Source organism: Grammomys surdaster, unplaced genomic scaffold (assembly GCF_004785775.1).
Source record: "Grammomys surdaster isolate TR1022 unplaced genomic scaffold, NIH_TR_1.0 125982, whole genome shotgun sequence".
NCBI classification, from domain to species: domain Eukaryota; kingdom Metazoa; phylum Chordata; class Mammalia; order Rodentia; family Muridae; genus Grammomys; species Grammomys surdaster.
In genome coordinates, this window is record NW_021620798.1 from 2,536,615 (window position 1) to 2,608,703 (window position 72,089).

Sequence of the window (72,089 nt, forward strand, 5' to 3'; positions counted from 1 at the left end):
CATTGGTACATCTTGTTCTACCAGCTCAGATTCATTGACATGGAAGTGACATTCCTCCCCCAGTAAAACACAAGTTCTCCCTTGTTCAGCAGTCAACAAGTCCAGGGCCGTCCAGAGCAACTCCTGCTAAAGAGGTTATCTGGTGGTGAAGAGATTCAAGGCTGTCTGTAGTAGAGGCTATTGTCTGGTCAAGCTTGTCCTGGAAGTCGCCGGCCAGATGTTGTGTTTGGACTAGGGCTGCTCCAGCAGTTCTACTAGCATCAAGTGAAACAGCAAGGCCTAGTCCAATGAGCAGAGGGATGAAGATCTCTCTCTTCTTTCAGCTTCCTTCCATCTGCAAGGCAAATTTTTCAGGTTCATAGAGATAAACCCGGGGGACAACAATTATGGAGGCACAGGAGCCCTGAAAATGAGGATTGATGCAGTCACCTGTAGTGCCTTTGCACCAGAGGAGGGCAGGAGGGTTAACACTGATTTGGTAATGGTGATGTCATGAGCATATGTGAGATGGGGTTTTGAGGAGAACCCTACAAGACAAAGAGGTGAGGGTAGATCAAAGAGAATAATGTCCTGTACTTTCCTCGTGGGCAGAGGTCCATGGGGGTTGTAAAGGGAAAAGCTATTGGAAACAGCTAATGGTCAAGAGAGAGAGGCACAGAAAAAGTATTGGGAAGAATTGGGGTGGGTCATTAAGGGAAGGAGGTCTGCTGCATATTGGATGTACTGTAGCCAGGAGAGGGTAGCTTGTAGTTCCTCCTGAGACTGGTTTTCTTGTTGGATAATACTAGCATGGGTAAAGGCTGATTGGGGGCAGGGACAAGTTCACAGGAGATGTGTAGGTCATCTATGGGGTATCTGGCATAGCCGCTGGGGTAAAGTTTACCCATGACTCTGGATCACCAAAGCTCATTATATGGATCACTGATGGAAAACTGAAAATGAGTTTTAAAGTTGGTGAGCGTGGTGCCACGGTGACTGGTAGATTCTATCCTACAGCTCCAATATCTGCAACCTCCATATGTGGAGACCTCCTGGAGACATTCACCTGTGTTTCAGTAAGGAAAGCAGAGAAAGGGGCTGGAGATAGTGGAGGTGGATTCCGGGTGTAGGGGAATCTCAATCTTGGTTCGACATCCTTCATATGGGCAGTCCTGGGCTCCTATAACTTTGTTGTGTCTGTTGTAGGTTTCCCTAGCATAGAATCTCCAATGGTAGGTGTTGGGAAGGCTAGGGAGAGGCTGGAAGGTAGAAGAGTTAGCATGAAGGATGACAAAAACAGCCAAGAGAATAGAGGAGTGGGGGGCTTGTGGAGGGCACATGGCCTGTGCATCTGTCACCAGGTCCCAGGTCATGGATATCCTTCCAGGAGATCCTGCTGTTCCTCTGGGTATGGTGTCTCCTCTGCCTTCTCTTCCCCCGACTTGGTTCTTGATCTGTCAGTGAGAGGTGGGCCATCTTCTTGGTTGGTGGAGTGGTGTTGGATCTTTCTGGCAGTGACTCAGATAAGCTTAGGCTGGTCCTGAGGAAAACCACAAGTGAAACCCCTCCCAGTTGTAAGGAGGGGGTCTGGTCCCTTCCAAATTCCAGCCAAAGGATCTCACTGTCATACTAGGATAGGAGAAGCTAATTTTGCTGTGTGTCAATGAGGGGAGGGTTTTTGGAATTTTTGTAGATGTTAAATATGTTTAGGGTAGTCAGGGCCATCATTAGTTGTACATTAGGAGAATAAGTAGTTGTTTTTTGTTTCAGGAGTTGGGCCTTCAGGGTCTGATGTGTTCTTTCTATTATTCCTTGGCCCTGAAGGTTGTAGGGAATTCCCATATGATGGACAATTTCCCAGCATGTGCAGAAGGTTTTAAATTGAGAACTAGTAAAGGCAGGGCCATTATCAGTTTTTTTTTCTGTTGAAGTATGCCCATGATGGCAAAGGTAGAGAGCATATGGTAAATTAACCTTTTTGAGTTTTCACCTGCCTGTGCTGTAGCCCATATAAAAAGGGAGTAAGTGTCTATGGTGATAAAAACATAATTTTGTCTACCAAATTAGGAAATATGGGTGACATCAATTTGCCATAAGGCATTGGATTTGAGACCTCAGGGATTGGAGCCCATAGTTTGTAAAACTGAGGTGATAATGAGGGATGCACAAGAGGCACACGTTTTTATTTTCCTTTGGATATGAGTAAAGGGGATGTGAGGGAAGTGAGCATGAAGCTTCTTTATATTTATTTGTGTATGCATGAATGAAATTGGTCTGCTCGCTCAGTGGAGACTATGAATGTCCATGTTGAGGCAGTTTGGTCAGCAAGTGCATTTCCCTCAGATATAGGACTTGGCAGAGGACTGTGAGATAGGATATGCTGGATTATAGACGAGGGAGGCTCTCTCCTGTTGGAGGGCAGAGACTTGTATGAGTAGATGGGAAAGTGGGTTGTCATTTAGTTTGACAAATGATCTTGACAACCAGGGAAACAAATTGACAGCATATACACTGTCTGAAAAGAGGTTAAAGGGCCTCTTGACTTCTTTTAGAGCTATGTAAGTGACATATAGTTCTGTATATTTGAGGGAGAGGTGGGGAAGCTCTTTGAATTGAGGGATAGGGGGTTAATCTTCAGGGAAGTAGTATATTACTGCTGTAGCTCCCCTCTTCCTCCCATCAGTAAATATCGAGGGGTTTCCTGCTATGGGCTCTCTGGAGAATAGTTTGGGGGCTAGCCATCGCAACAGAGGGAGGTCAGGGGCCCATTTTTCATCAGAATAATGGTTGTCAATTTGTCCTGGGAATCCTATTAATCTGATAGCAAAGTGGGAATGATTTTTGATTAGGCACTGAATGTCAGAGAGGGAGAAGGGGGTGACAACATCAGGTTCTTTTCCTAGAGTTCGTAGGGCTCTATCCCTGCCATTTTTAACATGTTAATGAGTGCATCCACTTCACTTAAAATTCGGGGTGCACTACCCATTAGGGTATGGAGCCATTCTAGCACCTTCTGAGAGTGGTAAAGGGCTCCTACAAGCGTAGAAGAGGAGTTAAAGGTAAAGAGACGTACAGGTATGGTTGAGTCATACCTAGCAAGAACCATATCTTTTAGGGCTGAATTGACAGAATTTAGAGCTTGGACTGCTTCTGGGGACAGTGTTCTTGGGGAGGGGAGACATTTTATCTCCTTTCAGGAGGTTGAAGAGAAGTTGAAGGGTGCTTGTAGGAAGTTGGAGCCAGGGTCAAAGCCAATTGAGGTTGCCCAAAATGCTCTGGAGGGAGGTGAGAGTTAATTTTTGAGAGAAGGAAAGGGTGGGTTTGAGGGGGTATATTGAAGTAGGGGAGATCTCTGTTCCTAAAAATGCAATGGGAAGAATAAGTTGGATTTTGTGAGGGACTATTTTGAATCCTAGGGCAGGTAGGGAAGGTATTAGCTGGTCCTTAAGTTGGGAGGGGGAGGTAGAAGCATCTCCCCATACCAAGATGTCATCCATATGATAGATGTTGAGTCCTTTGTCTAAATAGGGTTTTAATACAGTGGCTACAGCCTCCTGACAAATGGTAGGACTGTTAGCGATTCCCTGGGGGAAGAATGGTCCATTCATATCCTGAGGCTGGGCCAGAGTTGTTAATGGGGACCACTGAGAATGCAAAGCTTTCATAGTCCCCTGGTGGAGAGGGATGGAAAAAAAGCAGTCTTTTATGTCTATTGCTAATAAGGGAACATTGGCAGGAATGGCTGAGATGTGGGGTAGCCTTCTTTGTGGGGAGCCCCAGATTTGCATGATTTTATTAATTGTCCTCAAATCTTGCAATAGTTTCTATCCCTCGGAGCTCTTTTTATAGCAAACACAAGGGCATTCCAGGGACTACGGGAGGGGAAGATGTGTTGTAGAGACAACTATTCCTCTACAATTTCTCTGAGGCCTCTAAGATTCTCCCTTGATTGAGGCCACTGTGGGACCCAGATAGCTTAGTTGGAGAGCCAATCAAGGCAGGGAGTATTAAATCTAACAGTGGCCCCTAGAATTGGGGGTGATTTGGAGGAGGGTTTTTTGGGTCTCCTTGGGCACTATTTTCTTCATAAATAATATCCTCTATTTTAATGTGGTCTCTTTCTGGTTGGGTGGTAAGAACCATGTGTAAGGCTTGTAAGATATCTCTCCTTAAAAGACTGGTGGCTACTTGCGCCACCAGGGGGCATATGAGGCCGGTAGCTCCATCTGGGTCTACCCATCCGTAGGTCTGTTTGGTGATGAATGCATGATAGGTACCCCCTATGCCTAGGAGCTGGGGCTCAGGGGCATCAGTTGCCAGTCTTGTGTGACCTCTTGCTGTCTTAAAATTGTCCTATCTGTTCCAGTATCAATAGGACACTTGAATAGTTTATCATCTATTTTAATGGTTAACTTTGGGTGGGAGCCTTCTGCTGGATACTCATAAGATTTCTATGGAAGTAGCGGTCCCTCTTATCATCAGGGCTGAGGGTGGCCCCGTTTGAAGTTTAAAGGCTCTTGTGGCTTACCATTCTTATCATATAGAGTGGTACAGTGCCTCCTCCAGTGGAAACCTTTTCTGCAGTGGGGACAGATTGCCTTAGTGGGATTAGAATCTGTTATGGGAAGAAAGTTTTGTGAGCATTCATTCCTCCAATGTCCTGCCTCTCCACATTTGAAGCAGATTCCTTGTGTTTTTACTGCTGCCACAAATGCCTGAGCCACAGATGCATCCCGGTGTGATGGAGTTCCTATTTCTTGGGCTGCCACAATCCACCTATCATGATGCTCTTTGCGGAGACTCTGGCAAGCTAGTCTAGACTCAGAAGTCATGCCTTCCCAAACAATGGTTTTAAGAAGAAGGTCCTTGGCTGTGGGGTTGGAGATTTTTCTTTCTAATCTCATTTTAGTTCTGAGAATAAAATCAGATAGGGATTCTCCGTGCTTCTGATGGGGAGAGAGCATGGAACGGGGTGGGGGCGTCTTGTGACCCTGAGGGTGGAGCCTATCCCAAGCTTGGGTTGCACAGAGGCTGGCCTGCTCATAGTACCCTACTGGCTGAGTTGCCTGCTGTGCTCCAGTAGAGAAGTCTTCCTGGCCAAAGAGTTCATTAAAACCCCATGAGGTGTCTTCGCCTCTCTCTTGGCTTTGCCTGACTTGTTGATGACATTCGTCACAAAAGAAGGCTTCCCATTCTAGTAACATTGGGCCAGGAAATATCTCTCCAATCTTGGGAGGTATTTAAGTTGGCAATATGGCTCTGTAGGAGAGATTTTGTCCATGATGCGTGAATGTCATCTTCCTTCACTGCTTTCTTGAGTTCTTTTGCATCTGAGGCTTGGAGTGGGTACCAGTTAAGTGGTTTAGCTCCAGTGGTGTTGATATTAACTGGGAATGCTCGAGCAGCTTGGGTTTCAAGTTCTGTATCAGACTCATGAGTAGCATGCGAGGCGGGGTTAGTTTTTGCAAGAGTCCCAGAAATTGCAGAGTTGTTGAGTTGTTGATGGTTGAGTGTAAGGGACTATGGAATTTGGCAGGATTTTATCTAGGTGTTTTGAAGGCCTCTCACTTTTGTGGCTTAGAGAAGAGGGAGGGGATTCATCTCTCTTTGGTTGGATAGGAGTTGGTGGAGTAAGGGGAGAGGCAGAGGAGACCTCCTTTGCTATTTTAAAGGAGCCTTGCCTTTGGATGGGGGAAGGAGAAGCAGGAAGAGCAGACAGTTTGGCATTTCCTCCAAAGCATAAGGGGGGAGGGGTGGGTAGATGGATCTTATTTCTCTTATTAGTTGGGTGAAGGCTGTGAGGACTGAGATTGAGTGATTTTTGGGACCTTAATCTTTGGGTTCATTTGACTGAGGAGGGTCAGGAGCTATGTTGTTCTCAGTCTGTCCTGTTTTAATGGCCCTATACATTGCCGAATTGAAGCTACGATTTGCAAAAACTCACGAGGGTTTTTTTCCTTTTTGGGTATCTTTATTTTTGATGACAGAAGCTACTCTGCTCCATGAATCTGGACTGTAAATATTGTCGTTACCCATGCATGGCGCTATCTGAAGGACGTCATCCCAAAACAAGGAGGCTTGTTTTTTCGGCTATTTTTATCCTGTGGGATTTTAGTAGGGCACATATTTCCCTCGCCTGGGGTGATTTTTTATACGATGTTGAGTTGCCCATGACAGAAAAGAGAAGAAACGCTTTGTCCACTGGGAATGTTCCCTTGGCCTATTGGCTTTGGGGGATTCCACAAAGGTCCAAAACACTAAGCCTTCCCTCAGAGTTAAGAACTGACGGCTGCCCTGTGGCTTTTAAGTGGCTGCTGCATTACCAGGTTCTTCTTTTTGCTTTAAAGAGAGTGTAGATGGAGAACCTTTGCCAACGCCTGTTGTGGGCTGTCGGGATTTAAACAGAGGCCAGAGGGACCTTCAGCCAGCACCAGAGAGTAGCTCTGGAAGGCTTCAGTTGTTCCTTCGGCTTATCTAAATCCATGCAATGGCTCTGACTGAGAGCTCAGCAGGAAAGGACAGGCTGTTTGTCTCCAGAGTTGCAGGGTTCACCTTCCTGCAGTATCAGTTTCTCTAGCTGTGTTGCTGTTCAAGCCAGACGTTGGGCACTAGCCATGGGTCCCTGTTCTGGAGGTGTCCCAAAAAGATTTCCAGCCCAGCCTGGTGCAGGGGTCCAGGCCAAGGGGATAGATTGCGAGCAAGGAGGGGGAATTGCCTCCGCTGCCTCTGCTGCTGCCTCTGCCCGCATCTCTGATGTTGCTACCTAGTTACTCCCAGGTGCTGCGCTTGTCTCTCTGCTCTGAGCCGGCCCACGCTGGGCCAGTAAGAAACCAGCTAGCTAGCAAGGAGGGGAGGGTCCCAGAGGCGCTCCAAGAGAGCAGATCTCTTCCCAAGTGTTACAGCTCTTGCAACAGAAACTCTCAGACAACAGGATGATTCTGGAACACATTTACTTCTCCTGAATAGAGCTCTTTTATACAGTTTTGTGGTGAGTCAGAGTCTGGAAGCAGATAACGCCTATTGACTTGGTCTGAGAACTTGGAGATAGCTGATCTACATGTGGGAGAGCCTGAGCCACTGTTCCTCGTGACTGATGGTCATAGACATCTCTATGGGAGGAGCTGTGGAGGGTTGAAGCTAAATGAAAAGAACTAGGGCCTGGGAGCAGAACCAAACACCTGCCATCCGATTAGGGTTTGGGGTTCAAGACCTGTGCTGGACCAGTTGTCCAGCTGCCTTTCACAGCCTACTCCCCCACATGTCATGAGTAGTTTAATACTTTTATAAAAACCATGACATTTGAGTAAGATTTTTTTTCTCTATTATCCTTAGTGCTATTAAAACAAATACAATTCATCCTCCCTAGAAAGTGATTCAACAGCTTGGGGGCTTAGAAACAGAAAACACCTCACACAAGACATCAACCCTGATAGTTTCTTAGTCTTAGAGTACTTTTCCTTTAAAGTAATTTTTTTTTGTCTTAACAGAAAGATCAATAACCTGCTCTATGGAAAGCTGGATTAAGGTAGTGATGTCCAGAATAAAGAAAACTCCTCTGGACATGACTTGAGATACTGGATCACTTATAGAACATTTTTCACTTTATTAGGAAAATGAAGGATTTGATAAGAATGATGAGGAGCTAGTGGTCCTGTTCAGTCAGGACATTAATATCTAGTGATTAGAAGCAAAGGAAAGTAAGCTTACTAAACCTATGAAAAGACTAAATAAGACTGTTATTGAGAGAGATGAATGGCAGCTGCTGCTCATACCTGAACACAGAATTCAATATAGTGTTGGAAAATATCCAGATTGTTTTTAAAGGGGAGAATATAAGTAAGGATAGTGGTGATAAAGGAGATCTTTGTGAATATGCATTGGGAATACTGTGTCATCACTATCAATCAGGCATGTTTGGTTTAATCAGTTCTAACAATGGACATAAGGGCACAACCATGTCTCCTGCGTTCATCTGGCTGAGCCATGTCTTTTGACAGCTCTGGTAGTCCAGGGAACCTTGGCCTGTGTCCCAGGCCTAGACCATCATTGAAGCCCAGGGTTTGGTGTTTCTTCTCTTTTTCTACACTGGTGGAATTCATCCGTAGACTGGAATTATGTTAGTACTAGGGTAACTATCAGATGACTTCAGCTGAAACAGGCAGAGAGGGAAGGAACAACAAAGGAAGTATGAAACCAAATGGGGTTGATTGGAAGTGGGAATTTCTTGGGATATTGTATCAGAATGATATTACAGATAAAGGAAGTGATGGACATTTCTAAAAAATAAAAGATTCATGTGAGTGTTCCAAAATCAGATGTTTCCTTTGGATTTTAAGGTATTGGCACCCTAAGGAGAGGGTTCCATATTTCTGTAAGTGTACTCCTTCATTTATTCTAGATTCTATTTGGAGTAGGGCTTAGTTTCAGGATGCAAACTTTTGCAAGAACACAAGGATGGTATACATCATGTAGAACAAATGAGGAATGATGTATTCAGTATTGAAGCAGGATGCATCATGCTGCTGAGAACACTATCATCTTGAAAAATGGTGTTTGTATCTAAAGAGAAGATGTCTATGTTAAAGTTAGACACAGTGTTCTCCCATGGGAATTCTGAAGTTACATGAACAATTGAATGTATTAGAATCCTTACATGTAAATAGATAGCTAGCAAAGGACATATTCTGCATTTCAAATCCCTGAATATGATTATCCACTGCTTTGATTTAATGATTCATACATTTCTTTACTTCTTTCTCTATCAAATATTTCCTGGACAAATGATATAATGAATATAGTAAATAAGCAAAGCAGAGCTAAATCATGAAATATTTAATTTAGGTAATATATGAAATAACAAAGAGGAAGAAAGGTTCCTGAAAATTTTAGACAAGTTTTATGAAATGGTACAGGAGTACAGATATACTCTGAGTTCTGAAGGTTGATGGTGAGATAGGATACTGTTCTAGTTTGTTTCCTATGATCGTTATAAAAGCCTTGCTGAAAAATAGCTTGGAGATAAAAGGGTTTACTTTACTCATGCATGTATATCTTATTGTATTTTTTTGGGAATTCAAGTCAAGGACTTGAGTAAAGAACCTGGAAGCAGGAATTGCAGCACAGGTCAAGAAGGAATAATGCTTCCTTACTTGCTCCCGATGATTTATCAGTTTGCATTTTTATATACCCAAGACTACCAAGCATAACCCATAATATCCTAGGCTCTCTCACATAATTATTTATTAAGAAAATGCCCCAAGATTTGTCTCATGCCAATCTCATGGGTGCGTGTTCTCAACTGAAGTTTATCCTTCCCAGATGGCCCTAGTTTGTACAAGTTTACAAAGACCTAACCAGCACAAATATATTCTTTTTAGCTGAAGATCAGTGGAATATGTCTGTTGTGCTTTTAATTAGGAGTAGAGAGGAGGAATGATGCATTGTAAGGTTGACACTGGACATGGAAATAGCGACATTATAGGTGAAAGTGTTCCGTAGACACTTGGAATCCAGGGATAGATTATCAGAAGTCTCATCTGGCATTCTGGTAACTTTCTTTCATCTGTGGAGTACAGTCTGATCTGGTTCTACTCTGAGATCCCTTGCTTGCCTTTTACAAATTAAGGCCTGAAAATTAAGCCCTCATCTCCTCACTCCAATTACAGCCACAGATGTTTCCTACGAGGCTTTGAATATATGAAATTCTTTCTATCTTAGAGTTTTGTGCTTTCTGTTTTCTACTTGGATCTCCTTTCTCCAGCCTACACTACTCTTCAAGTTCCTGTTCCAACTCAGCTAACCTTTAAAAATCACTTCTATTTTTTTACAGTACAGTCATTGGCCCCATCCTGGTCTGTCCTCCCACAGTTCTTCATTCCATTCCTCCTCCACCCTGACTTCAAGAGGATGCCCTCCCCACCACTCCTTCACACCAGCCCTCCATGAGGCCCAACAAGCAGCTGACTAACAAGCAGATACTTACACTATTTAATTGTTTATGGTTTTCATTTTAATACGTTGCTGACTAGATAAATGTTGCACTCTTTTTATTTTGTAATACACAACTTAAAAGGGTATTTAGGGGTTTTCAGTAGTCTTTGCTAAGGATATTGGTTTGAAATGTACACATTTCAAAAATAAATGATTGAATAATGAAGTCATGCACATTAGTTAATATCTCAAGAGCACTCTTATCAATTGAGTCAAACTTTTGAATTAACTACATATTTAGAGTGATAGTTATACTTTGTCCAGTCAACTATTTTAGCCTTAGCATTAGTCTGGATAGTTGAACAAAAGTGAAAACATTAACAATGGGAGTAAAGACTATTGCTGAAAAATGACTAATTTTGTACAGCACATGCAGACTCAGGATTATCTCAGGCTAAAAATCTTGGTTTATACCAATTCAGAGACTAAGTGCTTACTGCAGTGCAAATAGAATTATAAATAAAGATCATAGGAAAGTATATTTTGCTTCATTTCTAATTTTTATGAGGAGACAATTTTCTGTAGGTAGCTTCATCATAAAATGACACTGTTAGAAATCACCTTTATTGTAGATAATATTTTATATTTTATGAATCTGTATTAAAATAATTTAAACTATACATACTGTTATTATCTTTGGTCATATTTAATTGTCCCGTGTTCAGCCTTATCATCTTCTCTATTTTGTTAGTTGGTTTCCAGTTTCCCCAACTCAGCCATTCTCTCCCTGGTAACTTACACTATCAAATGTGTTTGTGTCTGAGAGGATCACTATCAAATACAAGTGCAAATAAGTACATCACTCAAGCTTGTTAAAAATATGGTTGTTTCACATTTCAATTTAACTAGTTAGTTTTTTTGTTAACTTTCCACAAACTAGGGCCACTTGAGAAAAGAAAACTTCAACTGAGAAAATGCCTCCATGGCTGTGGCCAGTAGGCAAATCGGATATGTTCCAAAATAATGATTGACATCCAAAAGTCCAACTTAATGTGGGTGATGCCAGGCATGGGCAGGTAGTTCTAGGTCTTATATGAAAGTAGTCCAAGCAAAGCCTGAAGAAAAAGACCCATAAACCATTTGTGTACATGACCTCTGCTTCTGTTCCTGTATCCAATCAGGTTCCTGTCTTCTGTTTCTGCCCTAATTTCTCTTAGCGGACTGTGATCAGCGTGTGTAAACTGAAGAAAACTCTTTCAAGCCCAGGTTGCTTTGGGTTATGGTCTTTATCACATCAATAGGAATCAAGCCGAAACATCTGTGTGTGTGTGTGTGTGTGTGTGTGTGTGTGTATAATTATATATGTGGATAAAAGTATGTATTCTCACATGTATAAGAGATGTGGGATCTTTTTATATTTATCAAAAATTGAAACAATAGTCTGCATGATTGACTACATTTGTTGTTTCTCAAATAACAATCCCCGTGGTAATTCTTTCTATTATCTAGTATAACTAGAGTTTGGGTCTGTCTGTCTGTCTGTCTGTCTGTCTGTATCTTGCAATCATATCTCTCTCTATCTCATCTATCTATCTATCTATCTATCTATCTATCTATCTATCTATCATCTACATATTCATCATCTATTTATATGTATGTATTTCACTTAGGTTTTTTAAAAAAGATTTATTTTATGTATATAAGTACACTGTAGCTGTCTTCAGACACACCAGAAGAGGCCATCAGATCCCATTACAAATGGCTGAGGTTGCTGGGAATCGAACTCAGGACCTCTGGAAGTACAGTCAGTGCTCTTAACTACTGAGCCATTTCTCCAGCTTCTTGACTTAGGTTTTTCTACAGACCTGTGGGCAACATTCCTAGAGATCATATCTCTCAAAGTGGACTAAGCACACCTCCATCAGTTAGTAGTCAAGAAAATACTCCCCACAAATGTGCTTATTGACTGATAGGACTGAGGCAATTACTCAGTTGATGTTACCTTTCCCTGGTGTGTCAACTCAGTATGAATCATAAAAGCAGAAATGAAATCATCTAGAGCAGTTTTTATCAACTTGGGTGTTGGGACCTCATGGGAAAACAGCTATCTCCAAAAATATTTACATTATAATTCCTTTACATCTTGTTTTTTACTGTTTTATTATCTTTTCTTTTCTCTTTCTTTTATTCTTTCTTTCTTCTTTTAGTTTTGTTTAAAGTCCAGTCTTTAACCCCCTCCCAGTAGGCCCTCTGACTGTTCTTCATCATATCCCTCCTCCCCTGTCTCCAAGAGGATGTTCCCATCCTCAAACCCTCAACTCACCAGTCCTACCCAATCCCTGGGGCTTCAAGTCTCTCAAGGATTAGGTGTATCTTCTCTCACTGAGGCCAGACTAGACCTCTACTGCATGTGTGTCAGGGGCCTCAGACCAGGTTGAGAATGCTGCCTGTTTGGTAGCTCAGTGAGAGATCTCAAGGGTAAAGATTAGTTGAGACTGCTAGTCTTCTTCTGGGCCTGCCCTTCTCTTCAACTTCTTCCAGCTTTTCCTTAATTCAAACACAGTGATGCCCAGCTTCTGTTTATTGGTAAGAATTTGTATTCTACTCTTTCAGCTGCTTGTTGGGTCTCTCAGAGGGCAGTCATAACAGGCCTCTTTGTGTGAGCGCATCATAGCCTTAGTAACAGTGTCAGGCCCTGGGGCTTCCCCTTGAGCTAGCTTCCAATTTAGGCCTGTCACTGGACCTCTTTTCCCCCAGGCTCTTCTCCATTTTTGACCCTGCATTTCCTCCAGACAGGAACAATTCTGGGTCAGAATATTTGATTATGGGATCCTCATCCTTCCATTTGATGCCCTATCTTTCTTCTGGAGGTGGACTCTACAAGTTCTCTCTCCCCACCATAGAGCATTTCATCTAAGGTCCCTCCCTTTGTCCTGAGGGTCTCTCACCTCCCAGGTCTCCAGTACATTCTAGAGGGTCCCCACACCTCCTACTTCTCAAGGTTGCCTGTTTCCATTCTTTCTGCTGGCCCTCAGGACTTCAGTCCTGTGCCCCTCCCAATACCTGCTCATGTTCCTCTCTTCCACTCCCTCTCAGCTTTTACACCTAGGTCCCTCCCTCCCTCAGCCCCGTGATTGATTTCTCCTCTCTGCCAAGTGGGATTGAGGCAACCTTACTTGGACCCTTTAGCTTGTTAATGTTCTTGCGTCCTGTGGATTGTATCTTTGGTATTCTATACTTTTTTGTGGCTTATATCCACTTATTAATGAGTACGTATTATGCATGTCCTTTTGAGTCTAGGATGTCTCACTCAGGGTATTTTCTAGTTCCATCCAGAATCTTGAATGGTTGAGAGTAACTTAAAGAAATGTTCAAAGTCCTTAGTCATCAATGAAATGCAAATCTGACAGTTTTTCAAAATGACCCTGATATTCTACCTTACACCAATCAAAATGGCTAAGAACAAAAACTCAAGTGACAGCACTTGTTGGTGAAGATGTGGATAAAGAGTAATATTCCTCCATTGCTGGTGTGAGGATCCAGCTATACCACTCTTGGACATATATCCCAATGATGATCCCCTCCATGCCACAAGGATATGTGTTCCACTATGTTCATAGTGACCTTATGAATTTGTGATATCCAGAAGCTGGAAATAACCCAGATGTCCCACAAAAACAGAATGGATACAGAAAATGTGGTTCATTTACACAGTGGAATACTATTCAGCTATTAAGAACAAGGTCATCCTGAGTTCTGTAGGCAAATGGATAAAACTAGAAAAATATCATGCTGATTGAGTTAACTCAGACCCAAAGAACATGCATGGTATTTACTCACTAATAAGTGAATATTAGACAAAAAGAAAGTAGAGAATACTCAAGATACAGTCCACAGGGCTCAAAAAGGTCAACAAGCTGAAGGGGCCAGGTGAGGATGCCTCAGTCCTACTTGAGAGGGAGAAGAAAGCAATCACAAGTGGGGAGGGAGGGAGGCAGTGTGGGAGAGGGGACCTTGATCTGGTACTGGGTGAGGGAAAAGGACTGAAGCCCTCAGGGCCAGCAGAAAGAATGGAAATGGGCAACCTCCAGAGGTAGGAGGTGAGGGGACCCTCTATAATATGCCAGAGACCTGGAAGGTCAGAGACTCTCAGAAATCAAAGGGAGGGATCTTAGATGAAATGCTCTACAGTGGGGAGAGGGAACTTGTAGAGTCCACCTCCAGTAGAAAGACAAAAATTCAAGTGGAGGGATGGGGTTACTATCCCATAGTCAAATACTCTGACAACAAACTGTTCCTGTCTAAAAGAACTACAGGGACAAAAATGGAAAAGAGCCTAAGGAAAAAGAGGCCCAGTGACAGGCCGAAATTGGGATCCAGCTCAAGGGGAGTCCCCAAGACCTGACACTATTACTGAGGTTATGAAGCACTCAAGAAAAGGGACCTAGCATTACTGCCCTCTGAAAGACCCAACAAGTACCTGAGTCAGATGTAGATATTTGCACCTAACCAATGGCTAGAAGCTGTGGACCCCTGTGGTTGAATAAGGGAAAAGCTGGAAGAAGCTGAGAAGGTGGGCGACCGACCCTGTAGGAAAACCAGCAGTCTCAATTAACTTAGACCCCTGAGATCTCTCAAACATTGGACCACCAACCAGGCAGCACACACGAGCTGATATGAGGCCACCAACACATATACAACAGAGGACATTCGGGTCTGAGTTCAGTCAGAGAAGATGCCCGTAACCCTCAAGAGACTGGAGGCCCCAGGGAGTTTAGAGATATGGTTGAGTGGGGTTGGAGGGTGGGAACATTCTTGTGGAGACAGAGAGTGGGGAAGAAGTATGGGATGTGAAACAGTCAGGGGGTGGAGAATAAAATCTGCAGTGTAAATAAATAAATAAATGACAAAATAAGTAGGAAAAAATCTTTTATATTATTCGTTCCACAATCAGACCATGATGAAGGTCTCTACTACTATGACATTTTGGTTTTGTTAAAAAGAATTGATGCACACACACAGACACAGACACAGACACACACACACACACACACACACACACAGACTGAAATAAGTACATTTCTCATCCCACATCAAAGAAATTTCTTACTGCATCACTGACCATTATAGACAACCACAACCATAAAATTCAGAGAACATAAGATAGTGTGGTTTCTAGTCTCATTAGATATACCTACAACTTAATTCTTGTAGCACAGGAGTCATTGTAGAATAAGGTATAGAGATTATCAGAGACAGAGGAAGAGGAAGTTTTCTATGAGTTTGTCTCACCTGTAAATGTTAGAGAGGTTATACCCATGAAGGCTGCTTAAACAAGACCTGAGCAAATATGACACTCATGCATCTTGAAGGATGAATACTTGAAGGGTCTGAACCTTAGACAAAGAACTATGGGCAACTAGGGAATTCTGAGAATGGAAGAAAAGACCTTTCTCAAGAAAGAGCCCCAATACCCAAACTGGTTATCCAATACGAAGTGGTTAACTCTGAGATGATTTATGAACAAGTAAGATTTTATGTACTAATTGAAGATACAGTGCCCTAAGTAGAGATTTTATATCACTAATTCAAACCTCCAGTGACAGTAATGGGTTTCATTTTGTTGAGACATTTGCCAAAGAAATCCTATTCTGTGGGCCCCTCCAAATGTCAAAGGCTACTTCCAAGGCTATTGATTACTGACTACAACCTAAGTGTAAGGCCCTTTTGCTAAACATGCCAATAATTATGGCATCAAAAATGAAGAAATCTATCCAGTACCTAACTAGAAGTTTACCCCTATAGAGTATCATTCATAGCAATTGAGAATCCTTTGAATGCTATTGGAGGAAAAAAGTCATCATGATTATCACTCAGCTCCGAACTTATAACTTCCTGTCTCTAAGCTATACTGGTAATCGTGGCAACAATATTATGGAAGAAATCAATCACATTTTAAAACTTGGATTTCACGGTGACTCCTTGAAATTGGACCCATATATATATATAAAATGTCTCTATGAAATTGGACCCATACTACCATATTACTATAATAGCCAAAAACTGAGATTAGATAGATAGGTCATCGGTCCTAAGGGAAAACCAATTACTATTGTTCTCCTAAAGGGATAGAGCAATAAAATTACTCCTAATGATAGACCATTATTGAGACACACAGCAGGACAATGTGGAGCGAAATTTTAGAGCACTCAGTCCTAAATGAAATGTCTTTATCAAATGCTTCCCCAAAGTCCCAGAGATCCTTGCAGAAGTGGAGGGAGAAAGATTTTAAAAGCTAGAGGTGATGTTTGCCTCCAAGGAAACAGCATCTTTCAGACACAACACATTGATACAAATGTGAAGTCATGGAATTTATACAGAAGACCTGCACAGGTTCAAACCAGACAACAACTTATCAGTCAGAAGATTGGTAAATAGACATAAATGTCCACCACTAACAAAGAATGTGTTTGCAATTGATAAATACTGAGAAAGGAAAACTCTGTTTTCACCAACTGGATGTCACTGGATTTATCAGTTGGCCAAAATAAAACAGATTCCATGTTTGGTGTGTGTATGTGTGTGTGTGTGTGTGTGTGTGTGTGTGTGTGTGTGTATGTGTGTGTCTGTGTGTGTTTGTAATTTTTGTCTTATTCACTGTTTTCTTATTTTTTTCTTTTATTGTTTCTGGGACAGTGCATGAAGTGTCCAGTTAGGGAGATGGGGGGCGATCTTGATGATGTAGTCTCAGGAGAAAGAATATGACCAAAATGTATTGATGGAGTCCTGGACCTTGTCCAGAGAGTAGGGCCAGGAACAAGGAGTTGGTTTCTGTTTAAATAAAGGGAATACCAGTGACTTGGAGCCCTGCCTGTCACACCTTTGGAAGTTGGATGGCTCCTGGCTAGTACTTGTTGCAAAATTCCTTCTGGGGACTCAGTTGCATGTGCACAGGGGAAGGGGGTGTGTGGATCCATATTAGTGGAAAGCGTGGACCTAGAACACGAATAGGGGGCTCTAGAGCTTGGCATTTGTCAAACCTCTGGCCTGGAGCTCCTGAGGCCGTTAATAGGTTTCAGTTTTTCTTCAGTTCCGTGTCCTTCTTCTTCAGGTAGGTGGGTTTTGTTTGTTTGTTTGTTTGGTTGGTTGGTTTTGATTTTTGTGAAGGGGCTAGGACCCAGTTTCGGAGGCAGGGGGTGTGGCTTTGAACTGTTAAGGGGTGCGGCCTAATTGAGGAAAGAGAGATTTTTATTCTACCACAGGAATAGGGGGCAATCAATCCAACGGCTTAAAAGGCAGCGTGGAGCACCTCAAGTGACATTTGCCGTTGGTGCAAGTGTCCAGGTTCTAACGAAATAGTACTGACGGTTTTTTTTTTTTTTTTTGAGTGAAACTGGACATCATTTCTGAGAGATGCTGCTGGGGCGATCCTGAGAAAGAAGCCAGCGCTAGAGGACGGCCTGGACCGTTAAAGTTAAAGCAGGGTTAGGGAGTGGGTAGAGCAGTCAGTGAGTGTCTTGACTCCTATTGGATGCACACTGCTATCTCAGGAATGGTGAGGGGTTTTGTGAGTGGGGAAAGACGCTAGTCAGCAAGTAAGTTCTGAAATGTTTGTCTTTTTGATGTGAGTGGGTGATTGGGGGACCTTGAGGAGGAAGAGCTTTCCATTCCATCATAGAAATAGGGGGTGCTAGAGGCCAAGCTTCCCAGGTAGTTAAACCAGTGAGTGGGAAGTGACCTTCAAGACTCCTGGCTCTTCAGCGCCATTGTGGCAGTCTGAAGATGAAGAGGGTTTCATTAGGTGTGAAGCCTCAGGCCACTGAGGGAAGATCTTAATGCTTTGGGAAATATCAAAGACAGAAGTGGCGTGTTTGTGTGTTCTAAATGAAAAATGAGAGGACACTAGCTAATAATTGGAGATCTTTCTCTCAACAGATGTAAGAAGTTGTTACTCCCACCTTCCCTAGCTGTCTCTTCCTAGGAGAAGGCTGAGTCAGCCCTGTGGAGTTTCTTAGATTTAGTCTGATAGCCTAAGGGAGGTGAGGGGTTTTGTTTGTTCTTTCTTTCTCTGTTGGATTTTTTGTCAGGGGAATAGACTCAAGCCATCAGGGCTAAAGTCCTACACCTAAGACAGAGGTCATTGTGGGAGAAACAGGGGCAGCCTTTTCCTACACAGGAATGCTTAAGGGAGAGGTCAGTCTTACTTGCTCAGAAAGTTGCCCCAGGAGCCTCTTGGTCCTGTTTTAAAACATCTGTTTTTGTGAGTTCCTATCCTGAATTCAAGGAAAGCGATGCATTTTAAATTATGGCTTAGATTTCAGGTATCTCTGGCTGATTTCCAACCTTGGCAAGTACCTTGAGGGATACTAGTAAGGATAACAAGGAAGATTTGGAAGGCTTTCCCTTCCATGTTTTAGAACTATGTCCCTACCTTTCCCTGCTCCCTGTTATATTCCAGTCTGGCTGGCTGGTGTGTGGATTCTAAAGCTGTATCATGGGAGGCATAAGGATCTGATGTTCCTTAGCGTCAGGAGTCTGAGATTACCACTAGGAGGACTCTGAGGGAGGAATCATTCTTTCCCTCTTATCTGAACTTAGAGACAAGGCTTGACTATGAACCCTAGAATGTCATCTCTGGTAGGCTCTGGGTAATTTGAGTGGTGTGTAGGTTCTGAATTTATTCATGGATGGCTGAAGAAAGTAAGGGATTGGGGGAGGGGCTTGTGCTGTTTTCATCCAGAGGAGACATTCCATGCTTGAGTGAGAACTCTGTCACAGAAGTATATGCTTTTCACCACTCAAGAATGGGATTAGCAGCTTTGCTTCCCCAGACAGCTACTCTGGAAAGCCCTGCAATATATTTCCTTATGATACATGCAGACAATACAAAAGATGTGAGGCATTGAGGGAGGAATGTAGATTTCAGTCTTCAAATCAAAGAGATTCTTTGTCTAGGGGATAGAATAATCACAGGAAAGAAAACAAAATAAAGAAAAAGGAATACAAAGCAAAACAAAACGATGGGGGGGGTCTAAATCTTGTGAGGGTTATATATAAAAATCATCACTACCCTGAAGAGAATTGATTCCATGCCTGCAATCTCAGCCACACTCAGTTGCCACCAGCAGCCAGCTCCTGGAAATAGAGGGATCACAGTCTATCTTCTCACATTTAACTTGTTCTCCTCAGGAAGGGGAGGGTTTTCTGGGTCCAAATAACTCAGACCCCCAGAGTTCAGTCAGTGCCTCAAATGGGGAGGAGTCTCTACGTGAAGACTGAGCTTTTCTACTCCACACATCCATAGCAATTCCTAGCAAGTCCACAGTTCCTAGCAATTCATTCACAGTCCTCTTTGGAAGGTAGAAGACAGGGTTAGTAGATCTGGTGTATTCTGACTTCTACTATGGGAATTTAAGGGAGATTTTTATCCCGTAAAGTCAAACTCAGCTCAGCTGAGGGTGGAGTCTTAGACTAGCTAAGCATCAAGAAAGGAACACAAAAGAGAGAGGATTCTTTTTTTTTTCAGACAGAATGTGACAGTCCCACTGTCCTCTGGCTGCCATCAAGTAGGCTCCAGGTTGAAATCTACACTGTTTTTTGAATTCCTTTCAAAGATTCTGAAGCTTATGGCTTTCACAGCAGGTGAAGGAGGTTATCTAGACTTGGCCAATCATGAACGGAATGCTACAAATTTGGACTAGAAGCCTCTTTCAACACCAGTGTACAGAGTACCCAGTTCCCTGGGTCAGTGCAGTTATCCCTGGAGCCACCAAACCTGATAAGGATTGTAATCTTTCCTGAGTTCAGTGTCTGTAGTCCAGGAGATGTGAGACTTTGTGACACCATTGGACTCTGGTCTGCTCAGCAGTAAAATTGTCCTAGGTTTGTGAAATATTAAAGGAAGGACATTGTGTGAGGACTGAACCCCTACACCACCCCTTCCAGGAAAATCAGGGCCACTAGTCCTTCTGTCTTAGAGAGTTAACCCCTGCAAGATTCTATAAGTATTAGGAGTGCCACATAGGAAGCCTAAGGGAGAAGAAGCAATTTTGAGGGAACTTGGATGATACTTTGCCAGCAGGGAGATGAATATTAGCCTTGGAAATGTCTAAAGGAAGACTCTTTGAGACTAAGAAGACTCTGCAAAATGATTAGAGGCTTTGACCTCCTCTGAGGTTACAGAGGGGCTCAAGTCTTGTTTTTAAGAAAGTCTCCAGACAGATCGAGCAAGGTATTGATTCCAGGATTCCATTCTGGGAGGTTGAGGGAAGGGAAGGTTTTCTACATGGAGACAGACTCTAGTTCTCAGAGGAGTGGGAGGAGACTGAAAGGATCAGGAGTTTGAAATTGCCTCACAGAAATACTGTGACTGGTAACTGCAGTAGTATTTGCTAAAGTAGCGCTACACAAATCTCCAGGCAAATTTTTGGTGTAAACTCAGCTTCCCAGTTCTAAGACTGGAGTTTGAGGAAAATGAGACGTTCTAGGTAGTGACTGAACTAGATTGGGTCTAGCTTAGGTTTAAGATGAAGCTGTTTCTCCGCCTCATTTTGCATGGGGAATGTGAAAGATGTTAGTCTGTTTTGAACCTGATTTGGGTCAGAGGTCACTGTGACTAGATAGCCACTGAGAGGGAGGTCTTTAAGAGAGGGCTGGGAGGGACCACAGACATACTTATAGGGGTAAACCAGTTCCGCCTGTTTAGGCGGTTCCCTGTGCTTTAGCCATTTTAGCTCTGTTCTCCATGCCTGAAATCTAAGGTAAGATTTTCTCGGAGGGGTCTGTGAGGGCCAGGAGGGAGAAGCTAGAGCCTATTCTCTCACTCAGGAATACTGGGTGAGAAGATCTGTCTTCCCGAGGAGTTGGTCTGGGGGCCTTTAGGTCAGGTTATTCATCTAACAATGTATTTCGCTAAATTCTGTTACAAGTTGTCTTAGAGTCTCAAAGAACGAAATCCACAACCTGAATAGAGTGACAACTTTACTTCTGATCATAAGGAAACAGAAACAGTGGAACATGTACATCCAGGAGATAAGGCCCAGGCCTTCTATCCCTAATGGGGGAATTTGGCTGTTTCTCATTTGATGAAATCCAACCTCACAGTCTATTCTTGCTTAGGTCACTTTGAAAAGCAGCACCAAAAGGAAAGGAGAGAAGGTGGAGGGTTGCTGGCTGGAAAGGCACTCTGCTTTTTTTTTTTTTTTTGCTTTTGTTTGGTTGGTTTTTCCTTATGGTTTATTTTAATGAGTAGGGAGGGGTGCTTTGCCTGCGTGAATATCTATGGACTGTGTATGTGACTCATACCCATGGAGGACAAAAGAGAGATTTATATCCCCTGGGACTCGAGTTACAGACACTTGTGAACTGCCCTGGGGGTGCTGCAAATTCCGTCTGGGTCCTCTGGAAGAGCAGCCTGTGCTCTAAATTACTGAGCTATTTCTCCAGCCCAACATTTTTTTTAAACAAAGACAGAAAGTTGTTTTTACTGCCTAGTCAAATATTCCTGGGGCATGAAGTCAAGTAGGTATAGAATGATGAAACCTCTCACAGAAGGACATGTATTTGGGAATGAAAAATGGAAGTCTAGATCGTATGTTCAGTGGTCAAAGAGGAGAGTTCTAGGTTTATTGTCAAGTATTTGACAGAAAAGATGAAATGTAATGCTTTTTACAGTTCTGTGTTGGAAGCTGGAGGGACATGAGGCTTTTAGATGTGGTGCTGGACACGGGTTGGCAAATGTAGAGTTCTAGAAATCCATGATTGAGGAGTTTCCCTACAGTAAGATAAGGGTCTTGGTCCCACAAGCAGAGTTAGTTTCTGAAGGAATCTCTGTTACTAACCATGACTCACACTATTTTATTTCTCCAAATTTCATGTCTGGAGATGATGGAAGTTTAACTTCTCTGGAGATGGTTTGAGACACAGGTTGCTAAGAGAAAAGGCTGGGGAGATCTTGTGGATTTTATAGATATACCCTGGTTCTTGTTTTCTTGAAAGAATGAATTCAGTGACAAAATAAGTATAGATCATTAGGATAGAAGCTTGTTTAGCAAAGGTAAACAAAGCCAACACTCCAAAGAATGGAGTAGCTGCCCTAAAAGTCTGAGCTACACTGCCAAGTGTATAGAAGGAAGTTTTCAAAAATTTCATCTGTGTTCATTGGGTATGTGACTTGTTCCTAGGATAAGGTGATTGACAGGGCCTCTCCTTTTAGGGAGTTTCCAGTCTGCTAGAAAAGCATTTAGAAAATGGAGACAGGGTTAAAAGCATAAGATAAGTGACAGAGCATTCTAAAGTTGTTACTTCACATGTGTGAAGAAATGTTCTTGTACTTTCCTATTGGAGAAAGCAACAGCATACAAACTCCACTTCAAAAATGTTCAGCCACAAAGGTGCATTCTTTCAGGAGACACAATGATCAGGGTCCTGCTGCAGTTTCTGCAGTTAATTCCTGTCTAAGTCCTTTTCTTCCCAGCATTGTCTAGAAGGCCTTAAAGGAGGCTAGGGAGAAGTTGCTGTGTTCTTTGCCCCTAGAGATAGAATTGTACTGCCTGTGCCAGCCCAGGAAGACATCCCTGCCAGGCTGAAAGAAGGTGAAACAATATATGATTTCCTGTTTTCTGTTCTGATAGGCCAAGGGAATTAATTGAGACTATAGAGGAGGCTGCTAGAATTCATTCCCAACGAGGTAAAACTTGAATGAGAAATACAAACATTCCTCTCATCCACAGACATTACAGCAAATATAATGTCTTTGCCTGCATGCATATCTATGGACTGTGTATTTGTCTCAAACACTTCCTGTGAGTGGGGGCTTCAGGCTGTATCACAGTTCTAAATATTTTCCCCATATTTCATTTCTTGAGTACATCGAGAGGTAGGGCTTTGTGGTAGAGGGCGCTCTACTCTCTGATGATTCATATCTTTCTGGGTAAACTACTGAGTTTGGAGTGGAGTATTCTCCCCTCCCCCCAGAAAAAAAGTGAGAATACTGATTCTGTTGTCTAAGAGATTACTTTAGGGTACTCTTGTTTAGATCATGGTTCAAAAAGCTTCTTTCCAGGTGTATCATGACCAGAGTCCACAAAAGATGAGGATATGGGTATAGGTTGGACTTAGGACTGCTGGAAAGGAGCCCTAGATAAGACAAATGTTCAAGTGAAAGAGGATTATCAGGGCACCAAGAGAAGACTGAGGGACATCCCTTCTTCAAAAAGAATGGAGCTAACCCTGTCTACTCTGGCACTCATCTCTGGTACAGTATAGGCTGGATAAACTATGCTATTTCTTAGAATCTGTATTGATAGTCTGTTGTTATTGAGGCTTTTGGATTGTATAGTTCCAACTTCATAAACATTAAGGCAAAAAAGATGGTGGAGGATTAGCAGTTTTCCCTGTCTCCATAAATATTAGGACCTCTATTCCAGTATTTCCAAAGAGTTTCCTTCTTGTCTAGAGGTTCAATATCAACTTTTGGATGAAAGAATTTGTTTCCCTGAATTCCATGTGGGGAATCCAAGGAAGATGAACATTTTTAGGTCAGCAAAGGAAGCTGTCCCAGCACTGGGAAATATTGAGGAGAGACCTCCTAAAAAATAAACTGAGGGTTGTGATGGAGCCTTGGAAACCTCCTACTCCTCCATGTGTATAGCAGTTTGGGCCTTGCCTTTCCCAGAATTTTTACCAGGAAGCATCCAGAGTGGGTAGGCTGAGGGTGGTGAGTTGTTTGGAGGAGGTAGTGAGCCCTATTCATTTTGGGAGAGTCATAGCTTTAAGGGTTAGGGTCCTAGAAGGAAATTCCCCAACCAGTACAGAAACAGATGACTGTGATCCTTAACTAGGTTGTGCCCTGGGAATTACTAGGCAAGGTTGCAGCTATAAACATTGTTTCCATAAATTCAGTGTCAGGAGTCTGTGGTATCCGAGGCTTTGGGGACAGAAGAGAACTCAGGAAAGTCCTAATCTGGGTGGGAAGACCTTGAAGGGCAGATGGGAGCCTTCCCACACTAACAGAAATAATAGTCTTTAGTCCTCTTTGACCAGATTGTGGCTCTGGGAATATCTAGGCAAGGTTGTAAATCTAAACATTGTTTCCACAACTTCAGTATCAGGACTATGGGACTTGAGGATTTTTTAGAAGAGCCTAAAACTGGTTCAGGACCAGGCTCATCCTTGAATGGGAGGAGCCTCAAAGAACAGGGGCTTTGCCTTTCCCTACAAAAAGAGGTGTGGCCAAACTCGCTTGCTCAGACTTTTGCCCCAGAGGCTTCCAGTCTGTTCCAGCTTGGTGGCTGCTACCTGGAGCTCTCTGTCTAAAGTCTAAGAGAGGTAAGGCCTTTTGTGAGATAGCATTGGGATTAGTGGAGTACAAGTTCTAACCTCAGGAAATATTGAGGAGAGAGCTGTGCGGGTGAAATAAATTAAGGGAGGATTGGACTCATACATATAGGGGTCTGTACAATACTTACCTAAGGTACGATCTAGAAAGGGTAAGTTGTATGTACTTTCCAGCTTTCATGTGCGATACTGAAAGCATTAAGTCATTGAGAATGGGCAGAACTGGGTTAGGAAGGCATAAGTTCAAGTCTGAGCGAATACAAAAGAGAGGGCCTTGGAAGGACACTGGTGGAGAATTGAGAGACTTGTTTTCCAGTATTCATAATAGGGGTATATGAATCCTTCTATTGTTGAAAGGCTTTTAGGTGGGGAGCTAAACTCAGCTCATTACAGGAATAGTCCCAGCCTTGAGTGGAAATATGCTAAAGTATAATGGGAGCCTTTTCTTCCCTCAGAAAGGGCCACGTAGTCTCCATGGCTGATGTGGAAGCTCTAGGAACACCCAAGGCCAATGGCCTTATGTTCTTTGTTTCTATCTTTCATGCTGAGTTCATGTGAGATGAGGCTTCAGGGGAGGTGGCTGGACTCTAGTGCCAGGGGAGCAGCTTTAATTACAGGAAACATGGAGTTAGCAATGTGAGGATTTGGGGCCTACCCCTTTCTCACAGTTAGAGATAGGCTGTCCTACTTTCTCAAACAACATTCATTCCAGGAACGTTTCACTCATTCCAAGGATTCTACTTTTTCTAGTGTTTTGTAAGTTTAGGAGGGTGAGGCTTTTGTGGAAGGGTTGAACTCTAATTCTCATGTTTAAGAATGTGACCTTTCAAAAACAGTGAAAATAGGACCTTGAGAGAGCAGTTTTGTCACCATCTCCCTATAGAAATTGGGATGAATCCTCAGTGCTGCTTATCCAGACAGTTTCTTAAGTAGGCGCTAGGCCATGTTGCAGTACAAGGCATTTTGCTACCCTGAAGAAAAGGTCAGGGAATAAGAGAGGTAAGAACTTGACATAGGATATTGACATTGTTTTTTTCAGTTTAATTCATGCATGGAGAAAATCAGGGTCAGTCTCTAGTGAAGACTGAGAGGACTGAGGAACAATGAAGAGTCTGCCATTATCTTTCTTAGCACTGTGTGACTTCAGGTAGGCTGGACAATAGGACACTTCTATTTTTCTGTGCTGAGAAGCTAAGAAAGTTGGATCTTTTCAACAGAGTACTGGCAACCAGGCACTATATGTAGTAGTTCCAGTCTTGGGGGACCTGACTGAGGAAAGAGAGTTTTTCCTTCTCCCATAAAAATAGTACGGATATAGCTTTGTTTGCTAAGGTACTTGATTATAGATCATTAAAGGAAAAAATGCAAAGGAGGCTTATGAAGACTCTAAAAGAAGAGGAAGGGGATGTTTTGGGAAGAGTGAGACTCTCCTTTTACCCTTCAGAAATTAGTAGTGTTGGTCCTGCTTTATCAGGCAGCCTTACCAAGTACACTGAGACCAGGCATGGAGCAGCAATGTCTATAAAATATAATTTTATGTTGAGATTTCAAGAGAGCTCTGTCCTATGAGAAGAAGGCTGCATTTTAAAATTATGGGAGTGATTCTCTGCCTTCAAAAATATCTAAGAGACTTCTCCAGTGATAGAGAACTAGGAAAATTCTGACATAGAGTCCTCTCATTGATACTTTATAAATTTGGCACTCTTCTGCTGTGAATCACATTCCAGTTTCTTTACAGAAGTCCTCGCAAATTGAAATCATTGAAGTAACATACACCTCTCTCTGTCTGGAGCACCCACAGGCAGCCAGGAGGAAGGGAAGATCAATTCTATTACATTTATGGAGGATGTAAATGATCCTAACTAACGCTGTCAGTCCTTTCTGAGGGCATGATTGTGTTTATTTCCTAAAGTTGGAATTCCTCCTTTACACAGTGTAGTCTAGCACCCTCTTAAAAGTCTCATTACATCAAGGATATGTAACAATTCCAAATTACCTGGGACATCCCAGGGCAACTATCTAGAGAGTTAGGAATGCCTTACTTCAACTCTGTTATAGTAGAGAAGACTTGTAGTTCTTAGGGAAAAGCTTAACTAATATCTTACCTCCTCACTGTTGTCTGTATTCTCAGGAAGTAATCATCTTCATCAGAAGAGGAAGTTGTCTGGGAAAACGGAATAGCAGATCACCAGGGGGGAAAATCTGCCCAGAGTTCATCAGGTAAGAATCCTAAATTAGGAATGAGGACACAGTCCTCATTCTTCTTTGCAGGACAGAAGGCATGCTAGCTAAACTCAACTATGGCCTGCTCTTATCTCTTGAAGGAACTGTGTACATGGTCAAATGTACTTCTTGTCCTATCTTTTTGCTCAAAGAGTTGAATGATAAATATGAGGAAACATACCAGAAAACAGAAAACAGAGGGAGAAATATGAAACTTATGATTATAAAGAGGAGAAAGGGAGATGGGTGTAGGGGGAGGTACTGTGTGAGGAAGAGAACCAGGAGGAAGAGGGGGTTGCGATCAGGATTTAAAGGGAATGAATGAATAAATTAATTAATGAAAAAAATCAATGAAAGTGCCTCTAGCCTAGGAGCTCTGTGATCGCCGCATTTAGGTTAGCACTTCCTGCCATTCAGTTTAGCCTGATATTATTGTAAATTGTGCTCCATCACATTTGCTTCATTGTGTCAGAAATGTTTAGATCTTTCATGCAAATGTGATCTCAGTCTGTCAGATGGGTATAATCCATCCCTTCTTAGGGTAAACATGAACACATATGGGGGCTTTCACCCTAAAAGAGTCTTAAGTATTGTACATACATGAATATACACAAACATTATGATGTAGAACACAGAGACTCCAAATCTGACTTCCTGATATCAGACTCAACCATCTGGCTGAATCCTAAGACCATTTGTCATGTTTTTCTATAGGTTTCCAAAGGACAAGCCAGGTAGAAGGCTGCAGAACTCTGAGGATACTCCATATCACCTGGTGATAACCAGTAAGTTGCCTTTTGTCTGAAATTTCAGAGCATATATTGGCCTTTGAGGATGCTCCCTCTATTGTTTTCTTCCCTCCCTTCACCTTTGGAATCTCATCACTGACAGTCTTGTTTATAGTTTTGTTTTCTGTCTCCAGAAAGTCAAATAATGTCTCGCTACGGAAAGCACCCACGCCTCAGCCTGGAAGAAGGTGTAAACTTCCAGGACCCAACTGAAACGGATGAGGTGGTGTTCCCAGTGGTTCCCACTCCTGAGAATGAGGAGAAAGAGGGAGAGGAGGAGGTCCAAAAGGAAGAAGAAGAAGAAGATAGCAATAAGCAGGAGGTGGAAGATAACAGTGAGAAGGAAGAAGAAGACGAAGAAAAGGAGAAAGAAGAGGAAAATGAAGAGTCTGATGATGAAGTGGATGAGGAAGAAAATGAGACCGGAGAGGAAGAAGACATAGCTTCTATCTTTTCATTATCTTCTAATGTCTCTTCAGTTGCTTTCTCCCCTCCTTCTCCTTCTTCTTTTTTTTCTTCTTCTTCTTCCTCCTCCTCCTCTTCCTTCTTTTCTCTGTTTCAGAACAACCTGGTGGAGAATGAGGACTTTGCTCTTGGGATGCTAAGCATTTTTCAGAATGCTCAGAGCTTCTTCCCCTCACCTACTTTAGGGGGAAATTTGGATTATGCAGTCGGCCACCAGGAAGAGAGTTCAGGTGTCATCCTGTCTCCAGAAGACCCTGACTCCTTGCTCAATGCTGTAATACAAGAAAAGGCTACTGATTTGGTGTTTCTTTTCATTTACAAGTATAGAATGAAGGAACCCATCACATTAACTGAAATCAATGAGGTTGTCACTAACGAGTATGAGAACCATTTTCCTGTCATTTTCATTGAAGCATCTAAATGCTTGGAGATGACCTTTGGGATTGATATAAAGGAAAGTGATCTCGTAAGCAGTGCTTATGTCTTTGTCAACTCACTGAACCTCACCTATGAGGATATGCTGAGTGACAGTGATAGGCTGCCTAGAAATGCTTTCCTGATAGTTATTCTGGGTGTAATATTCATAGAAGGGAACTGTGCTTCTGAAGAAAGAATCTGGGAGTTCTTGAAACTGGTAGGAGTGTATGATGGGGAAGAGCACTTCATTTGTGGGGATCCCAGGGAGTTCCTTACCATACATCTAGTGCAGCAAAATTACCTGGAGTATCGGGAGGTGCTTAATAGCCAGCCTCAATGCTTTGAGTTCCTGTGGGGTCCAAGGGCCTATGCTGAAACTACCAAGATGAAAGTTTTGGAATTCTTGGCAAAGATGAATGGGTGTGACCCATCTGATTTCTCAGTCTGGTATGAAGAGGCCTTGAGAGATGAGGAAGAAAGAGCCTTGGCCTTAAATGACTCTGAAAATGGAAGCCCAAATGCATGGTTTGTAGAGCGCTGATCACTGGTTTCTTGTACCCAGTGTGAGGGATCCCTTTTGCCATGGATTCCCTCTAATTTTGAAAAGAGCAGTCAGGGAAAATCAAACCTAGGCTCAGTAGTACAGTCTCACTATGCTAATTGAGGTTTCCTTAACTATTTCATTGGGGGTTAATGTTAGATGTTACTCATTTTAAGGGAAAGTGTATTACCTCTAAACTCTATGATTGAAACTGATAACACAAATTTTACTGTTTGTTCAAAAAATAGTGGAAACATTATATAATGTTAAATTTGGTTGGTTTAATCCTTTTAGTCTATTCTGTAAAATTAAAATGTTGTATGCATTTCTTTTCCAGACTTTTGTAAGAAAATAAGACATAATAACAAATCTTAATAAAAACTGCTCACTTACTCATTCACCAAATCTTTTCTGTTTGGAAAACATATTGGGGTCAGGTACATAGAAATGTAAAGCATTTCCTTGCAGAAGGAATCACAGAGTCTGGGAATAGTTATCATACAAGGAAAATGGTCAAATATGTGTCAAGACAGAAAGAACAAGTTGAAAGAAGGAACAATTGAGGAGGTGAGAATTCAATTATCAGAAGTTATGTGCAAATATTCAGAGGCAGAATGGCAGAATTTTTGCACTTTGGGTAATTAAATGTTTTGGGGTATAATTACATTAAGCCATGAAAGGTATTACAAGTCACAGGCTTCATTAAAAAAATTAAAATAAAAAACAAAACAAATGAGCAACAGCAACAAAACCCTAAGTGTTATAACGTCCAAAGATCCAAGGATTTCATAGGAAGAAAGATATGAATCATTTCATTCTAGGTACAAATTATCGTTGCATCATTCTTTCCTCTAGCTTGGGGAAGTCCATAGTCTGTCTCTTACATGAAGATGGGTATTCTTGATTCTTTTGTACAAATTCAAACAAGATTAAAAATCTGATGGCTCTGAAGTTACTGTACAAAGTGTATAGACACAGAATGGATAGCAAGTGGGAAGAAAAGAATTAATTTATTTTTTTCTACAGGATATTCTAATTTTATCAGTTAAGCATGAAATATTTCCCAGATAATACATTGTCTAAGGAAATGAATTTAATTGAAAAGCATATTTTTTTGATTTTCTATTCCTTCCCTCATTGGATTGCATTTTCTGACACACTCTGGTTAATGACAACAACATTTGGGCGTGATACCAGGTGTTCTATGGTCAGTGCATTCTCCCTGTGATGCCACCTTCCTCAAATCTGCTTCTTTGGAATTACTCACAGATTGCAAGACTGGCACATGCCAGGATTGGACAAGAGTTTATCTATAGCATACATTGTTTCCTACCTCGAAGCCTTTGGTTTCTGACACATTTCTTGCCATTCCAAAATGTCTCAGTTGACACTGTCCAAATATTCAAAGCATAATGGGTGATAAAACATTGTGATTCTTTTCATGTTACTACTAGGGTTATCTTGCTCTTATAACTAGGTGATTTTACAGCTAGCAGTGTCCTTGGTAGTAAACTTCAGCTGTCATCAAATGTAAATTTTTCTCATACATGTGAGTTGAGAATCCAGTACACCAACAGAAAGAAGCTTCTTGCCAAACAGAAGTGTGGATCCTTTCAGAAAATATAAGTCAGTGTGGGTAAGCAGACACAACCTGAGAGATGACAGAAGTATCCACGGGACAAAAATCACTGATGTCCTTAAGGCCAAATGCAAAACCAATCCAGAGCTCAATTATGGCTGTCACTCAGGCCCCAATCTAGAGTTTAATATAGCCTGGAGTACGGTTCAGTGTTCAGCTTAAAGATGAAAAATTGAAAATGGAATGCATAGGGATGAAATTTTAAAGGAGTCATGTCTGGGAATGGCATTTCTATATTTCTACGACATCTACTACTTAAACATAGCACCTTTAAATTTTATGCTTTGTCTGGAAGCTAAGGAGGAGGGCAATACTATAGAAACCAACAGTCTCAACAAACCTGGTCTCCGGGATCTCTCAGCCACTGAACCACCAACCAGGAAGCATATACCAGCTGATATGAGGCCTCCAACACATATAAGGTAGAGAACTCCTAGGTCTGGACTCAGTGAGAGAAGATGAACGTAACCCTTAAGAGACTTGGAGCACCAGGGAGAAGGGGAGGTCTGGTGGTATGGGGTTGGGGTGGGGGTTGGGGCATCCTTTTCGAGATAGGGGTGAGGGTGAGGATGGGGGAGGAGGTGTGGGATGTGGAACAGTTGAAGGGTAGACCAGGAGGGGCATAAAGTCTGGACTGTAAAAAAAGATTAAAGAGTAAATAAGAAAAAAGAAAAAAAAAAGAAATATGCACTGTCACCTCAAAAGATAATTATTCTAAGGTTGTCATTGTTGTTCTATGTTGACACCAGATATCATCTGGTGCATTGGTGCATGGTACATACATTTTCCACACAGAATGAGAACATACATCTAGAACAGCTCCTTGTTATAGTGACAGAAATACATGGCTTGGAAGACATGCAGTTCCATGGATCACCCTTTTGAAAATATCCCCATATTGAGATAATATTTAGGTATGAGGAGGAAGCATGCAAAGTAACATCACACTCTTGATGCCAATGGAAATGCTGGGTAAATGGATCATTGGTAGTATTTTGATTTTCTGCCATGGAGGCAAAGGCCCAGGGAGAGCCCTGACTTCCCTTTTTTGGTTCAACACATCTTGCATTATGCAATTTCATACATTCATTCACTCATCCATCTGTTTTTTGATTAAAGACTATTAAATAAATGTGGAGAAAACACCAAAAGATAGCACAGGATTATAACTAAATACTTAACTGAAGAAACACATGGGAAGAAACAAAAATAGACAATTTGGAAGAATTTGGGGAAATTCAGAGCATTGAAGTGGTGATAGCTTGTACATGCCACCAACTAATCCCTCAAATACAAACAAAAAGTTCTCAACAAAATACTATCAAACTTTAGCCACCAGCACAAATAATGGATGATCCACTATAAGGAAAATTTATTCTAACAATTATTTTCACATGACAAAATAATGTATTAACTTCATATAAACTAATGTAAAATAGTTACATGATTCATTTGGAAATGTGATTGACTACAAACTGCCTCCATGTAACCTAGTAAAACAGAAGAGTCAGGATATGAAAACAAACAAAAAAACAGAATATATTATAAAGACAGAGAGGAAAAGCCTCTTCAGAATATTTGAAACTTGTGTAGAAAAATGATGGTGACTAATGAAAACAAAAACTAAACAGAACATAGCTTTAATTGGCTTCCCAATTAAAGAATCTTCTAAGACATAAGCCAGGCAGTCTTGGGGATAAAGATCTTGTACTCACTCCTACTTTCTAGCCTAACCCATAGTTTTTACAAGATTCAAAAACAACTGCATTATTTGGTGAGAAAGTAATTGGCTACAGGTTGGCCAGAAGTGGAGAGAAATTCCATTATTTCACTCTCTGTAACTCAGAGATAAGGGACAGCTGCTATCTTGAGAGATGACTCCTCCTTGGAAACTGACCTACCCTGCAGCTCCCAGGAGTAGCAGCTACAGAGACAGTCAGTAAGACTCCACCTAATCTGCCACAACCCTAGGCTGAGAGACAGCCCAGGGAGGCAACTATGGGAATAGACACTAGCAAGCCTGTAAAATGGCTCAGTAGACTCTGTCCAGAAGTAGTGTGATTAAGGAAAGGGCCACAATCTTAGTTGCTGGAAGCAGGTCTCCACTGAGACTAATACTGAAGTTATAATTAATTAATGTTTGATGGCATTGAGCCTTTGATCATTCTACTAGCCAGTCACTGCTATTGAGTCTAAAAACTCTGAAGCTTTTGAATCATACTCAATCCACACATACAGTATCAGGTCATGGAATTACAAAGACAGACAGACTTTCCACCTATGTAGATTGTATTGTCCAAATAACAACCAGGGATACTTACTGACTTAGCAATATTTTTACATTTTATTACTTTTACTAGCATTATCGAGGAGAATAAGGATCAAATTTAATTTTATTCATACCTTTAATCATTATTCAGTAAACTTTTTTCCTTTATTTTCTTTATTGTTCTTTTTGGTTTATGTACCCTGCGTTTTCCATGCATCAAAGAAATGCAACATGTGTTAAAAACAATAGGCAACACCTGAAAACTCCACAAAACAAAACAAAACAAAAATAATAAAAACAACTCACCTACTGAGTCCAGAGGTGAAATATTTAAAAAAAAAAGTACTCCCCTGGCTTCTCTCCACCAGCAGCAGGTACAAGAGCTAACCCAGGGATTTATGAGAATAAGGGGGCTGGCCCAGCCCCTTGCCTGCTGCAACACTTGGGATAACAGGACATACATGTCTCCTGGGCAGCAAAATAGAGCTGGCCCTACTAGATGGGTATGGGTGACCCAGCTGCAAGGGTGTGAGTGAGTGTAGGAGAGATTGTTTTGCTTCTTGGTTGCTGCAGCATTGGATAAGCTAGCTGAGGCAGATCTAGAGAGCTTGCCCTGGTGGTAATGGGTGCAGGATAGCTGGCAGGACAACCAGCTCAGTTACCACCCATGCCCAATTCCAGGGCTTTTAGTTTGCCCACCTCAACATTTACCTATTGAGGAATTGCTGGATCACATAAAGGGACTGGTCCTATAGACCCAAATCTGTTGGATTCCCATGACACAGGACAACAACAGGATATCCAAGAGGATTCCCAATGAGGATCCAGTATTGATACTGTAGCAGAAGCCAGAAAACTCGAATCAGACCTATGACTCATTGCAATGAATATTTGCAAGCAAAGAAGTGTGGTCTAAAGGGTATACTGCAGGACATACTGTGACACACTGCAGCTTCCACAATAACATTTTTCATACTTTGTTAAGGATGTGGAGATGAGTGAGATTGCTGTACACAATGCGAAATTCACAAAGAACCAATAAAAAAAATTAAAAATGTGGATGAAGATTTCAAACCTTCTCTAGTACAAATGAGCACTATCTTCAAAAATATTACAAATATAAATCCAATGCTGAGCTTGAAGAGGAAAGTCACCAGTGCAACAGAAAACAACAGCAAAATGGACAGGAAAATTAGTAATATTGATGAAAGAGTAAACAGTATGGAATGAAAATTCAGCAATTAAATTGTGATCTACAAACTAGGAGCTAATGACAAAATTAAGAAAATAATTTGTTGATAAAACAATAGAGTTATAATTAATTAATGCAAAACTGAGGATTGAGTTTTATATAATATGCTCATAAATTTTTTTAATGAGAACCTACAAAATTGTTTACTATATTTAATTTGGTGGTAAGAAGTCATAAATATTGAAGTATATGAGACAGAATAATCAACATTGTTTAAAAGGTACTTCATACTCACAAATTGTTCTATAAATCCAATGAAAACTCTAGTAGTTGGACTTTTTTCAGAATCTGGAGAGGTAATCCTAGTATTTATTTCGACATGGATTTGTCTTTTAGTTAAAAAGATATTTTGATGCATAAGAAATGTTAAGATATTCACTTAATCTTTAAAGAAACTAAAATCACCAATAATCTGAGCTAGATATGATTGTGACTAAAGAACTAGCCCTTATTTGTTGTCAGTCACATTTTTAATTAGGATGCCACGTTCATTCAATAGTGCTAAAAACAATGGATGTAACTGTACCCATATTTTATAGTGTACAAAATTCAGTGAAAGTGGATCAAAGATCTACATGTAAGAGCAAAGTTATACATATTTCATAACAAAATGTGGGGGCTGGTACAACACCTCTATAGATAAATTGGTTGTTACACAAGCATGAAGACTTGAGTTAGAGCCACAGAACCCACATACAGAAGTCAGTCATGCTGGTGTTAGTTTGTAACCCAGCTCTAGGAAAACAGAAAAAAAAACTATTTGAGGCTTATTAACCAGCCAGCCTAGATTATTGCTTGAATTCCAGACCACTTAGAGACCTGGAACTCCTGTCCAGGGTGAGATGGTTGTAAAGATGATGCCTCAGTGGGTAAGTACACTGTTTTGGAAAAAGGTCTAAATTCAGAAGTCTTGAGGTATGTTACAAGAACACAGACCAGTCAGCTCACAACCCCTTAAAACTCAAACTCCAGGGTATCCAACACCCTCTTCTGGTCTCCATAGGCACCTGTATTCAAGTGAAAAAATAACTCCAATATCTATTCAATTTCTCTTTCTCAGGGAGATCTGTTCATCTCTACTGGAATACTTCTTGTTAATTAGTTTCTCTGAGTCTGTAGACTTTAGTATACTCCTTTACTTAAACCGCTAATAGCCACACATAAGGTTGTCTTTCTGGGCCTGGGCTACCTGAGAGTGACTTTTTTTTCTGCTTTCATCTATTTGTCTGCAAATTTCATGATGTACATTTTTTTCTAACATCCGAGTAGCACTCTATTATGTAGACATACCACCTTTTCTTTCTTTCTTTCTTTCTTTCTTTCTTTCTTTCTTTCTTTCTTTCTTTCCTTCCTTCCTTCTCTCTCTCTCTTTCTCTCTCTCTCTCTCTCTCTCTCTCTCTCTCTCTCTCTCTCTTTCTTATCTATTTATTTATTTTGTGAACTGAGGGTGGATGGGGATTGGAATAGGAGGGATCAGGTTGCAGAGAGAGGCACTACTGGGAGAGATGACTGGACTAGGAGGGGCATTTTGGAGGAAATGTGGAAGCCTAACGCCATGGAAACTTCCTAAAGCCTATAAGGGTGACTTTAGTGAGGATTCCTAGTAAGGAAGGATACAGAGGTTGAATTAGTCTTCTTTGATAACTGGCAAGGCTCCCAGTGGTGGGATAGAACAACTACACAAACACAAAGCTTTCCACTCAAAACTGTCCTGTTCTCAGTATGTACTGAGGCAATGGTGGCTCAGAGCTTGGAAGAGCAGTCAACCAATGACTCATCTAACCTAAGACCCAATCCATGACAATACTTGGATGGCCAGAAACAAGAAATTAGATTACTTTTAGAGACCTAGAGTGGGACTCAAACATTATGACAGGAATGACAAACAAAGAAACAAACAAACAAATCAACCAACCAACAGCAACCAACCAACCACAGAAATGTGGTCAATATTCATTATATTATTCATGATTTCTAAAACCCAAACCAAACAAAATATCCAAAAACAAAAAGCTAGACATACAAATATGGTTTAATTAGTCGTAACAAGAAATTCTGTAACATGAGATACCTAAAGGCCAGAGGGCATAGCCAGTTAAGTATTCTTTTCCAGACCCTCTTCCCTCCTCCCTTCCTATTTAAGTCAGGTTCACCCTGACCTAAGTGGGGATGCATCCAGATTCAACTACCATCCACCATGAGGAAACACGGAAAAGGCCTTTATTGAGCTGCTGTAGCCTCAGCAGCCCCTAACTTCCTGCCTGGAGGACCTCTCTGCTTTCCAGGCATGGGACTGCCTCTTTAAGCAAGCTAGCCAAGCCACCCTGCCAAGAAAGTGGTGAACCAAGAGTCTCACTCCACAGGGGGCTGCTGGAGCTCTCCCTCTCACCCCTCTCTGCTGAGGGCTGGTCCAGCTCGCATGTCCGCAGTCTCAACTTCTCTGTGGCTTCCAGCAGTGCCTGGGAGCCCAGGAATCAATCTTGAAAACCTTCTTGTCTGTGGGTCCCCATCCAAGAGCTCTGCCCCCCACAGAACTTTAGATTGAGTTCTCTCCCCACCAGGGGTGCCCCAGTGGCTTCTCACAGCCCAGTGTCTGCACAGTGCCATGCGGAACCAACTCTGTCAAAGATCCCGCACTTGCCTCCCTGAGCCGCCTGGAGTGGAAGACACAAGGGACCCACAACTCCGCCCAACAAGAACCCAAGCCTGCACACCCATATGTAAGCTAATCATTCCCTGCAGGTACAGAGACAGACAGATAGATCAGTGGAATAGAATTAAAGACCCAGAAAAAAACTCACACCCTTATGGTCACTTGATCTTTGACAAAGAAGCCAAAATCATCCAGTGAATAAAAGACAGCATTTTCAATAAATGGTGCTGGTTCAACTGGCAGTCTGCATGTAGAAGAATGAAAATTGATCCATTCTTATCTCCCTGTACAAAGCTCAAGTACAAGTGGATCAAAGACCTCCACATGAAACTAGATATACTGAATCTAATAGAAGAGAAACTGAGAAAGATTCTTGAACACATTGGAACAGGGGAAAATTTCCTGAACAGAACACCAATGGCTCAGGATCTAAGGTCAATAATCAAAAATAATACCTCATAAAATTAAAAATCTTTTGTTAGGCAAAGGACACTGTCAATAGGATAAAACAGAAACTTTCAAATTGGGAAAATATCTTTACCAACCCTACATCTGATGGGGGGGTTAATATCCAATATATACAAATAACTCAAGAAGTTAGACTACAGAGAACTGAGTGACCCTATTTAAAAATGGGGTACAGAGATAAACAAAGAATTCTCAACTGAGGAATCACGAATGGTTGAGAACCACCTGAAGAAATGTTCAACATCCTTATTCATCGGAGAAATGCAAATCAAAACTACCCTGAGAATTCACCTCAGACCAATCAGAATGGCTTAGATCAAAAACACAGGTAACAGGAGATGCTGGCAGGATGTGGAGAAAGAGAAACACTCCTCCATTGCTGGTGGGATTGCAAACTGGTATAACCACTCTGGAAACCAATCTGGTGGTTCCTCAGAGAATTGGAAATAGTTCTACCTGATGACCCAGCTATACCACTCCTGGGCATATACCCAAAAGATGCTCCAATATATAGCAAGGACACATGCTCCTCTATGTTTATAGCAGCCTTATTTATAATAGCTAGAAACTAGAAACAACCCAGATGTCCTTCAACAGAGGAATGGATACAGAAAATGTGGTACATTTACACAATGGAATACTACTACACAGCTATTAAAAACAATGAATTCATGAAATTGTTAGGCAAATTAATGGAACTAGAAAATATCATCCTGAGTGAGGTAACCCAAACACAAAAGAACATACATGGTATGAACTCACTGATAGGTTGATATTGGCTCAAAACCTCAGAATACCCACGAAACAACTTACAAACCATATGGAGCTTAATAAGAATGAGGACCAAAGTGTAGCTCCTTCAATCCTACATAGAACGTGGAACAAAACAATCAAGGGAGGTAGAGGGAGGCAGGAACCTGGCAGGGAGAGAGGTGGGGGAAGGAATAAAAAAGGGAGGTAGGTTTTTTTAGGCTCCTTGCTGGCAGGACTGGGAGAGAGTGGATAGGTCCAGGTTCTGCCAGGTATCCCCAGTGCTGTACGGGGTGGTGTCAAAGGTTCAAAAGAAACACACAGAGCCAGGAGTCTTGTTGAAGCAAGAACTCAACTTTATTGCATCATCCTCTTGCTTATATAAATTTAAAGCATAGAGAGAGGGATATTTTTTGGTGGGGTAAGATGACGTAGGAGGCGATGAAGGGTGAAGGAGGGTATGGGGTAACTGACAGAGCCAATGGTAAAGCTTTATATCAGCAATGGCAGGGCAGAAGCAGGGCTAAGCAGGTCTTGCTGAGTTACCCTGATATGGAAGTGACTGAGACAGGTCTCAAAACCCGAGCCAGGCTTAGGCTCTCTCACGAGGCCACAGAAACACAATCCAGGCTGGGGTTCGTCCTCAAGACCCAAATCAGGGCCAAAATGGAGCCCAACAGGTTCAGGTATTGGAAGGGACAGGATAGAAGTACAGATGGTCAGAAAATTGCATAGAAATATGTAGTAGTGGGGGATGAGGAACTGAGGGTAGTCACTAGAAAGTCCCAAATGCCAGGTAAGCAAGAGGATCCCAGGACACAATGGGTATAACTTTTGCCGAAATATCCAACAAAGTGGAGATAGTACCTAAAGAGACCATTTCCAGTGGATAGGGATGGCCCCAGGTTGAGGGATGGGGCCACCCACCCACCTCAAAATTTTTAACCCAGAAATGCCCCTGTCCAAAGGAAAGACAGGGACAAAAAATGGAATATAGACTGAAGGAAAGGCCATTCAGACATGGCCCCACCTTGAGATGCATCCCATCTGCAGACACCAAACCCTAACACTGTTGCTGATGCCAAGAACCACTTGATGACATGAACCAGGTATGGCTGTCCCCTAAGAGGTTCTGCCGGTACCTGACTAATACAGATGCAGACATTCACAGCCAACCATCTGACTGAGCACAGGTACCCCAATGAAAGAGCTAGGTGAGGGACTGAAGGAGCTGAAGGAGATTACAACCCCATAGGAAGAACAATATTGACTAACCGGACCACCCGGAGCTCCCAGGCACTAAACCACCAACCAAAGAGTATACATGGAGGGACCCATGGCTCCAGCTGCATATGTAGCAGAGGGTGGCCTTATCTGACATCAATGGGAGGGGAGGCCCTTGGTCCTGTGAAGGCTCGATGACTCAGCATAGGGGGATGCTAGAGTGGTGAGGCAGGAGTGGGTGAGTTGGATGGAGGAGCACCCTCACAGAGGCATAGGGGAGAGTGTGGAGGGAGGATGGCATGGGGAGGTTTATGGAAGGGAAAACAGGAAGTGGGTTATCATTTGAAATGTAAATAAATAAAATGCTTAATAAAAAAGAGGAACATTGTTGAAAAAGGGGTCAATTTTCAAAAAACAAAACAAAACAAAACAAAACAAAAAACCCTCAACTGGTCCCATTCCTTTCTCAGTTTTATATTTTCATTTTCTTCAGCTTCTCATTCTTCAGCTGCCATGCCTGCTTACTACAGCTGCCTTACTTCTCTGGTATCAAGGACTCTAAGGCTGTGGAAACATAAGAAAATCAAACTTTTGCCTTGGTCATGGTATTTCATTACAGCAACAGAAAAGTATCTCATAGGGATAATGATGATGTTCTACTATCCTGTGACTGTAAAAAATTATAAATTCAAAGAACAAATTTTTAGCCAAAGTTTATTTAGTAGTGTACTAGCTATTCTCTTTTATATTTGAATGAACAAGTGTCATATCTGACTTTATGCTTCCAGAAATTTGGTAAATTGCAAATGAGTGAATACTAAAGTCATACTTACATACAAAACACTCACATTTTATGAATTCATTATGACATGAAAGTTATCTTTTAAATTAGCATGTGCTCATGGAAATCCTACTATTACCTACATACTTCAAGTTGATAATGGTCGTTGACAGAAATGAAATGGATATTTACTAGTCCTCATCTTTAATCCTAGCTGATTCTAAGGAAAATACAAAGGGAAAGAAAAATGATCAATCCATTTAACCCATTATCATGATTGAACAAAAGAAGGCAGGAAACATTATTTCAAGGATGACTGAGTGCAATGGAAAGCTGGATATGAATCTAATCCACTGGAAATGCTTATGGAATTCTCAAAGCATAAATTAACAAATACATTAAAAGAAAGCCTATAGCCGACCTTAGTTTAGAAACATGCCTTCAATCAGAACAATGTAGAAGGCAAGAGATGTAGTTTCTCATTGAACTCTACATCAGACTCTTAGAGTCTTTCTAAGATTAATATTCTACAAGACCATTATATTTTGAGGGCTGTCGTGGATTTTGTAGACTGTGTTAACTTAAACACTACCTATGAGCCCTAAAACTATCTTTCCTGTTTCTGTTTTGATTTTTCTGTGACTATATTCTATTTAAAAAATCACAAGTTCCTTTTAGGAGACACCAAAATTTAGAGCATAAATACTTTGGTTAGGAAAAGACAAGTGTCTTTATACATAACTGAATCTTCCTTCTCATTTCTACTTATAAAATAACTTTAATAAAAAACTGATGCCATTGATATTTAATTAAGAATCACTTAAATTTTATTCATGAGATAATAATGTACACCCTAAATAAAAACAGTGTCCATTATCTTCACACTATAACTTAATTTGAGGGAAAAATAATTAGTTTAAGGCTAATATTCTTTGTTGCAAAGTAATACATTTTTAACTTAAATTTCAAATCCTCAGGATATTAAGTGTATTTTAAGGACTCTGACTTTAATAGGGGCAAAGAAAAACCAGAGGTGTTAATTCACACAGGCTTTTTCCAAACTAACAGTGTTAAAGCCCTTGATGACTATTTGAGTGTTTGAATAGCACTCTCAGCCAAATCATGCATCAGCACTAGGAACACTAGAGTTGAAAGAGTTAGTTCTATAAATGTAGCATTTATACATAAAAGTAATGAACTTCCTGAATTTCAGCGCTGCAGATTTAAGAAAGAGTCTTAGATTAATAATAAATTGCAGATGCAGCAAAAATAAACTTGATAAATTAATCTATTGCTATTTTGCAGTAGAAATAACTAATAGATTTGAGGCTGCACATAAGTACAATATTCATGTCACATTAAGCATTTTTCAAATGAAAATATATGCTAATCAGTTTAGGGCAATTTAAAACTACGAGTAAGCGTATAATTTAGATGCTTAATTGAAGTTTTATTGGATTTTTTCACAATAATTCTGTTTGATATATATGTACAATTTAGTTTCTAAAACCATGTTGCCAAAATAAATTTATTCATCTTATAAGGATTATTCATTTTCCTCACAGAGTGCTACACATTTTGATAAAGTTCAATTATGCTTTTTTATTTTTCTTTTTGAGAATTTCTTACATGAACATAGAGTATGAACATTTTTTTCTGTATTTTCTTCTCTTCTATCCAATTTATCCCATGTCCTTTGCCAGATACTTCTATAATCCATGACCTCTTTTTTTAAAATTATTATTGTTAAAATATAAACATGGTCATTAATTATAAATATATTATGAAACATAAAAGGTACACACATATATAACCTGCAAAATCCATTTAGCATTGGTTATATATACATATATGCTTAGAGATAACCATTGGGGAAATGGATAGCTTACGTGTGTGTTCATCCCTGGAGAAAATTAATTCTTTCTCTTCCAGAAGCCATTGACTCTCTGTAGCTTTTCATTTAGGGGTTGGACTTGTGTGGTCATTATGGAAGCAACTATATTGTTCAAATTTTATGGGAGCAGCACCCATATTATGTCTAAAAGACATTGATTCTGGTCATTTGGTTCCTACAATTTTGCTGACCTTTCTCCTGAAATGTTCCAGAGACATAGATTATGTTGCAAATATGTCATCTGAGGCTCAACACTGCTCGACCCGCACGGTCGTTTATTCTTTCAATCTTGACCAATTGTGGGTCTCTGTAGAATCCTCTGTCTGCTTCAAAATAAATCTTAGTTGATGAGATGTTGGAACTGTACTTATATTAGGGTATAAAAATAAATATTTATGCTGAATTGAATGTCTTCCAAAGACTGGCACCTAGGCTCCAGCTGTGGTTCCTTCATCAAGACAGAATCATTTGTCAGAAATTAGTTAGTGCCCAGGACTAAAAAGACTCAGATTGGGTGATACTTGAGGTGTTGGTTTCACAGATGTCAGGTCTTTTAGGCATGTCTGTTTCCAGAGATCTTATTTGCAGAAGTCCCTGCTGAGGCTGTGAATCTTCAATGCAACTGGATCCCTGACCATTGTCCCTTTCTCTTGTCCTAAAACACTTGCATTCTAATTGGTGTCCCCCTATCAGTGGCCAGCCCCCTCAAGAAGCTTTTCCTCTTCTTCCTTTCCTGATATCAGCCAGCTTAGATGACTCCAGGACATGAGTATGAAAATTGGCTCATAAAAGACCTTGCTGTAGAGAAATACTAGTCCAGAAACATGACTGTTCTGGCAAGGGATCACATCCAAAGATGTTCTAGGTCTGTGTGGTATGAATAGGAGGAAGTAACTTTAATCCCTCTGGCTGAAACACAAACATGCACTTTGTATACACTTTTAATCCCAAACAATGGAGGTAAAGTTAGTCTGTACAAGGAAGCAGCCATTTTTGAAACTTATGTCTAATCAGAGGCAGATAAAGTGAAAAATCAGATAAAGGTTTGACAGAATGAGTCAGAGAGGCTATTTCTGACTCTCACAAGAAAAGAAAGGAAAGAGAAGCTACGTAAGAGCAGTGCAGATTGAGTCAGGAGTGGAGGGTACTTTAGTGAGTGCAGTTCAGTTGAGTTCAGGCAATGCAGTGGAGTTCAGTTGAGTTTAGTGCAGTTTGGTACACTTCAGTTCATGGAATTCTGAAGCTGTTTGTCAAGCAGAGCAATTCAGTGAGAAGGCGAGGGAAGCCAGTTTGAATCAGTGAGCATATTCACCAATAAGCCTCCAAGATGACAAATACATCTGGCAAATAAAAGTTTCTTTTATATCTTGTTTCAGGCCCCACTGTCCTTTCTGTTGCCTTTCATTTTTTTCTCTTCCTCCTTTTGGGACCTGTGAAAAGCTCAGAGCCTGGTCCTGTCAGAGGACACTTGGAGACGCTCACTCGATGTCAGTATCCTTGACTGTGGTATAGGATAGGAAGATACTCATTGGCCAAGGAAAATTGTAGTCACCTAGAAAGGAAGAGGACCTAAATTTCCATCTTGACCCCCTCCCCTGTATCATAAATTATAAGGGATTTTGTCATAGGAGAGGTGTCTCCTGACACTCTTGTTTGATTTAGAGCCCCTGTACCAACTCTTGACAAGGCCCTGCAAATTTGGTTGTTGTATAGGGTAATCTACTATCCCATCCCACTCTTTCTGAAAGAATGTGCCTCAAGAAAACACTAATCTACATTTTATCCACTCAAGGTACTCTCTTGAGCTCTCATTGGTTTTATGGGCTACCAGGATCTTCTAGGCCCCTCCTGTTATTATTGGGATCTGGGATGGAAATTGTGAGGGTGATGCTCAGTGTTGGGGGTTGAGTTGGGACAGGAACTCCTTAGCAACCCAGGGCCTCTCTCTTGCTCTCAGTATCCTTTCTGGGGTGGGTGGTCCAGTGTTTCTTACTCCTTGGAGGCCATCTAGGCCATGAGGTCTACCACCTTGTTGTTATAGCGATATTCATCGTCATATCAGTAAATGAGCTTTACAAAGTTATCATTGAAAGTAATGCCAGCCCCAGGATAAAAGGTTAGTTAGAGTGTTAGTTGCTGTTGAAGTCCCAGGAGACAGTCTGGTCCTCAATGTAGCCCAGAATGCCCTTCAGTGGGCCCTCAGATACCTGCTTTACCACCTTCTTGATGTCATCATACTTGGCAGGTTTCTCCAGGGGGCATGCCAGATCCACAACAGATTCATTGGGGGTAGGAATGCACAAGGCCATATCAGTGAGCTTCCTGTTCAGCTCTGGGATGAACTTGCCCACAGCCTTGGCAGCACCAGTGGATGCAGGGATGATGTTCTGGGCAGCCCCATGGCCATCACGCCACAGATTTCCAGTGGGACCATCCATAGTCTAATGAGTAGCACTGATCAGATGGACCATTGTCACGAGCCCTTCCACGATGCCAAAATTGTCATGGATGACCTTGGCCAGGAGGGTTAAACAGTTGGTGGTGCAGGATGCATTGCTGATAATCTTGAGCAAGTTGTTATATTTCTCATGGTTCACACCCATCACAAACATGGGGGCATTGGCAGAAGGGGCAGAGTTGATGACTCTTTTGGGCCCACCTTTCAAGTGGGCTCCAGCTTTTTCCATGGTGCTGAAGACACCAGTAGACGATACAACATACTCAGCACCAGCATCGCCCCATTTGATGTTAGTAGGATCTCTCTTCTGGAAGATGGTGATGGGCTTCCCGTTGATGACAAGCTTCCGACTCTCAGCCTTGACTATGTCATTGAATTTGTCATGGGTGGAGTCATACTGGAACATGCAGACTACATAGTTGAAGTCAATGAAGGGGTCGTTAATGGCAACAATCTCCATTTTGCCAGATGCAGAGCAGAAGGCAGCCCTGGTAACCAGGCACCCAATATGGGCAAATCTGTTCACACCAACCTTCATCATTTTGTCTAAGGGACGAGGCTGGCACTACACGAGAAGATGTGGTTGTCTCTGGAACAGGGAGGAGCAGAGAGCTGTGTTCCATTTCAAATTAGCTCTCTGTGTTTGCTGTTTGTGGTTTGAGGTGTAGATCATAGCTTTTTCTCCTGTTATGACTTAGCACCACCATCATGAATTCTCAATCCAGGAAACATAAACCTGTTTAAATAAATATTTTGCTTTATAAGTTGCCTTAGTTGTGATAATTTATCACAGTAATAGAAAAGCAACTAATACATTAGTTGTTTTTAGTTATTCTTTTGAAACTGTCTGTTTAGATCCTAGGCTATTTTTCAAATGGGTCGCTTGTTTTTTGTTGTTGTTGTTTGTTTTTATCCTTGTTTTGTTGTTGTTTGTTTGTTTGAGTTCTTTGTATATCTGTAATATTAATCTCCTATTGTCTGTATAGTTAGCAAAGATTTTCTCTAATTCTGCGAGCTTCTTTTTTAATTCAATTGTTTCCTTTGTTTTAAAGATTTTTTGTGAGGTACGATTCATTAGCTGAAGATCTTAATTCCTTAAGGATACTATTCAGAATATTCTTTCCTACATTTTTACCTTGTAAACACTAACCATATTTTTTCTAGTAGTTCTGCATTTCAGATTTTACAATGTTGTCTTTGATCAATTTGGTGTTGACTCTTGTACAGAGTGATAGTGTATAATTTTATACTTCTACATGTGGACACCCAATTATTCCAACATCATTTGTTCAAGCTGCTGGTTTTTTCCCTAGTATTTCTTCCTAATAGTGACCATTTAATATAATTCCTCATGTTGTAGTACCCTCCAACCCTAAAATTATTCTTATTGCAACTTAGTAACTGTAATTTTGCTTCTGTAGTGTATTGTAATGTAAATTATTTATAGAAGTTTACTGGTAGCATTTTTGGAATGTTTTATGCATAATATCATACCATCTGCAAATAGGAATAATTTGATTTTTTTTCTTTTGGTGTTATTATTCCTTTAGACTCATTCTCTTGTCCTAACATTCTAACTAGAGATTCCAGTATGATATTAAAAAGGAGTGAGTATACTGAGCAGCTTTATCTCATTCCTTATATTAATAGGATTGCTTCATGTTTTTCTCCATTTAGGATGATGTTGGCTGTGCACTCACCAACTTTATTATGTCAGGAAAGTTTTTCATCTGCTTGATCAATTCTATTGGTAGTGTTTTCCCTGAGTTTCCTAATGAGGTTATTGAAAATTTCAATTTCTTATTCATTTCAATTCAGTTTTCTATTTCTTCAGTATTTCTATTTCTTTGTTGGGTTCTCTTTTCAAACTCTGAGTTTTCTGTGTAATTTCAATTAGTTTCATGCTTATGTTTTTTAGGACTTCTTTCATGCAATTAGCCTTATATTCTTTAAGTTCCTTGAGATATCTTTGTGTGTCATTTTTAAACACCTTGAGTTTTTTTAATCATGTTAATGATTGTTATTTTAAGCTATATGTCCTGGATTCATCTAGGTTCTTCTCATGATAAAACATTTCAATAGGACTACTGAGATTTCTTTAGTGGAACATATTGTCTTTACCTTTTATATTATTTGTGTTTCTGCAAATATGACCTAGGGATGAAGACCTGTTTCATTGATTGTTTTAGTGGAAGTTGCTTTGTTGTTTGTTTTGTTTTAAATTTTTCCACAGCATTATAATTTATTATAGTTTAATACAAAAACATTCTCATCTCTGAGAATTGATGAATAAAATGGTATATTTAGCTGGAACATAGCATCTTTCAGATAATAAAATGAATAAAGTTCTGACACGTTCTAGAGCATTGCTAAAACTTTATATTATTATGGTAAGTGAATAAAGCCACAGGAAGAAACAATACAAGGTACAATTAGCTTTTCATAGATGATGACCCATAATGTGCAACAGAACAACAGTAGACTTCTGTCATCCATGATGAGATAGAGGGTTCAAAATATATGAATCATAGTTATATTGGTTAATAAAGTTTGTTATTTCTCTGGAGGATATTGAAAATGCCCATATATTAGATTGTGCCCAGTGTTGTACAACTGGAAACTATTGAATCTGTGCTATAATTATGTATATTTAATGACATGAAGACTATATATATATATACAGGAAACCCAACTGAGTCATATGCACAAAACAATGTAATTAAAACTCTTCCCACAAGGAAAACTCCTTTCTAAGAAGTCATTATTAGAATCTCCTCCAACACTTATGGAAAATTTAATAATCATTATGTACAAACTTATTCAGGAAGTAGAATAGAGATTAGTCTCCAAAGATTTTATTTTGTTAATATTGAAGGCACAAAAAGTAGTAAAATGTAAGCAAAGCCCACATGCAATATTATGAAGAGATTAAACACAGAGTTATCATGTAACTCATAACTTCTAGATATATGCCAATAATAAATTATACAGTTAGAGACTAAGAATACAGATGTGTGCCTGCAAATTGGCTCAGAAGTAAATACAATTGACACCAATGCTGAAGACATGACTTCAATCGCTGGAACTCACAGTACAAGGAGAGAATTGATAACTTAAATTTTTCCCCTTACCTATACAAATATCCTGATCACTAATATCATATATACATATACATAATGATAATAATGATTATTAGTTTTTGAAAAACCATGTGTGAAAATATTTACCCAACTACTGGTTAATTGCTTGCCCAAATATACAAAGCACATCACATTATTTGAAATAGAGGTTTACACAAAAAATACAAGAGTTGTTTAATTTACAAAGGTTGATCATTTTTATTCAAGTAATGAAGGAATACATTCATATATTTTCTTTATCAAAAATGAAATAGCCATGTCTGCTTAGAAGACAAAATCTCAACAAACTGAAAACAAATGGGACCTATGTTATTAACACAAAGAACATGCCTATATAATTTATTTTGAATACTATGAACAATAGCATTCAATACTTTCTCCTAAAGTTAAACATATACCACAGATATCCAATGTTGTACCTTCTATTAATTTTCAAAACAGAAGTGAAGGTGTTATACCAAATTCCACATAAAATTCAAAGCATTTAATTTATTTGATATATTTATAGGAAGAATCTCTGGTTCAACCTTTCAAATTATCTGGTTATAGGATGTGTGCTACCATTCCTAATGCTACACTTTTATCATAAATATCATGGAGAGTGATCATGGCTTTTTAATAGCTTTACTAATTTGGCTTACTTTATACCTTGCCTGACTTGAGACATTTCCTTCTGACAGAGAAATGTACTATCAGAATGCTTAGAACTATCCTCATGCTGGTAATATCTTATTAAAAATACTCAAAAATAACAAAAAATATGACAGCAAAACTTGTGAAATGCAAATCTACTACAGGATTACATGCTACCTTAGAAATTTGGAATGAATTCTCAAAATTTGATTTACTAAATGCTTTGTAGTATCCCTTGCTATATACATTTTTTTTGCAGCCATATATTTTATCTCATGACAACTCTTGAATGTTATAGCTGTTGGTTAAACAATAAGTGATTTTAGTTAAGCAATGCCATGGAGAATTTTTAGGGACAATGTAATTTTAATTATAGCTATAATTTTATATAACAGTCATAAGTTTTATGAACATGGTTAGACATATATTTTAAACTTTTAGAAGTATTTTGATGTAAACTGGACAGTGGAGGCTCAAGTCTTTATCCAAGTACTTAGGAGTTAGAGGCAGGTGGTTACCTGAGTGTGAAACCAGTCTGGTTAATAGAGTGAGTTACAGCACAACCAACATTACCCAAAGAAAAAACACACAAAAATATTTTAATATTATGAAAAGAGTCAATACACATGATTTTATTATTTGAAAATATACTTCCTAACCACACTGTTATGGGTATAATAACCATTACTCAAATTGTTGGATTCTTAACCTGCAAGTAAATTTAGACCCTCTTTCAGCTTGTGTGTGTGTGTGTGTGTGTGTGTGTGTGTTTGTATGTTTGTGCCTGCTGTGCAAATACAAGGTTCTTCTAGAGCCTCACACAGTATCAGATACCAGAATCTTTATCTTAATATTGTAATCATTTCTCAACTCAGACACCAGAGCATGAGGAAAGTTAAAGATTAAGTTTTCCAATCTTCAGAAGACATTTCTACAGAAAATTTGTCAAAGAACACCAGAAAGGTAAGAAGAAATTGTGAGAATAAGTTAGAGATGACAAGGGGAAAATGGTGCTACAAAAAAGATAAAGTACAGTGTCAAGAACTCCATCAGATATTTGTCAGGAAATTGTCATTGGTATTAAGAGTTTCAGTCACTGGTAGTAAGAATACTTTCAGAAGTCCAGGTTTGTGGGTAATAAGAGGGTAGAATGTGCATCTTTTCTAGATTATCTAATGTAATCATGTTGTGAGGTGGATACTAAAAATTGACATGAATAAATTATATAACTTTCCTACATAGATATTTTGAATGAGAAAAAGTATGCAATGTTATTCAGACAATTTTAAAAATCATAAATCTTTTCCAAATTATAAAACACACTTTTTTTGGTAAAGGGCATTGGAAAGTACAGATAATTACTGATCAGTTGATTGCTAAATACATTAGTACAAGCTCCTGGGTTAAAGGGCTAGCAAACCAAATTATGAAGATAGGAATTCATTGACTGATAGAACTGAAATGTTCAAGAGTATTTTTGGCTATTTAAACAGGTTAAAAAATGAAATCTATTAGGTCTAAATATCTTTATTCTCATGAGTGAAAGAAGAAACTTGAATAATTAGTTGGCAAAATAATGAACTAAAATCAAGTGTGTAGGTATTTGTTAAGAAGGCTTTTACTTTAAATGCCCTCAAAAGGACCTTTTTAAATTGTCTATCACTTCCACATCTTAAAACATTCATTTTGTAAAACCAATAGCTCTTCAAAAATTATTTATATGCATTTTATTACATAATACTTAATATTACTAGATACGTAAAGGAAAGAGAACTGTGTAGAAGATAGGTGAGATACAGAATTTCCTTTTGAACATAAAAGCAGGAACATCAAGAAGGTTTCCCTAACATTTATAATACATTGCTCCTGCCTTCTATCTTACTATGCTCATGAAGAAATTACAGATGAAGAGGTTAAGGTGAAAGACTCTGAATTTGAAAAACTAACCCATAAATGATCAATTGTAATATCAGAAAATTCAGATAGACAGCACTAAGACTGAGATCTACAACCTACCATGCTCTAACTCCCTTCTTCCCAACTACAGATTCTTGATATTTTCTTATGAAGATGAAAATGGAGGTTCAACAAAAACCTGTGCACAGATATTTATAGTATCTTTATCCACAATTCTGAATCAACCAAGAACGTTCTTCAGTAAATAAGTGAAAAATAATGCATGCATGACACATTCTTTTAATAGAATGTTATTCAGAGTCAAAAAGAAATAAGCTATCCAGGAACAGACATGAAACATTACTAAAAGCATGTTGCTAAGTTCCAAAGGTCAGTTTGAAAAGTTAGAAAGAACTTTGTCACATTGTAGAAAATGCAAGGCTATACAGATAACCAGTTTCAATGGCTGACAAATGCAGGCAAGTGTGGAGAGATGGGGAAGACTAGTTAACAGGAGAAATACAAGACACTTTGAAGGTAACAAAATTATGATTCTGTATGATGCTTTTAGTGTGGATCCAAGTTCCAATACATTTGTTAAAACTCACTGAAAGCATTACCTTGAGAATTAACACTAAGGACTTTAGCTAACAATAATGTGTTGATATGGCACAACAAATAAGCTATCATAATAGAACTATAGGAAAATAATGAAGGGATATATTTTCTTCATTTGCATATATTGTCCAATAATCTGTACTTACAAATACAATTTCTTCAAATAGAAGTTAATGATGTTAAAGAGACCACTACTAGAAATCAAGTATAAGAAAGAGAGAAAAGTTCTCGGTCAAGCAACAGTGAGAAGCAGTGTTGTTTGGACCTAGACTGTCTTCAAAAATTCCTGTGTTGAAACCTTTCTACTCAATACAATCTGTACAAATGGAGGACTTTTTTCCATTGTTGTTCCATCATTCAGGCTTTTAATTTATATATTGTCTTAAAAATGGATTAGTTCCCTCATAAATCCATAACTTTTAGATTAGGGAGAAGAACTTTCTTAAGACAAATCTACCTCTTTGATTCCTAGCTGCTATTAGGTGAGTAGCTTTACCTTATCCCACACTCCCTGCCATTACAATGTCTATTGGGCTACAGCAACTTGTCTAATGGTGACAACTAGCCATAGGGTGAAATCTCTAACAACATCAAGCAAAATAATTTCTTGCTCCTTTAAGTTAATTTTCTCAGATATTTTTGTTATAGTAACTGAAAATTGGCTAATGCAAACAGTGGATAATAGTAGGATAACAGAAAATGCTTGACATAAGCTTACCTGAAATTATGGGAATATTTGCAGAATTCATGACAGGACTGGCACATTTAAAGCAGTATAATGAAGAGGCAAGATAATTATTTTTAAAACTGAACAACTGTTTTTCATACTGTTCTTAATGTTACGTTTTACAAGGTACCTGTTGTCATTTGAATATGATATCCTGCCTAAGTCTCAGGAATTTGAAGACTTAGTACTCACTTGGAGCTTTTGGGAAAGGTTAGGAGAGATGACCTTGTTAGAAGTAGTCTGTCATTCGAGTGGGCTTAAGATTTTTAAAGATGCCTCACACCTTTAAACTTCTACCACCACCATTAATGATGAAATCTTTGCATCCGTTGTTTGGATCTAGATACTCACTGCTACTTCAGTGACATGCCTGGTTGCCTGCTGCCATGTTGGTTGTTTGATGGTGATGGATTTCTAGCCCTCTGGAAGTGTAAGCCCTAAATAAAGACTTCATTATCTATGTTAATTTGGTGATGATGCCTTATCACAGCTATAGAAAAATAATTTAAATGTACTATATTATTATAAAATATCAGAACTAGGCATTTGCTTTCTAAGACTTGTGTTATTCTTCTGTCAAGAATACTTTCTTGAGTAGGACCAAGTGCAAAATGAAAATGTGAAATTTCTCAGTGATGGTGACAGAGAGTTAACTCTAGTTCAGATTCTAAAGTACACCAGTCACAGATAAATAAAAATCAGTACCGTTGTCACTTCTTTTTTGGTTGCTTATAAATGTTTAACTCTGCCAAGGGACTCCATTTGAACATTCTTCAGACTTTGTCACAAGAGAGGAGAATAGAAGGCCAATTTATCTGGATTCCAAATATTCATTCTTCATATTTTACTCATGTAATGGGACTTGCAAGTTCTTCAAACTTTTATTACCTAGTTCTGAAACTGCATCTCATTTATATTTATGTTTATAGGAAGTCCAGTTTCTCTTATAGATTGAGAGCGAGAGACAATGTGTTAAGCATGTAGTTGAAGTATTACAGAATATATAGAATTGTCATACATTGTTAATTCCTCATAATTATGCCCAAAATTTTAATTAATGGTTTTGATTTTAATTTTTAAGAAAATAGGTCAAGTTGTGCATAGAGACTCTGACATGTAATCACACAATTCAGAGAACTGAGGCAGAAGGATTTCTGTGTGTTCGTTGTCATCCTTGAATATATAGCATGTACCAGAACATCTTGGGCTATACATGGTATGAGACTAGCTCAATAACTAAAATAAGAATAAAAATAAATCAAAATGTATACAACTATCTATCTATCTATCTATCTATCTATCTATCTATCTATCTATCTATCTCTATATTATATATATAAATATATATATATGTTTATGTGTATGTGTATATTCATATATATATATGTGTGTGTGCATGTGTTTGTATATGTTTATAATTATTTATAATTATATAAATTGGCAGCAACATGGGAAATAATTTGGTTCATATTAATTGTAAACAAAAAGGTACAAAACTAAAATTTGTAAGAATATAAAAGTTAAATATAATGATCTACACAAATAAACTAGTCCAACATGATAGCTCTCCATGTCCCTGAGTGGTAAATTATACTCCCCTTCCCAGAATGCTTACATGTTGCTATATGAAGTAAAAGATTTAATACATGAGTTTGACATACTTTTATCCACATTTTTATTTTAATTTTCTCTAAGCAAGCATCTTAGGCTTTTGTAACTCAGAGCATTAAGATTTTTTCAAGGCTCTGTGTCAAAGTATATTTTAGTTATTGTTATTTCTTGTTAATAATAGACATTTAAGCACACTGAAAATCTCTGACCAGGTTTATCTAAGTGTATTCAGCAGGAAAAGAAAGGAAAGTATTTTGGAAGCATATATTTTGCAAAATTTTTATGATGACTATGCATTCACTTTCAGTGTTTCACCTCAGAAACACTGAAATTAGAATATATTATACGAAAATATTTTATTTTCCATGAAACTATAAAACCAAATGAATCACACAAAGAGTAGTGTCTGAAAAGTTAAGAGAACTAAAGAAAGGGAGTCGTGTTCATATTGCAAACCTGCTCCTATTTCTTCTTACAAAGGAGAATAATAGTAAGGCATGAGTATTATAAAAGTATGTTAAATGTGTACATGAAAAAGTTAAAATGAAGTCCATTATTTTGTATAATTAATCATAAAGATATTTAATGAGAGGCATACATTCACAATAATATCAGCTTTTAACATATGGTTAGGTCCCTTAAGCAACCATGATCAAGATCATATTATAAAAATTAAAGAACAAGATCTCAAAAATTGTTTATATTCAGGAATATCTCTGCACACACTATCCCCATACTGGAAGAGTTTCTGGTAAGAGCACTGTTTTCCAGATGACAGAAGTAAGGCATAGACGATATATCTGTTCATAGCTATAGAAAGAAATCATCCCAAAGCAAGATTATTCTGAGATTCAGGATTTGTAGTGCTGAGAAGATGGTAATTCAAGCAGTCATCAAGAATTGGCAGCATATCTCCCTTTTATGATTCTCAACTTGAAGCTTCCAGTTTGTAACAGGATCAATAGCACCTTCGTAGGAAAAAAAAACTATAAAACAGAAATATTCTCATGTTGTAAATATACTTATAGATATGTAATATTCAGATAATCTTATTATATTTAATAAGTTATATGAATTGTAAAGTCTAACAAATCAATGTAATCTTATGTAATATTTAATCATAAAGAGTATAACCTGAGTTTAAATGTTTCACCTCATTTATTTAAAAGAATGTGAAATTTATTTCTTCTGCCTGTCTTTCCAACTTCAGAGAAACATTTATAAGCTAGAGTTAATCCTTGGTAAATACACATTTGTTTTTTATTAAATATTCAGAAACATTTCATTAGATGAAATCCCTAACTAAACACTGAAATCCAAGTCTATTATACCAGCATTATGATTCTTCTAAAAAGCCAAACTGTATCCTATCTATCCAAGTCAGCTTTAAAACTTGTTCTTTTATCAGAACACTTACCAGGACCTTATCTTCAAGCCAGAGTCTTCAAGTTTATCTTCAAGCTTCTGTCTTCATGTGTTTAAATTTTCACCTCAAACATGTTGGCAAAAACAAAAAGGATTTCTGACATTACTAGGACATGTAATATTACAGGAAATTACATGACCGTCTTGCTCTTAGGATCTCTCTTCCCATTCTTCTGTCATGTTCTCTGACCCTTAGGTATAGGAGTGTTTTGTAGATGAACCCACTTGGAATAAGCTTAACTCTGTATTTTGATTGGTTGTAGTTTTCTGTAATTATCTCTATCAGTTTTAGAGAGAACTTTTCTTACAGAGGAGTGAGAACTACATTTATCTGTGTTTTAGGCCAAATGTTTAGAATATATATACAGATTATGTTGGTATTTCTTACCAATGTCAGAAACTACACACATAAAATCCAACACCCATTACTGACTAAACATGAACTGAACAAGGACAACAATAGACATGCTAAAGTGGATGGGAGAAAGCCTATAGGGCTCAACCCTTCACAAAGAACTACAGAGAACTAAGGAATGCTTAGGAAAGAATAGAGTACTTTTCTCCAGGGATTATCACAGCAATTAGTTACCAGTTCTGAAAACATAAGTACAAGTAATATCATACAGTCCAAGAAGGTTATGGTTTGGTATATATATATATGTGTGTGTGTGTGTGTGTGTGTGTGTGTGTGTGTGTGTGTGTGTCTGTGTGTGTGTCTGTGTATGTGTGTGTGTGTGTGTGTGTGTGTAAAACAATGAATGAAAAATGATGCCATGAATTTGAAATAGGGCAAGGAGGATATATGAGCAGGTTTGGAAGGAAGTGAGGTAAGGGGAGAAATGATATAATCTCAAAAAGTAAGAAAAATAGTTTAAAAATATAAAAATTTAAACATTTGAGTAGGGGATTGGTAAGATTGTGAATGGGATTAGTCCATAAAACAGATTTCAGGGAGCTCATTTTCTCAGAGAAAACTCACTAATTTTGAATTAGGAGATTTACTCACATATGAAACTCCATTGTCTGTTTTAAACAGGAACCATTGTCTACATGTTGTGTCTACTGAGCCTCTTCATAACTAAATTATTTTGCTAAGATCTCAAAGGTATTAAATCAGAAAATATCAGATCAAAAGTTTGACTTCAAACCCAGACATTTACTTGTCAGACCAACACATAACTATCATGCTATAAACAGTGAATCTCATCTCCGTAATCAAGAAATACAGAGACAAGAAAAATTAGATGTTTCATATGTTTATTGAATAAGAATTTAGTAGAGACAAAAGTACAATTTTGTTATTTAGTTAAATATTATATTAAGTTGAAAATCTGCTTGTGATATTGATGTTAAAATTTACCTCCAAACATACTTTATTGGTATGCTCAATTTTATATTAATTATTGCATCATTCAGTAACTATTTAAAATCCATGCATGTGATAGTGTAGGGCTTACAATCATGTACATGAAACTAACATACAATTTATCCTCAAAAGAAGTTCATAATCTTGTGTATGGTAGACCAGAGTAATGATGTAGAAAGACACAGTTGTGATTTGAATATGTGAGTGATAGAGATGTTCAGAAAATATTAAGGGCTATACAGATAGGGCACTCTAGGAGAGGAACATATAAAGATTTACTGAAGAAATTGGCATTAACAGAATGTGTCAAAAATGTCTGAAAGAGCAAGAGAAATAACTGTGATCTTTTATGTATCACAGTGCATCAAATAGTCTGAGAGATTTATAAGGAAGCAGAATATATGAATTAACTTAGTTTGGTTAGGACTAAGTACTTTTAAGAATTACTGGAACAGGAAGTGCAACAAGTTCACTATTCATAAGATGTATGTTTTGAGAAAAGTTAGAAATCACATATGAAAAGTTGTATGTGGTCTACATACAATAGTACAACTTATTTAGTAGAAAAATATTTTTCAAAGTATGGTCATCAGGTCCCTTTGCATTTTTAATGCTATTTCACTAAACCCACAAGGCCCAAGTCTTTTTTAATTCATGCATAGATATTTTGCCTCTTGGTCTTTGCTGATATTTATGCTAATTGTGTACGAAAAATGAGGAACTCAAACTACATAGTAGCACAAACTAAGACAGATACCAATGTGTCAAAGCATATTTAAACATACTAATCAACTGTGTTTCTAATGTCTCAGACTCTCAAAGTTAAAATTCAAGCCACTTTTCATTAGGAACTTACACTTTTCATTAATCCACAAATGCCAAGATTATTATTAGAAACCCTGAGCACATGTATTTTTTGCATTTAACATTTGAACACATTTAATACTCTGTGATGAGCAGGAAGTGCATAGAAATAACATCTGAAGTACAGTGGGTTGTCTCCAGGAAAAGCATTTGTCTTATTACTTCCTTCTTTCCATGAGACACTGCTTTTCTTGGGGGAATGATTGAAAGAAAACCTTGCCTAGTTTAGGCACCAATACTATCTTAGAAAAAAAAATAGCCAAAATATCTGAAAAGGGTAATAAAATACCCTGTTATTTTCTAACTGTGATCTTTTGGTATCTAGATCTTTTTCTTGTATTTCACCAAAATGGTTTATCACAAAAGCATGGGTGACAAATATGTATGCATTCAGCTGTTTTCTATTTAGCTGTATATAAAGGTAGCTTGGAGAAAAATAGAATATAATCATACTTCTCTTATTCAATTGGGTTTTTTTGCAAATATTTATTTTGGGAAATATTTATCTTAAGTTGTAATAGATTTATTATTGCATTGGATTTATTTTTTCCACTTAGGAGGAGTTGATGACACTATAAGAACATGGACCACAGAATGAACTAAGCAGAGCTCGTAGGGGCTCACAGAGTTGGAAGGCAGAAACATTGACCCTGTATGGGTCAGACCTAGGTCCTCTGCATATATCTTATATATATGTAGCATGGTGTTCTTGTGGGACTCCCCAAAACGGGAGTAGGAGATGTCTCTGACTACTTTGCTTACTTGTGGAACCCTTTCCCTCCTTCTGGTTTGACTTGCACAGCCTTGTCCAGCCTTATTGTATTTTGTTAGCTCCTGTTTGGTGATGGATATCCCTGGGACACCCATTCTTTTCTTTTTGAAAGGAAAAGGTAGAGTAGTGGATCTAGGGGAGATGGGGGTTGGGATGGGGGTTGAAAGAGTAACGGGAAGGAGAGAAGAATAAAAGTTTTTTTTTTTTAAATGTATCCAACTCTATTAGCACACTATAAATTTCTGAACTTTGGTAAACATTCCGTTCACTTTGACTTCTTGAGAGTTTACTCTTTTTCTTTTGGTGGGTAAGGGGGAGGCATTATTTTCAGGGATCTGAACGGCAGGCCTTTTACTTTCAGTCGAAACATTTTATCCTCCCGAGTCTCAATTTATTAAAGCTGCTTAACCCTTATACTAATGATGTGGGTTGTCTGCCATTAGTGTTTCCATTTTAGGTACTTTAAAACTGAGGCTGAGGCCACAAACCAAACAATGGTTTTAAACAAACCATCGTGATTCTGATCCCAAGTTCTTGCTATTGAAGTATGCTTATTTATATGCTTGTATTCTGATCACAACTGATATGTTTACCTTTCTTGTGCAGTAAGTTTAGTCATGCCACTATGTTGGAATCCTTGGGCATTATGGGGAAAATAGTAAATTAATCTCACCTATCCATGTATAGGTTTGCACAGTTACAAGGCCTATATTGTAGGTGACAACAGCAAGAATTCAAATTGCTGTTTACTGAGTGCCTCACACATGCTAAGTATTGCTCTAGAAAATTCTTTACACACGTGCATCTGTTATTCTGCTTAAAACTCATAGTCACATATAGAAATAGAAAAAAAAGGAGAATTTACTCTTAGTAAAGAGGTTTTTGACTGTGCAAGTTGGCTGAGTTGGTAAAGGAACATGCCACCAAGCTTTATGACCATTGTTCAATTTCCAGTTCTACATGGTAGAAGGAAAGAACTGTCTCTTAAGTCAGTACACTAATGTTCCCACAACTCACACCTACATATGTACATACACTGAATATAACAATGTACATACACTGAATATAACAATTATATTTGTAAATGTGATTTTATTCAGCAGATGTAATTGTTGCCTCAGAGGCTTACTGCTGAATAATCTCACCCTTTCTACTTCTTTCTGAACCCTGACTAGCTGGGTTAACTCACATATTCTAGCTCAAACTCCTCCTCAAGATGACTGACTCCAACTGGCTTCTCTCAACTTCTGACTGAATTTCTTCTGCTTAGGTTCAAACTAACTTCTGCAATATGTTCTAATATTCTGTCTCCTTATTCTCTGGCTTCACTTGCCTCTTCTGAACTGCTCTGCACAAACTCAACTGCAAAAACTGAATGCAACTCACTAACAAACTCACCTGACCATAACTGCACTGCATGAACTGCACTGACTGCATGAATTTAATTCTAGGTTCTTTCTCTGTTCTCTTTATCTCTGTCTCTGTCTGTCTCTGTCTGTCTGTCTCTGTCTGTCTCTCTCTGTCTCTCTCTGTCTCTCTCTCTGTCTCTCTGTCTCTCTGTCTCTCTGTCTCTCTGTCTCTCTCTCTGTCTCTCTGTCTTTCTCTCTGTCTCTCTCTCTGTCTCTCTGTCTCTGTCTCTCTGTCTCTCTGTCTCTCTCTCTCTCTCTCTCTCTCTCTCTCTCTCTCTCTCTCCCTCTCTCTCTCTCTCTCCCTCCCTCCCACTACTCTTAAGTAGTACTGTTTTCATGGGAGTTGGGCATATTTTATCTCTGACTTTTTCTGTCAAATCTTTCTCTGATTCATCACTTTATCTGTCCCTCAATTATATATCACTTTCACACCTGGATGATTCTTCCTTCTACACACTAACTTCATCTTCATTGTTTGTGATTAAAGGTGTATACTAATGTTGTTCTATGCTCCAGCCAGAAGAATTAAAGGTGTATATTAAAGGCATGTCTGTACTCCATCTAGATTTTACAGAGTTAGAAGATCTTTGGATATGAACCCTTGCCAGATCAGCCATGTTGGTGATTAAAATTTCTCTATATATATTTTAAAGAGATTTGTCAATATCCCCTTATTTTCTTGATCAAAATTTACATTCTCTATATATAATTGTTATTCTTGTTTGTCAACTTGACTTTTGGAGTGATAAATTATGCTGACAAAAGCAACCTAAGAAGAATTTCTACAAGCCCATATTTTAAGGTATAGCCCATCACTGTGGGAAAATCAAAATAGCAGAAACTTGAAATATCTGGTTGCATCAAATCTATGGTCAAGAAGCAGAAAATGATGAATGTATGCTGCTGTTCAACTCCCCTTCTCCACCTGCATAGTCCAGATACAAGCCAGAGAACAGCAGCATGAGTGGCTATACCCTCCTTAATTAATGCAACTAAGGTCATCTCTCACTGGAATGCCCAGTGGGCATGTCAATGGTGATCTTAATATTCTGTCAAGTTGACAATTTTACCACATTCACAACACAAACATGAATAAACATCACACACAAAGGTATTAGGGATAACTCTTTTACAATATTATTTTTATTGTAAACAACTTAAAATTTAGTACAAGGACCTTGGACAGCCTATAAAAGGTAGAAAGTGTAACAGATGTCTACAGTCTCCAGGAGGTACAATACTTAAGACCTGATTTTGTCTCATTATCTTTAGACTTGTGTTTGACTTTTGGTCTCCACCATTCTTGTTCTTCTTCACATCTTTGATTAATTGAAGGATAAAAGAATACCGCTGTTATTTTGCTTGATATGCAAACATGCAAAACCACATAAACACCCTCACTAGTTTACTTTTTCATTTTCTCGTGTTTCATAGTATTGTACAAACATTACTCCAGATCATTTCCTCCATTGTCTGATGTAGTATTTTCTAAAATGCTGTGTTGAATGACAAGAAATTGAATGTCCTAAATTCTGCTGAGGATGAGTTATTGCTAATTGGTTTTTTGAACAGACTGAATGATGTGAGCTTTTTTGAATTTGCAATTCAATGGAATAAATTTTATGTCAGCAAAATCCATAAAGATTTTTATGGTGTTTGCCTCAATTTGACAAATTGTCTCTTCATTTTGATCAGTTTTTTTTCCTGACCAGACATATTATAAGGAGGAAGGAGAGTCAAGAAGATGTCCCTTATGCATTTGTTCTGAGTGTGCATGATGTATGTTTCTCCTTTGGGCAAGTCTATAAATTTTTCTCAACAAATTATATTATAATATGACAGCAGTTTCTGATTCTGACTCATTGTTTTCTCAGATTCAAAACATCCATATTCCTCACTAATTGCTAGTTTGCATTTTCAGTTTTATATTTCTAGCATCTAGGCATTGTAAATATGAACACAATAGTACATTGAATAGACAAATGTATAGATAGTCACTAATTTCTTTATGGGATGATGGTCATTTAAGTTGTTAATTATGCATGATTTTTAATAAGTCCTATTCACCTATGTTTGCATGGTTCTCATTGTTAGAAATATTCCCTGTTACTAGTTGAACTGTGTATTGGAGGGTATTTAACAATATCTCTTGCTTCTTCCAATAGCACCCTCATTTTTCTGGCAAATAGAAAAACATTCCCAGGTATTGCCAAATATCTCCTGGGGAGCAAATCGCCACTAGCTAAACATCACTGCCTTAAAATACATATGTTCTTTCAGTTCACTTATTTATTTGAGACAAATTTCTGAATCAACATTTATTGATCAAATTAGTCTTTGTAAAATTCTTGATCTATTACTGAATTGTTTTACTAAGTAGTATTTAGACTTTCTTTGTCCACCAGTAAAACTATATATTAACTGCAGTAGTCTCACATGATATCACTTGATTTTTAGTTTAGAGATATAAATAATTTTTCAGTATTACTACTGTATTTATATTTTCAACACTATTAAATGAAAATATATATCAATTTATTATTTGGGTGCTTTGCTTTTGGAAATGCCATTTTAAATCAGCTCAATGGTCTTACAAGACTTGAAGAAATAATAAAGGACAAAAGAGTAACAGAAGTGGAGCACTTTTTCTAATAATAGTTATCCAATGAATTAGAAATGATCGTGAGTTATTTTTTCAATATTTTACTTTTGTTCAGCAAAAAAGACAGGTAATGAGACCATGATGTCTTACTTTATGATTTTTTTCAGCCATTATATTTGTGCATTATGTGGAATGCATGGTCTAGAATATAGAAATGATATATCTAAAATGTGTTCCAAAAGCTGGTGAAATTTTTTAAAAATATGCTCACTGGTGCAATAGTGGCATAAGCATCAAGGGGGAAACTAACCACTTTATGATTGGTTTTAAGTCCTATTCCATAGAATAAAACTCATTCTTGGAACCACTTTCAGGCTAATAATCTGTGACTACCCTAGAGGAGAACCTACTACAATTATTTTCTAAATGTACATACTATTACATTGACTCCTGATGAATTGTCATTATACTGACAGATAAAGGCATCATTCAACACTCAATACGAAGCATATATTTGCAGTAGTAGATGATAATTAACACAGAGAACCTACAACTGGCCAAAATGTAAAGAATAAGAGACTGGAATACACAACCCTAAATGACAACTGGCCAAAATATAAGGAATAAGAGACCTGAATACTCAATCTTAAATGGGACATCTGTAGAAAACTTTATCTCTCCAGGCACAGGAATCATTACAGAAGAGATGTCAGAAAGCATGTGAAAGCCAGTTTTCTGGACACAGTAAGGCAGCTACACATATGAACTCGCAGTGGCTAAGGCAGCATACACAGACATGTACAAGCTCAAGGTAGACTAATTCTGTATAAAAGTAACTTTCATTCTTTATGGTAATTGTCATCTCTGAGATTTACTGCCTCAGTCTGCTAACCTAGACCTAGTCTTGTAAGTTTTTGTCCTCCATACGATTTAATTGGGCCTAGAATATTTTCAGCTTCTGAGACTTACTACTAAAAATCTTACCCTTTCTTGTAGCTTTCTGCTTTTTGGCTGACTGATTCAACTCAGCTGGTCTAGCTCAAACTCCTCTCCAATCAGATTGATTCAGTCTGGCTTCTCTCACTTAGCCTCTCCTGAATCACTTTGGTTGGCCTCATACGAGCTTTGGCAATCTATCCTAATCTCATTCTCTGGCTCATTTTGTCTTTACCTGTGTCTAACTTGTTCTCTCTTCAGCCTGTCTTTCTACAACTGTCTCAGTAAACTGCCTACTGCCTCCTACCTACTCTCTGTACTGCCACCTAAGTACCTTCCCTTTCCCTCTGTCTTCTCATGAGAGTTAGGCATATCCTATTCTGTCAGATCTTTCTCTGATTTGTTATTTCGTGTTGCATGTAGTTTTAAAAACACACTATCCCTTTTGCCCAGGAGCTGCTGCCCACAATCTGGCACCTTCCGGCTCCTTTCTGTCCCATCCAGCTTAGCTCTAGGATCATTTGCCACCAGCTCCAACCTGGCCTCCTTTTCTATCGGCATTTGCTGCTGTAGGAGTCACTTTACCAGCTCACTCCCTGAGACCCTAGAATTTGTGGATAAAGGACGTACAGATAGATTTATTATTTTGAAACCTGATGGCTAGACACAATTCCTGGGCATAGAATTCTTCTTGCTGGAAAGGCAGGCCTTTTTAAATTATTGTCTCCATTTCTCCTCCTGCTCTAAACTTAGTGGCTTGCATCAGCTGTCCCCTGCCAACCACCTTGGCCATCTGCCCACAGTGAAGGCTACAGCCCCTAGCTGCCCCAAGGCCTTACATGATTACAGCATCCTCTTTCCTACAAAGCATGACAGAAAAGTCCCCTCCCTTTATCTGCATCTATTTTTCCTCTTGGGACCCAGAAGTCCCATTTGTACCTTCCATCCAGAAATTGCCCCTCCCCAACCCCAGGCTTTCTTTATTGACAAGTCAAGAACCAATTGGGGAACAAGACCTTAGCTACAGAATCTCCCCTTACAACTTCAACTACCACCCAATTAGACAACACTATCAAGAATGAGTGCTTCCTTCTATAAACTAACTTTACATTCATTGTTTAGGATTACTGATGTGTATTAAGTATGTGTATGTTTTCCAGCCAGAGGGATTAAAGGTATGTGCTAAGAGCTAAACCACACCACAACTAGAAACAGATTTATTTTTTCAGTAAACAGTACAATCTTTGGATTCACAGTGTGATCAAATATCTTGCAACAAAATTCTGAGCAAGGAGATGGAAGGTGGCCCTGGCAAAGGAGCAACTGATATCTGCTAGTGTATAACACCAGAGTATATGGCATACAAATTGGAATTGCTGGATTATTTTTTTAAAGAGATGCTATACTTTGAACAGATTAAAAAATGAGGTATGGAATAGGAGAGGAAATGGGGAGAAATATTGTCTTAGTAAAATGTTTTATTGCTATGAAGAGACACCATATCCAAGGCAACCTTTTATATAGGAAAACATTTCCTTGGGGCCAGCTTACAGGTTCGGGAATTCAGTTCATTATCATCATGGCAGGAAGAATGTCAGCATCCAAGTACAGAGGGGACTGGAGAAGCTGAAAGCTCTATGTCTTGATCCAAAGACAAACAGAAGACTGAATCTCTCAGGCAGCTTGGAGGAGGGTCTCAAAGCCCACCCCTTCCTTCAACACTTCCTTCAGCGAGACCACACCTACTTCAACAAGGATGCACCTCCTAATATTGCTACTTCCTGGGCCAAGCATATTCAATCCACCACAAATATGATCAAAGTGTATTATACAAATTGTGAAACAACTGCTCAAAATTATTTAGATATTCTTAATTATCTTCATTTACTTTGTGTGAATAAATTGATTATGAAATTAAAATAATGTCTCAAAGCTGTACTCTTGAAAACAAGAAATTTGTTCACTGCATAAATGATAATTTGGATTTTGTTTACCTTATCTGCTTAGTTTGTGAACATGTGTTCTTCTCTGCTCTTAATATCTCACCCCACAACCAGCTTTTACCCATCCTACTTCCAAGAATTATATACTATTGAGTAATTCAATTATGTTTACTATGTCTAATCAAGAAAAACAACAGTCAACTATTTAGGATGGTTTAGACACAAAACAGAGCACTAGATTTATTATTCTGAAAGTCAATGTACTCATCTTTCTGTTGAAAGCACTAAAATCTCAGACTCCAAAATAGCCAAAATAAGGTTAAAAGAAAAAGGAGCCACAACTATTGAAGCTCCTACATGCTGTATACTGCTATTTTGAAGAGCTGGAAATTTTTATGACAAAGCCAAAGCAAAAATACAAATGCCAGTATCTTTACAAAACAAAAACAAAACCACAAAATTGAAACAAAACAAAACAGAACTCTGAAATCATTCAGAACTCCACCTTGAAATAAGATAGCCACTGTAGCAGTAAACATGTGCTAAGAAATTTAAATTCATAGTAGTCATCAGAATAAATAATTGGCTATATTGCACATGTATTTTGAAACTTTCTTGTATAATAACATTTTTGCATTAACTGAGAATTTTGATGTAAAATATGGAAGTTTATACTTTATTGGTTAAAATTCAAGCCCTGAAGAATGATTTAATTTAAACATGGATGTCTCTTTAACAGGACTACAAATTTCTGCTAAATAGACTTTTAAGTTCACTGCAATAACTAGGCAATCTTGTTAAATCTTCAGTTGTGATGTGTTTCTACCCTAAAATGATCACTTGTCTTCATTTTGCCAAGTTTATTGCTCCAAAAGGATACCAAAAGGGCACAAATTGCTACCTGTAACAAATGTTCTAGTAGATTTAATATCTTTAGTAAGGCTGGAGTTTTTAGGTTGTTACTCTAAGGAAAAATCATCCCTTCATTTTCCTTGTGATCTATACACTTGACCATTAACATCTTATGAAGCATTCCTGGCTGTGTCTTGCATCATACTTTACACCAAAACAGACTGTAATTATATAGATACAGATAACTATGAAAGGGAAATGGGCATGAGACATAAAGGTGCATATTATCCAGGGAAGTCTCAGTCATTAGAAGATGATGTTAAAAGACAAGAAAGATTATTCTTTCTTGGATGGTTCAAATACTGGCCTCAAGTTTAAGGAGGATAAGGTCACTTGGTAGCTCATATAGTTTGTATTTTATGTAGCATTCAATTTGATGGAAATTAGCAATGATCCTATATACTTTTTACAAGATATAATTGATTGGTAGAGGAATAAAAAACATAAACAGATCTTATGTGATAGTCCAGAGAACTGTTTTGGAAGAATGGGGGGGGGGAGCAAATCAAAATACTAAAATCCATGTATTTTCTGTAAGTGAAGATCATTTAGATTATTGAACATTGTCAACTATTTTCACTTTCTCTCTCTCTCTCTCTCCCTCTCTCTCTCTCTCTCTCTCCCTCTCTCTCTCTCTCTCTCTCTCTTGCATTCTTTCTGTCTGTCTGAAATTTTTGAACGCACAGTTTTCTTTTCCTCTTCAATGGTAGGATTATAGGCGTATGTTATTTCATTAAGCCAACTTTATTTATTTTTAAATCCCTGTCAAAGTTTATACATAGAAAAAAAGTCTGTCTTGAAAAAGAATATAATCCTAATTTATACATACTTTTGATTCTGCTTATGTTTGCTTCTCTCATCTTTTAAAAAAACACTTTTCTGACAGTGTAAATGTGACTACCAATAAATTTCTTTGCTTTATCTCATTTTGTAAGTTCTGTCTTGTCAATCTAAGCCATTTTTTGTCGTGTAAATGTTTAGCAGCATTCAGCGTAAACTTCAATTCAGAGCAAACTAACGTGTTGACAAGTAAAGAGTTTCTCTGGAAGAAGCCTAAGAATACTTTCTCAATGCCTTCTGTCTACTGGAAAGATCACCAAGGAATTAGAAGGGAAAATATGGGGTTGTTACTTTGTATGAGCTTTGGCAATCTCTCCTTATGATTTTGTTGGAGGTTATGTGTCACTATATAGTGCAAGCTGGTCCCAAATTCACTACTTAGCCCATGCTGGTCTCAAATTCATGGCACTATTCTATCTCATTCTCCATACTCCTTGGGAGTTATAAACATGCATTATCATTTCTACCTTAAATCTCATTAGAGATTTTTGAGAAATATATATTTTATTTTAACTTCTGTGTTTATATTTGTGTCTGTGTGTAGCTATGTGTGTGTGTGTGTGTGTGAGTACATGTGCTAGTAGAGGCCAAAGGAGGATGTCAAATCCCCTGGTGTTAATGTTGTATGTAGTTGTGAACTCATTGTCAAATGGGTGCTGGGAATCAAACTCAGGTCTTCAGTAAGATGAGCAAGTAATGAACAACCAAATCATCCCCCCGTACCCACTCTTTGTGTACTTAGTTACAGCAATGCAAGTCCTTAAAATAAATGTCTGTCTCCAGGATTCACTTTACTATCCATGTCATAACACATAAGTAAACATAACTCAGTATTGAAGAAAATCAATTTGTAGCTTGTTTTGCCTCTGTTGTTTATTTACTTTATTACTTCAAACTTTATTATCAAAACTTACTGTTGGTCTAGAAAACCAAATTCCTAATGTTCAATTTTACCAAAGAATTCTCAAGAGCCAGAAGTTGTGGAGAAAGCCTGCTAGCTCAGAGAAGCAGAGAAAGCACCCAGCTGACCTTCCTACTCCATGGATGGCCCTGAAGGAAAAAGCTCCACCAACATCCCAGAAGAAAAATAAAAAAACTTCTCCTTCTCTATGCTGTCTTAAATAACCTTCAACCTAATGCCCCTCTTTATGTTTACGTCTGCTCACTCCCTGTCAGCTGGTTGCTTGCTCTACCTGTTGACATATGGTTGATTCTATTTAGCTCTTGTATTAAGGGTGTGTGCTAAGACTGAGCCACACTATAGCTACTTGTTTTCAGTAAACAAAAAGTTCTAGAATCAAAGGCTGAGCCATACCATGCTAGAAACAGATTCTTACAGTGCACAATCTTTGGGGTTCACAATGTGATCAAATATCCTGCAACACCTAAACCTCCATTCCTTTGTATGTACTTATAGTGCAAATACTATTCCATAGAAATTTTCTATGAGCCTCAAAATAGTTGATTCAGTATTAAAACAAAAACTGTGCCACTATAAAAGACAACATGAAAGGACTTCTACCAATATTATTTCAGGGGACAAATTCAAGAATGACACTAGAAGATAACTGTGGTAATTTTTGTTATACAGATGAGGGACCAAGTTCAGACACATTACAGAATTGTCTAAGTCATTATTTTGAGTTTTCTTTTCTTTCAATGCTACCTCTTCCAAACATCTACTCAACCAAGAAGAATTCACTCTGAATTTTATCTGTTAACTTCTTTGCAACAAAGAACCTGATTTAAATATTTTGTTCCAAAGTTATTTTATTTTTTTTAACTTGCCACAATTAAGAATGCAAGTATTATCCATGCTTTGTATTGAAAATACATTTTGCATCAGATAATGTATCCTAATTGTGGATTCCACTCCCAATTTCATACTGCCTAGACTTCCATTCAGATCTACCCCCCTTTCTGTCTTATTAGAAAATAGGCAGGCATCTACAGGATAATAACACAATAAAATAAATGAAATGAAGTAAATAAAATAAGATAAAAAAGTGAACACACTGGATTAGAACAAAATAGACAGAAAGGAGCCTAAGAAAAGACACATGAAATATAGGAACCCCATAAAAATGAAATTGGGAGCCATAATATGTATTTAAAAGACCTGTATGGTAAAAAGAGGAAAGAAAAAGTTAAATACACATACATACACATATATGAATATGTATATGATCCCCTATTCTGGGGCATCAAACCACGCAGGGTCCAAGAGCCTCCCCTCCCACTGAAGTCAGATAAGGCCATCCTCTGCTACATATGTCTCTGGAGCCATGGATCCTCCCAGTATAGTCCTTGGTAGGTGATCTAGTCTCTGGGAGTTCTGGGTGGTTTGGCCACCTGACGTTATTCCTATAGGGTTGCAATCCCCTTCAGCCCCTCCAGCCTTTCTGCCAGCTCCGCCACCAGGGTCCCTATGCTCAGTCTGATAGTTAGCTCCAAGCATGGACATCTGCATTGGTCAGTTGCTGGGAGAACCTCCCAAGGAACATACCAGGATCTTGTCAGCAAGCATTTCTTGGCAACACATGTTGCCTATTTTTCTGAGTATTTTTGTTTCCCCTGTGAGACTTCCTTGGATAAAACTAAATGTTCATTTTTAAGTAATTATCAACCAGATATAACTCCTGGGTTAGGCAATGGGGGCATGTGCTTACTTCTCCTTTCAGCTCTAGGATCCCATTTAGTGACGACCCTTGCAGACTCTGTGCATGCCTCTCCATTCTCTATGAGTTCATATGTGCTTCGATTCTGTTGATTTAGAGGGCCTTGTATTCTTGGTGTCTTCTGACCTCTCTGGTTCTTATACTCATTCTGCCTCGTCCTCTGCCCAGTTCCCTGAGACCTGTGGTGAGTTACTTGAGAGACATCTCATTTAGTACAGTGTTCCAATGTCTCTCACTCTCTGCATAATGTCTGGGTGGGGTCTCTGTAGTTGTACTCAACTGCTGAAGGAGTAAGCCTCTCTGATAATGGCTGAGCATTTTTATTACTGCTGATTTCTTTGGCACAGTAGTATTTATTTACAAATGAAGAAACACTGATTTCTTCCCTTCCCTTTTGTATCCCCTTGATCTTCAGTTTTCTCACTGCTCTTTCTAGTAAAGACATCATGTACAGTATTAGATACTTATGCATAGAGTAGACAATCTTGTGTTGTTTCTTGTTCCTGTTTATATGGAAATACTCTGAGTTTTCTTCCTTTTAACTTCATATTGACTATGAACTTCCAGTAAATTGCTGTTATCATATTGAGTTATGTTCTCTGTATCCCTAATATCTTTCAAACTTTTATCCTGAAGGGGTGTTAAATTTTGTTGAAGGCTTTTTCTGTATGTAATGAGATGATCATATGATTTTTGTCTTTCAGTTTCTTTATGTGATGAATAACATTTACATATGTCTGCATGTTGAACCACCCTTGAATCTCTGCAAGCAGCCTATTTGATCACGGTGTATAATCATTTTGATATGTTGGTGAATTAATTTTGCAAGTATTTAATTGATAATTTTTGCATCTGTGTTCATAACCAAAATTGGTCTGTAATTCTTTTTTTTGTTTGCTGTTTATGTGCCTTGGGTATCAGTGTAGCTGTGGTCTGGTAAAATGAATTGGACAATGTTTCTGATGTTTCTATTTTGTGGACTATAAAGTGTACCAGTATTAAATCTTCTTTGAAAATCTGGTAGAATTTTGCATTTCTTCCCTTCCCATCTGTATCCCATTGTTCTCCTTCAGTTTTGTTAGTGCTCTTTCTAGTTAAGATTTAGTGTACTGTTTTTTGTTGTTGTTTGGGTTGTTTTTTGTTTGTTTGTTTGGCTTGGTTGTTGTTTTCGGTGGAAGATATAATTACTGCTTCATTTCACTGGGCCAAAAGAGGAGCTCTGCAAGAATCCCTGAACCTGGTGCCCTACATGTTTTGTATTTCACATCAATGTTTCTTGAGTCAAAATGGAAGGATGCAGGCAGTGATTTATTTCCCATCAAATATGTGTGGGTTTGTGGAGGTGGAAATTAGTAAAAAAAAAAAAAAAAAGAGTGTAGTTGTTCAGAGACAGACTAACCACCTACACAACAAACAAAGAAACAAACTGCCAAATGTTAATTTCAACAAGAATCACATAGAAACACAGAAGAACCTTAGGTCTTTACTAATATTTTAGTCAATAGAGGACACAGTTCTTGTCAATTCCGTATGCAATAAAGTTTGTGTTTCTTCCTATTTATCATTATTATTATTAATATTATTATATGCTACTAAATATTATAATTTATTACATAATAATGAATTGTTCCTTATTTCAAATTGATGATTTAATTATAAATTAAGACATTCACAAAAATGTATATAGAAGACCTAAGCAGAAGCTTTTGAGATAGGCTTTCTTCACTTCCTGCTACAAACCCTACACAAAGGTCAGAATTAGTAGAAACGCGTATTTAGCTTATAAGACTAAGGTCAAACTCTTCAACCAGATATTTTATAGATTTAGTTTTATCGTATTAATTTATTTTGAAGTCTAGTGGCATACACTTGCCATGTTGTATGTTTCCAGGCCTGATAACAGCCTCAAGATCTGACCCCTTCCTTCCATCATGCAGGTTGAACATTCAGACTTAGGTCATCAGGCTGGACAACAAACATCTTTATTTTGCTAAGCCATCAGGGTAGCCTTCAGGCAGAACATTTGACTTGCAATTTGGAATACACCTCCCAAATACTGAAAATTTTCCAAAAGGATTTTTCTTTTTTTTTTTTTTTGACCAGTATGATTTCTCACATGTGAAGGAAAAGCTTCATTGATTCTTTACTAATTTCGTAGTGCATGAGCTTACCTAACTACCAGCTCTTAAACGTGAAATAAAAAGTTGAAGAACATTTAATTTGGAGCTCTGAATTTTCTAATTTAGTCATGTATAGTGTGAAAAGAAACTCTGATATACTCTGCTGTGTTGACAAGAGTTCTTTGGAGTCACAGATTTTAGTGCGACTGTATGATATACATTGCTCAGTAGGTACTGCTATGCACTTCCCTTTACATTCCTATGTAAACAAGTATTCTGATGTCACTGTTCAAGATAAAGACTTTTGCAAGACCCAATTGCTAAGATTGGTTTAATATTTTCTTACACAAAACCTGCAACTCCAAGTATTATGTAAGGGTATTTTACGGCAAATACTTGTAAGATAGTGACTAGATCCTTCTCACCAACTTGCTATCACTGGAATACTTTAAAATAGTGTTCATTGATTTGTACAAGATAGAGTTAATACACAATGTACTTATATTCTATGTCATTTCTTCATCTGTTTGGCTTTCAAGTAGGGACAGTTTTTATTCCATGACAGTATACACTTAAATTTGCTAGTGAAGCCAGGATTTGTTTTAAACCAAAGAGAGGAATTAGGTTTTTTGATATTGTTATCACTTTACATTTAACACAAACTATAACACACAGTCATGAATATCACCTATTCTTTTTCAATGCCTAGACTGTTGTGGGGCACAGAGTTACAAAAAATAACTTTAGGGTCCAGGGAGTAAAATATGAGGCTTGTTCAAATCCAATTACTTCAAGATAATGACCATAAATTCTAGGATTTGTAAGTACAGAGTTGTATGTGAGAGCACAGACCATTTAAGCAAAATGTGGACTTGTTACATGCTATTTCTATTAATCTTCTACAAACAAGTAACAAATATATCTATTTTACAAGGACTGAAACCAAGTGGAGGGGTGGGGTTGTCATCCTGCAGTCAAAAACTCTGACCCAGTATTGTTCCTGTCTAAAAGAACTGCAGGGTCAAAAATAAAGAGCCTGAGGGAAAGGAGGTCCAGTGACAGGCCAAAATTAGGATCCAGCTCAAGGGGAGGGCCCCGAGGCCTGACACTATTACTGATACTATATAGTATGCTTACAAACATGAGCTTAGTATGACTGCCCTCTGAAAGGCCCAACAAGCACCTGAATCAGATGCAGATATTTGCACCCAACCAACGGACAGAAGCTGGTGACCCCTGTGATTGAATTAGGGAAAAGCTGGAAGAAACTGAGGAGGAGGGTGACCCTACAAGAAGACCAGAAGTCTCAACTAACCTGGACCCTGGGGATTGATCAGACACTGAGCCACCAACAAGACAGCATATGATATGAGGCCCCTGACTCATATACAGCAGAGGACTGCCTTGTCAGGACTCAGTCAGAGAAGATACACCTAACCCTCAAGAGATTTGAGGCCCCAGGGTGTGTAGAAGTCTGGTGGGGTAGGGATAGGAATCTGGGGGCTGGGGACATTCTCTTGGAGACAGAA

The 72,089-nt window shown here is 38.7% G+C and overlaps 1 protein-coding gene and 1 pseudogene across 2 annotated transcripts; one reads left to right on the top strand and one right to left on the bottom strand.

The window, feature by feature from the left end:
* The first annotated feature begins 20,612 nt into the window (after positions 1-20,612).
* Magec1 (MAGE family member C1) lies at positions 20,613-29,080 on the top strand. 2 transcript variants are annotated; one of them, XM_028754144.1, is made up of 4 exons: positions 20,613-20,669; positions 26,378-26,466; positions 27,184-27,254; positions 27,392-29,079. In XM_028754144.1, exon 4 carries the CDS (start codon positions 27,403-27,405, stop codon positions 28,678-28,680), a length of 1,278 nt encoding a protein of 425 aa, XP_028609977.1. In that variant the 5' UTR covers positions 20,613-20,669; positions 26,378-26,466; positions 27,184-27,254; positions 27,392-27,402; the 3' UTR covers positions 28,681-29,079. The 2 variants fall into 2 exon arrangements, with proteins under 2 accessions (XP_028609977.1, XP_028609976.1); XM_028754143.1 differs by lacking the exon at positions 20,613-20,669 and adding an exon at positions 24,144-24,237 and having other exon boundaries at positions 27,392-29,080.
* A 14,519-nt stretch (positions 29,081-43,599) lies between these two features.
* On the bottom strand, positions 43,600-44,621 carry LOC114609734 (annotated as a pseudogene).
* Between the last annotated feature and the right edge of the window lie 27,468 nt (positions 44,622-72,089).

What these genes read in the sequence shown, in the direction of transcription:
- Magec1 (XM_028754144.1), top strand. Translation starts at nt 27,403, where the DNA reads ATGTCTCGCTACGGAAAGCACCCACGCCTCAGCCTGGAAGAAGGTGTA.